This window comes from Halichoerus grypus, chromosome 2 (genome assembly GCF_964656455.1).
Source record: "Halichoerus grypus chromosome 2, mHalGry1.hap1.1, whole genome shotgun sequence".
NCBI classification, from domain to species: Eukaryota; Metazoa; Chordata; class Mammalia; order Carnivora; family Phocidae; genus Halichoerus; species Halichoerus grypus.
Genome location: NC_135713.1, coordinates 88,683,802 through 88,755,890, shown reverse-complemented (window position 1 = coordinate 88,755,890; position 72,089 = coordinate 88,683,802).

Sequence of the window (72,089 nt, the reverse complement as noted above, 5' to 3'; positions counted from 1 at the left end):
GGCAAGCAGAAGAGTTGGAAACTTTCTGCTTTTTACTCTTTCCACAGCTTATTTTCCAGTACCCATTTGAACTTCCCTAAAACAAGTCCCGACTAGCATAGTAGCATTTTTAGTCTTAAACTGTATCAAATTAATAATACTGTTTTCTAAACCAAGACATATTAATTATACTGTTTTCATTTGCTTATGCTAAGTCACCAGAACAATTTAGCTTTTCCAAAATAGGTTTGGGACTCACAGAAATCTTGCTGGGAGAATGAGAAGGTTAGTCAATGCTTTATTCATCTCCTCTCACAACACTTTAATTTATTTAAAATATTTTTCTCTTTATTTTTTTCCACTTAGTAAGGAATTAGAATTTCTGAGAAGTCTTTCTGCTCAGATCCTAAAAATTCGTTCCCTAATAGTAGAGTACTGAGTTGACTCACTCTTAATTCAAAGCAGGTCTTTGGCATGTTGCCTTGAGTCAAAGGTTGTGGTTGGAAATCATACCATGGATATTTTCTAAATGGTTTCACTGTATATTATATAACATAGTCAAAATTTCTGTAAAGGCTGAGGCCAAGAGATGAAAGTCACAGTGACTTCTGACTCTATCCACTCATTTGTCTGTGTTTATACATGATAGAAAATTTAAAATATATATATAGGCTATTCTTATGAAAGATAAAGGTTCACAATTTTCTCCCCTTACAGAAGGAATGAAACTAAATTACTGGAGGATTTTTTTTTTTTTAAGATTTTATTTATTCATCTGACACAGAGAGACACAACGAGAACAGGAACACAAGCAGGGCGAGTGGGAGAGGGAGAAGCAGGCTTCCTGCTGAGCAGAGAGCCCGATGCGGGGCTCGATGCCAGGACCCTGGGATCATGACCCGAGCCGAAGGCAGACACTTAACGACTGAGCCACCCAGGCGCCCCATGGAGGATTTTTTTCTATCAGACTTATGTTAGGTGTTAGTGGAAAAAAATGGAATGTAAATATAAATAGGATAGGGACTGGCTCTTGAGAAATTAACAGCCAAATGAGAGAGAAAGGCACATACCATGATACACTATGAAAGGTGTTCAAATAGAGATCAGAACATGCCCCTGTGGAAGAAAGGAATAATTATGGATTAAGTAGAAGAAAATTTAGGGAGAGCTCTCAGAATAAAGAGGAGAGGAGTTATTCCTTTTTAAGAGGAAAAAACCCACTGAAATATAAAACATATAAAGTGTATTTTCTAAGGTAGGTGGCTAAAGCTAGGTTATAGCATGTGGATACACAACTATTAGACAAACTGACCTTATATCCACTTGGAATTGGAGTTCAGTGATTTACTTGATTTGTGTCTTATGCATTAAATTTTCAATATCCTGTTAAAAAATAGGTCTTTAGGGTTTATTTATTTCAAAAGCTTACAGACCTATTTTTCTACTGTTCAGTTCTGTGGTTCCCTGTACTTCAAACTTAGTTCTGTTAAGTTTTATTTTCTCTACTTATACAGCTACACCATGTATCTTTAATTAACATATTTTATAGGTACAAGAATAAATCAGTTGTTATATTTACCCCTTCCTGACTCCAAGAGGTACTGTTTACCACCTTGAATACACCATTATCTTGTCAACAACTCCCATGTCTGCATTGTCTGGAAAAACACTATAGTGGGAAGTGAACCTAATCTCAATCCAGTCAATCAGGACAAAAAATTGAGAAAACATCCCTTAAAGGGACCAAACATTAATACTGTGACACAGAATCAGACATTAAACTGAAACAAAAAAAGTGATTTGGGTAATAAATTTCACTAAAAAGCAATTTCACTAATAGTTGGCAGAAGGGAAATTGACCAAAGTTCATCAATAAGTAATAGCACATTATTGTGAATAAGCTTTCCTAACAGTTCCATGAATCTTTATTCAGAACCCTTGTACACTATGTTCGTACACACTACAAAATCCTAACAGTAGAAATGTATTTTAGGATTGGGATCTAAGTTAAAATAGTTGCACAACTGATTTGACATATTCACATGATTGGCTTTGTCAGAAATATATTTGGAAACTTACCAGACCAATTGCGTCACTGTCATTTGCAATAATCTGGAAGACAGAGTCTGTCAGTGAAATATTTTTCCCAGCATGTGGCAGCATCATCAGCTGCTCCAATGTGGACTATTTTTACTGTAGAAAATGGAAATGTTTATCTTTCTTTTTTATATACAAAAAGGTAAACTGTGTGATCATAATACTCATTTCCAGTAACCAAGAATTTTGAGAGTATGTAAAAAGACAATGGAATATAAGGTTCTAATATGAGAAAAGGAGGGGAAAAGTCAGAGATGGATCCAGTTATAGAAATGAGCAAGGGACATGTGGATAATATCATACACAAGGTATAGTGAAAAAAAATACTGGGCCCCATGTTTTCAAAGAATTGGTCTAATAAATTTCAATTACTGACTGCAATCAATTTTCTCCACATTCTGGGCTTAGTAATCCCAATCATGTAAAGATTTACAATTTACAATTTCACTTTTATATATGTAAATAATTTTAAACATCCTTTATTATCTTCATGAATTTCTTGGACTCTCACTTTTTTATATAGGAACTACTTTGCTTGTCCAACTTTTCATGATCCAGAGTAGGTCACTGACTTCCTCAAGATTACACAGGAAAGAAGGTAATCAAATGGATGGCAATAAGCAGATGAAAAGATGGTCCACATCATAGGTCATTATGGTATTGTAAATTAAAATAGCAATGACATACCACTACATACCTATGAATGACTAAAATTTAAAATACCAAAAATACCAAATGCTGGTCAGGTCATTTTTTTTTTCCAGGTAATTCTTCCATGTACTCTATTATATATACAAATAGGATTTTTATACTTAAAAAGATTCTCAATTCCTGCTAATTTGAAGATGTGACATGTTTAATCTAGGACTTTGATTTCTTCTACCACCCTTCTGCATACTTTTATTTCTATATAAACTAAGTTCATTCTAGATTTCACTGGATCCACTCCTACTATGGATCTTTAATTGCTTAGAGTAGGAAGATGTAATCAATGTAAACTGAGTTAACCTCAAATGTTCCTTGAAACGTTCTAAATATATCAATGTTTTTTCTGTAGTTAATAAATCACAAGTAAGCAAAGTAATGTTAAATGAGACTAGCTGATGAATAATAGTTACTGTGATATGTAATAGGGGAAAATGTTCCTATTAAATATGCAAGTATGCCAAAACATGGGCGATAGCAGCTTTGATTTTCCAATGCTATAATGTGAGATTGTAAAGTCAAAGGTCTTAAAACTCTTTGATTTAATTTTATTCCCAGACTGCCTTTAATCTTACTACATTAACCTTTGAGATGTACCACACATGCAGCTTAATGAACATGTTGCAAGTTCCTTAAATCATCATATGCAATAGGAAGGGACAATCAACAATAAAGCTCCTAAGGATATAAACCAGGCCTTTTATAGGAATGGCTTCACATGGTATTCTAAGGGTGCCCGGAAGTGAACATTTTTGAGGTCGTCCTTTTGGAAATAGTTTGATTTGCTTATTCTCTAACTTCTGATTCCATTTAGATACAATCATGAGCTAAAGCATAGCTATTTTACTGCTCAGCAGTCTAGCTTTACAAAATCAAGCTGTCTTCTTTCTATATTCTTGAACAAATGGAACGATCATGGCTTGTGAACTGAGTTGCAGTAATCCATGTGGCAGTGATGACATTTCAAACAAAAGCTCATGATTTTTGAAATGTAAGACACATCTTTAAATGAAAAGCCACAAATAAATTATTTACAAGATACATTTAGCATATTGGGATGAGAAATGAAAACCTATTCCCAAAATTTCAAATTTTAGCTTTATTTTCTAGTGCATTAAATTTCAAATTTTATTTAGATACAGAATAATCTTTGTTTTCATGTATTCACATCAAAGTCAATGTGTGATTTATTATTTATCACAAACTCAAATTTCCTTGAAACATATACCTAAGGAAAAGAACTTTTCATATATATATATATATATGTACATACATATATATATATTTGCATCCATATATATATTTGCACAGAAGACTGAATGTCTCAAACTTTTTTTGAATAGTATTAAGAATAAAAAGTCTCATGATATGCTTAAAATTATAGCTTGGAAATACAGTTACTTTGTCTTAGTGTTCTTTACTCTTGATCTGGACTATTTCCTTGAGTCAACTAATTGTAGCTAAAATTCCTGTACTGATTGTGGATATGTATTCCAGTCCAAGGGAACTGTTAATGATCATCAGAGGAAGCTTATAAGGAGGTCAAGAATCTATCATATGTCCCCCTGTTGGTTACCAACTTTGTCTATTTTGTCTATTACCTGCTGATCTGGCATGATGGAATCTATCATATGTGGTAATTTGCCTTGTCTTGATAGGATTTCATGGACTGATGCTCTCATAAGTTCCCCATAAGGGGACTGATACAGAATTACTTGTCAATGTGACAGACATATGCTTTTATCTATGCTTTCTTCCTCCAAAAATGTATATTACTAATCTTTTCTGAGTCTATCTTTGCCACTGAATATTCTTTTTTTTTTTTTTTTTTTTTTAAATTTGAGAGCGAGAGACAGAGATAGCGAGTGAGAACACTGAGCGGGGAGGAGAGGGAGAAGCAGGCTCCCCACTGAGCAGGGAGCCCGATGCTGGGCTCGATCCCAGGACCCTGGGATCATGACCTGAGCCGAAGGCAGCCGCTTAACCGACTGAGCCACCCAGGCGCCCGCCACTGAATATTCTTGATAAGAGTCTGAGTATTGTTGAGATCTAACAGTTATTCCATAGAATGCTGCAAATAATTTCCTCTTGAATCAAGTATTCTTTATTGACCTGATTTTAGTATGTACCACAGTGTAAGGTTTCTTGTCTGAAACATCTTATAACTGAGTATAATTCCATGATACACCAAAAAATAAGACCCAAAGTCCATTATGAAATACACAGACACACACACATGAGTGCGCACGCAAAGGCGAACACACACACACACACACACGCATTTGTTGACCTAGATTGCCCCAAGAGCTCAGAAAATAATATCCAAGAAATTATATGTAAGACAAAGAAACTTCTGTGAAACACATGAAATGCTCGGGTTAATTAAGTAACCCCATTTTCTCTTGGGGTTCCAATACAAGAGAAAATACCAGTAAAACACTTCAGTCTCAAGTTATTCTTTCTGAGGAAAAAAAATAAAGGCTGATTATTCACATCTATTTCTCAACTGAAGAAAACCCACTATCTTCCAAAAATTCCCTTTTAAGGAAGTAACTCCTCTTACAAAAAACTAAAGCCAGACCTCAGATTTGCCACAATCAAACAGATAAATACAGCTTAACTAGCCCAGGATTTACCACAAAATACTTCATTCTACTTCCAGAATTTTATGGTAAAATATTTTCTCTACCTCTGATATTAAAATAGAAACTTTTCATAAACTACATTTTAACTGCATTTTGAAGTCTTTATTTTATATTTAATAAATACTAAAGCATGAACCTATGTCTTTTTAAATCTTAATTACTGCTGATATGGATGAAGTCTCTACAGTTATCTACCTTGAATTCCAGTCCTGTCTCCATAAACTTAGGTTTAAAAATATAATAAAGCAGAAAGCAAAGTGGAAAGGTAGAGAAAAAATACGCTCTTTAAAACAGGTATGAATTCAAAGCCTTGTTTTTCTATTACTAGCTTGTGTTCTAGGGCAAATATCTTAGGTCATCTGAGTTTCAGTGTCCTTGAATGCATAAAGCAGGATAGTTATAAATTTTCAGATAATGCGTGTAATATGTCTGTTATGTAGTAGGTAAGTAAGTAAGTAAGTAAGTAAGTAGCTAAGTAAATACTTGTTAAATTACTTAAAAAAATAAATACGGAAGTATTGGAAAACCATAGAAAGTAAAATTGTTTTGACATTCTCAACCAAGAACGTAGAGAGTAGTCTTTTTTGTGTTGTTGTTGTTTTATGTACAGGTGCATTCCGGAGGTGATAAATCACTTTCCTCAGATATACAGGTGTCATCACTCTGACAATGAAGCTCTGGAGCAAAAGTCAGGTACAGTGTGAAAAAACAAAAATGTTGTGTAGCAAAAACAAAACAAACAAAACAAAACCTTGCTTCCCTGTTGTCAAAGGGTAAGATTTGAGCTATTAACAAAATAGGACTTTTGGTCTTAATCTATCATTCGGGGGTGGCGGGGGGAAGGAATCGGAATTCAAAACTATATGGATTTAGTAAACTCAAGTCAATCCCATACTGACTGCTTCATTTTCAAAATATTTTTGCTAAGGAGAAACTGATTATAAAAATACATCCCAAATGATGTTTAAAGAAGGTCACATAAACTTCCTTGAAGGCAGGATGCTAAGCCTGTGGCTCAAGTGTCTTAAAACCATGAATGGAACATTCATAGGTAAGGTTTGTATGATGTTCAGCCAGAGCACCATCTGACAGTTGGCATTTCTTATTATACCAAATATGTGAATATTACTTTTACATTTGTAATATTAGAGACACTTTAAACCAATTGCTTCAACTTTTGAAGCTTATATGCTTGCAAATTTAAAGAATACAAGTTTTAGAAATGTTACTATTCTGAGAGGAGGCTTGGTTGCAGGGCGGGGGCGGAGAATGGACATAGGATAAAGGAGGAATTATTTGAATGTCTATAAAACATCACTGATGGGAATAAAAGGGCTTAAGTGAAGAATCCTTTACTTTCCAAATGTAGTATGATAGCTTTTGTAAAACCAAATTGAGAAACAGGCAAGCTTTTAACTCTGAAGGAAAGAGAGGGGGCCTTACATATGAGACGAATAAATTTCTTGAAGAATGAACTGGGTATTGGATGAATAAATGCTTGGCTCCTTTGAAATGAAAGAACTGAGTAATTTCTACGAAAATAAAACAATAAGAAAGAAGAACAATCTTGTAGAAAATAGTGAAAAGCACACATTTGTTAAGACTCAGATATTATACAAATTTTTAAATGTGCAGTCTAACTTTAATCCCATGTGTGCAACAAGAATCTTGATACGTTCTCATTTTCCTGACTAAATCTTAAGTTAGAATGAAGTTTAAAATATATTAAATGAGGAAAACAGACATTCCTTAAGGGGCTGTTCATATTACTAGGCCACTGGCTCATTTGTTTAGATGCATCTCCACATTTCACATATTCCTTTAATATATTAAGTAGACACTGAAATACAACCAAGAATTAGAAAAAGTGAAAATCATATTCTCCTCTTCTTCAATCAATTTAAGACTGGCATTTAATGATAGGCATTCTACCAAAATCTTATATAATCAGAGATAGGAAAGCTTCAAAATGCTTATCAGTTCACATGTTAATTTGAATAAATATTTCAATGTGCATTATGAAATTTTATCAAAATAATTAAAAGAGCACGCATTTCCAATGTAGAACTTAAAACCAATGAGGAAGTTTAATTTTCCCTTTTTTACTGACAGACTGTAGGAGTTGAGTAAAAATAGATTCTTTTCAATGTTATGCTAATGTATTTATGAGTCTATCTTAAATCAAAAAGATAAAAAGTATGAAAAACAATATTTATAAAAGGAGAACCAGGAAGCTTATTAAATATTTATGGAGGTCTTATAATAATAGATAAGTATTTTAAGGTTTAACTAAACATGATGCCATCCCCTATTTTTATCAGTGCCACGTTTACGTTGAGTAAGAAAGAACCTATATATACATGGGCTCCACAAGCTCCTATTTTTTTTTCAAAAAGCTGTTTTTCCCCCCATTAACTGGATTTTAATTATTAAATAATAGCATAGTATTTTAAAAACTGTTTTATGAAACCAACAAGTTTTGGATAGGAACCAGTGCATTTCTACTGAGATTTATAGGATATTGATATTTTCTGGCACTCTTTAAGAAGCGTACTGAATTCCCTCCAAGCCCTCAGATAACAATGATCCAGGCTATTAGAATTTTTTTTTTTTCAGTTTTGTTTGTATTTTCAGGAAAGATTAGGAGTGGCATGATGTTTTGGATAAAGTGTGAGCCAAGAGTACTGATGTGTTAGCTGGAAGTACAAATAGAAACGTTTCTTAGTTGGTCAGCCCCCATCTCAGCTTAGATTTTACTTCCTGTCACTGTTGTTTATTTCTTATTTATTTATTTTAGGGGTGGAAAGCTATCCCCCGCATTGTCTGGGAGGCCCGAGGGGACAGCTGACATTTGCTATTCTTGAAAGAGGTGCCAAGGATGGAGATGCGTGGCTAACGGGCGACATAAAAGACTGAAATCCGTCTCAGCAGCTGTCACTGCAGTGGGCATAGTACAAATCCTCAAAATGTTGCTCTTCACTGCCAAGGCCTTCTGTACTTTTGGCAGCATATCCTCAACGGTTCTGAATGTTGTGTGGCTGCCCTCAAGGCGGCACGGCAGTGTGGGTCAACGTGTAGAACGATATTGGATCTCTCGATTTAGGGCATGTTTGTCACAGGGAAACAAAGGGAAGGCCTTGATATCTCTGTTTCTCTGACTTCACTTATGTCCTTCATTTTGATTTTGTCCTCTGGTCAAGTAAATTTTAAGAAATCTATGGGTGGTTTCGGGGCGCCTGGGTGGCTCAGTCGTTAAGCGTCTGCCTTCGGCTCAGGTCATGATCCCGGGGTCCTGGGATCGAGCCCCACATCGGGCTCTCTGCTCAGCGGGGAGCCTGCTTCTCCCTCTCCCACTCCCCCTGCTTGTGTTCCCTCTCTTGCTGTGTTTCTCTTTGTCAAATAAATAAATAAAATCTTTAAAAAAAAAAAAAAAAAGAAAGAAATCTATTGGTGGTTTTAACAATTCTGTGGTCCTCAAGACAATATGATTTAGAGGGAAGCTGAATCCATAGGTACAAGATCAGCTAGATGTAAAAAAAAAAGATCTGTCAGATGGCTCAGGTGTTTGAAGAGAATTTTACATAAACAGTTATTGTTTCTTGTTTATCTATAATGTAATTTCAAAAAATACGTTTTGTGAACTTCAGAGACCACCAGGTGAAAGAATGTGAATGACTTAATGGATTAAATTTGGAAGAACACTACCTTTCCACATTTTGATGTATGTTTTTTTAAGTACCTTTACTATCTTTGCACTAGGTCTAGAAGTGATTACCATATAATTTCTCACAGAATATTGTGAGAAAAAGGTAGGTAATAACAATCCTATTAAAGAAACAAAATACTAAATTTAAATAGATTACATTAGAGGGGCATTTAGTCGGCCAGAGTGGTAACTGCTATAAACAAATACTTTATACAACCTAACACTTTAAATGGAAGATAACCTTGACTGGCCAAATACACGCTGAATCTTTTTTAACATGTATCCAGGCTTGAAGCAGAGCACTTAGTAAAAAGCCTTGTTGAAGGCTCAAATCTAATAGTAGGGCTTTCCCACAGCTCTTTCAATCTATTCATGCCAGTAGCTGAGTAAGATGCTGTAATATACATTTATGGTGCCTCTAAACTTGAGTAAAACATATTTTTAAGTGAATTATATAAGGTGTTAAGGGACACTTGTATTAAATGAAAATTATGCTGCCTTAACTTTAAGCAGCACACTGTTTAGGGAAATATCAATGATAGAACTATTTTTAAAAAATGCTTAAGTTCAATTGCATGGAGAGGGATAAAGAGGGAATATAGTCCAATCATATGTTTAGTCCTGTTTCATTTCCTTTATATTTTGGTGTACACAAACATACTATGACTTACTTTAGAAAACTTAAAATAATTTATGTCTTACTATATTTTTATTTATTTTGACATTTTAAAATTAATTTGTTCTGGGTTAGTTTAACTATTGCCCATTGAGAACAATTCTGAGAAAGATTAAAAATCATGATATAATGAAATATGGCAAACCCAACCAGATGAATTTCAATTTTTCATAACTAGTCTTGGCGACTTTTCATACAGATAAATGGTGTTGTAGATTCTATGGGTTTGGACAAATGCATAATGGCATGTATCCACCATTATAGCATCATACAGAACAGTTTCACTGCCCTAAAAATCCTCTGTGCTCCTCCTATTCAACCCTACCTCTTCCCTAACCACAGGCAACCGCTGATCTTTTTACTGTCTTTATAGTGTTACATTTTACAGAATGTCTTATTGTTGGAATCATACAATATGTAGGCTTTTCAGATTGGCTTCTTTCGCTTAGTAATATAAATTTAAGATTCCTCCGTGTCTTTTCATGGCTTGGTAGCTTATTTTTTCTTAGTGCTGAAAAATATTCCATTATCTTCATGTATCAGTTTATTTATCCACTTTTCGGTGAAGGACATCTTAGCTGTTCCCAAGTTTCAGCAATAATAAAGCTGCTATACACATTCATGTGCTGGTTTTTGTGTGGACCTAAGTTTTTAACTTACTTGGGTAAATACCAAGTAGCATGATTGCTAGATCACATGGTAAAAGTTAGTCTGGTGTTGTAAGAAATTGCCACACTGTCTTTGTACCATTTTGCATTTCCACCATTATCAAAGATAAACAAAGCTAGATGTTAGATAAAGTGGTGAAGACAGATTTTATTTGGCAAGTAGTGATGGTGGGTAAAGAGCTGAACCTCATTCCCATTTGTGCAGAGGTGACTAGGAGTTTGTTCTTGTTGTTTTTGTTTTTGTTTTTTTAACAATCTATTTCTGAGAGAGAGAGAGCACGAGCAGGGAGAGGGGACAGAGGGAGAGGGAGAGAGAGTCTCAAGCAGACTCCACACTGAATGCAAGCCTGAGGTGAGGCTGGACCTGAGATTATGACCTGAGCCAAAACCAAGAGCTGGATGCTTAACTGACTGAGCCACCCAGGCACCCCGTGACTGGGAGTTTTAAAGGGAGAATGGTGTGGGTTTGGTGAGTAGGAGTTCAGCAGGGTCAGATAAATGAAAAATTACAAAGTGTAGGTGAGAATAGGCCAGTTGTGGTTGTTGTCAGTTATCAAAGTTAGGATTCTATCCTCCCACAGAGACTGGGAGAAAGAGGCCCTATCCTTCCTAATGACTGCATTTCAAAGGAATGGGTCTCAGGTTCTTAAAGATTCTTCTAATTTTAAGAACCACATATTCACAATTATAAGTCAGTTTTAGGAACACTCGAAGAAAGGTAGTTCAGGTATCTGTGCTCAGGTGTTGGCTAGAAGGAGCGGCAAATTCTCCTGGTAATGTTGAGCTTTTTCAGGCAGGTATTTAATGGAGAGCTCAGGTCATCACAGAAACACACAGCCTTATGCTGTTAGAAGCCATGATAGATTTTAGTTATTTTTTAGTGCAAAGGTTTACAGCAAGTTGTTATGTGTTGAGAGTTCTTCAGTTCTCTTTAGCAATGAATGAGGGTTCCTGTTGTTCCACATTCTCACCAGCATTTGGTATTGTCAGCATTCTGGATTTTGAGCATTTTAGGATGTATATTTAATTTACATTTGCTTGACGACATATGATGAACATCTTTTCATAGGCTTATCTGCCATCTGTACATTTTTTGGTGAGAGGGCTGTTCAGGTCTTTTGCCTATTTTTAAATCAGATTTATTTTTTATTGCTGAACTTTAACAGTTCTTTGTATATTTTGATTAACAGTCCTATATTGGATATATATCTTTTCCAAATATTTCTTTCCAGGCTGTGGCTTCTCTTGATGGTATCTTTCACAGAGTAGAAGTTTTTAATTTTAATGAAGTCCACATATCAATTCTCTCTTTCATGGATCATGCCTTTGGTTATGTATCTAAAAAGTCATTGCCATACCAAAGGTTACCTAGATCTTCTCCTAGGTTATCTTCTAGAAGTTTTCTAGTTTTGCTAAAGACCCAGAATAGCAAACACAGTACTGAGAACAACCAAGTCAGAGAACTTCAAAAATTACTATAAAACGACAGTAATCAATGCACTGTGATACTGGCATAAGAATAGATTAAGAGATCGGTGGAACAGAATGGAGAACCTGGAAATAGACCCATTTAAGTAGAGTCAACTGACAGACAAAGGCAATACCTTGAGGAGATAATCTTCTCAACAAATAGTACTGGAACAACTGGACATCTACAAGCAAAAAAATGAATCTAGATACAGAATTCCTACTCTTCACAAAAATTAACTCAAAATAGATTTTAGGCTAAAATTTACAGTGGAATTGTCATCAAGATAATATTGATCTCTTTAAATGTGCCTGGTAGATTTTGTGCCCCCTGGCTCCCTACCCTCAAATCTTCAGAGTATTTTTTATAACACTGGGATTATCATGTTCTTCAATGTCTGAGAGGACTCTCAGTACAATTATTTGGATTTTGTCTATCATTTCAGCAAAAATCATTTAACTTCTTAACTCCTTATAGCTAAACATGCTTTCCCTCTACCACCCTTCAGCCAGTTGTATTAAGTTATATTTCCCTAGGACACGGTTACTTTTTTTCCAGAATTTTAATTTTATTTGTACAAATCTGTTCACAATTTACTTGTCTTCTAAAAATGTGCTATATCTACCATTATATTTTGAATCCTACCAATATTTATTTCTGCTTTCTTTTCTCTCATTAATTTTTGAATATCTATTTTTTATGTATAAGCTCAGGTTCTACTAGAAGCAGATAGGAAAATGGAATTGAATGTGCAAGGGTTTTATGAAAGGAGATGCCTTCATAAGAGAAAATAGGGAAGGTATGTGAAGATCTGAGAATGCTGTCAGACCACAGTGCAAGTATGAACCCAAGAAATAAAGAGAAAGAGAAAGGCTGGGTCAAAGCACCCTAAACTGCTATCCAGTCTGAAAAAAAATATATGGCAAAGCCATTGGGGAGTCCTTGAGCTTAAGTCTGCCATGAGGGGAGTCCCAGGTGTCCCAGGATCAGGTTTGCATTGTGATCTCTGATATACTTAGTTACTGACTGGGAGAAGCCCGTGGGACACCTGATCTTGGTGCAGACAAGGCAATGGATTTCAGAAAGCAGCAGCTGTTACTGTTGGTAAATTATGCTCCAGCTAGATGGAGGTCTGTGAGGTTCATTCTCATTGCTGCTATAATTTGTTTTTGCAGAGAACCAGTTTTCTAGTTTGTTAATTCTATTTTTCTTTATTTTCAGTTTCATCAATCTCTCCTCTAAACTCTATTATTTCTTTTTCTCCCCCTAAATAACACCTAAATTAGTGTTTTTTCCAAAGTACCATTTTTGCCGCATCTCATGAATTTTTATACATAAAGTTTTATCATTCAACTTTAAGAATTTTGTAATAATTACTAGGATTTCTGTTATGACCATTACCTATTTGGAGATTTTAAACTTTTACTACTTTAAAAAAGTTATCATTTGGTTTGGAAGTTAGTCAATATCTTGAAGAGAAACAACATCAATTCTCAGGGGTTTTATTTTTTACTTCTATTTTTTTTTCTCTCAGGGTTCTTAATTCCTCAAATACTGAATGCTTGATAACTCTGAAATCTAATTTTTTATTACCTCAGATCGTTGATACCACCGTGAACCTTTCATTTGGGTTTTACGTCCTTAGCTCAAATACTCAGATGTTCCAAAGGGGAAAACCCAAGGATAATTCAAGGCTCCCATCAATGTGTTGTTCTCCCTATTCTTAGCCTCTCAAGTCTGGTTGTCATGGTTGTTTCTTAGAAATTTTTAAACATTTCTATATATGTATGTATGTATGATATGTAATGCTTACAAAGTATACATATATAATACATAAGACGTATCTATAAACATGTGTCTATAAACATATGTATACGTGTAATACATTTGTTTAATATATATATATATATGTATATATATATACATATATAAATTGGTCTCTATTACTTATCATTTTTCCAACATTCACGTGGTATAATTGTCTTCTGTGGGAAGGTTAGTTTGATATCAGCTATTCTATCATGGATATAACCTCAAGTGTGATTTTTAATCACAATTTCATGCTTTCTTTCACCTTTTTGAAAGTATATTTTTTTTAAAAAGACTACTTTTTGAGGTATGATTAACCAAAATATTTTCTTATATAATATTGCTCCCACATTCATTTGTTAGGTACACATTCTGTTTCTATTCTTTTAATGGTTTTCTTTGGTATTTTAATTCCATCCATGATTTAATACAGGATAAACTTTATTAACACATATCTTTTTAAAATAATTCAAGGACTATAGAAAGTGGTCTCTGATCATTCTTTTTCTGGCTTACATGGTATTTTAATCAAATATCATAGTTCTAGTTTTTCTCTCCTTTTTATTTTAATTATTAGTCATTCTTATGCTATATTTTGTAGTCAATACAAGTTTAGATTTACCCAAGTGATGACCACTTTCTTTACTTGCCAAATTTTTCTTGTATTCAGAATTTGCATTTATACTATTTTCTTACTCCTTGAAAAACATGCTTTCAAGATTGTTTATTGAGATTTATTACTACTAAACTTTCCCAAATTCTGGTATGATTAAAACTACCTTTGTATCAGTAAAAATTTTTGAGATTTTTGAAAATATTTTTCAATGGACTTTTTCTCTTAGCATTTTGAAAAAAATTATTCCACTGCCTTCTCAATTCTGTTTTTGTTATTGTGAACTGAACAGTCAAATCTTATTAGATAATTTATCTTTTGCCTCTAGTCTCTTAACATATTTTATCTTTGGTATTTAGTCTTAAAATGATATACTTAGATGTGCATTGATTTTTTGCATTCACTGTGTTTGTTGATTTTGAGTGCATATGTCTCTCAACAGAAAATATTGAGCCATTACTTCTAAAATACTTTTCCCTCATTTATTAGATCTCACTCTTACAAGGTTCATAAACCTTCTATTTTTTAACACTGGTTCTCGAGGTGTATGCTGGATAATTCTTCAGTTTTTACAGTTCACGAATTTTCCTGTGAGCTGTTAAAAAATCTTCTAAATTTCTAATTACATATATATGTTTTCAAATCTCTTTTGTTTCACAATTTTTAAAACTCTTTATTTTGATCACCTTAATTATTTAAAAATATTGACAAATTTATTCTCTGTTGTGTATCCCAGACTTTCAATTCTTGCCCAAAATGGTATACCATCCTACTAGGAAACAGAAAACTCATCTGTTAAATCAAGTAGAATGAATGCTTAAGTACTGGTCAAAAAGTATAAATCTGAAACCAGAGTCTAAAAGGTACCCTTAAATATTTTGTTAGTATATTGCTATAGTTAAAGACATGTGAAAAGAATTATTAAGTGAACAAGTAAAAAGGAAGGCTGCAAAGTGATATGCAGATTGTGATTCAAATTTAACGCAGAAATACGTATGCATGTAAAACATAACTATCTTGTGTATACCAAAACTATACCTTGGTATAAAGATGATTTCCATTTTATAACATATAGATTTCTATGTAATTTTACATATTTTTATTTGCAAAAAAACAATTAATTATATAAGCCTTTCTTTTAATTCCTTTCTGTGATATTTTTGACAGAATGTCAGGAGGATGGATACTAGATTTCTATGTTAACTACTAAAGCAGCATTTACTTTCCATAGTCAAATGGAGATAACAGGAGAGAAATATATATGCTTAACATAATATGTATTACACTTAATAAATCAATGAATCATCATATGTACATAGTGTTTTGGGGAAGATAAAAATGATCTCTACTCTTAGTGAGTTTACAGTCTAGTGACAAGATGACATACCAAAAAGAAAATAGAGTAAAACATTGAGTGGATGTTAGGATTGTCATTTAGGTGTGAGGCTGTATTTTCTCTAAACCCTGTTAGAACCAATGAATATAGATAAGTCAGTTAAACTCTCTTTTTGTGATCTTTCTAATTTGTCTATGTCATTACTGCCTTACCTAATTCATGGTGTTGTTGTGAGATAAAACTTGGTCATACACAAAATAGGGCCTTATAAAAGTCAAAACTGTGTAACGTGGATGCATTACTAACACTATTCTGGAAAAGAGGGAGTTTAGTTACATGTTGTTTTATTTCTCAGAGAGTAAACCTGAGCCCTTATGGTTATATTACTCTTGAAAAAAATAAACACCTTATAAATATATGTGAAAAAGACAATAGACAACTTATAGGCAGTTTTATTGTTTTCTGTTCATAATCTAAAGTCTAATTTCAAATGGCTATCTTGAATATTTTTTTATTACAAAGGAGACTGGATGAGATTAAAGGATCAGTTTAAGTATTGGAAAACAATGGGTCTATTTTCTAAAATCACATGTGACTAGATAGGGTGTTTTTGTCTTAGTAAAAGTTGCACCATCTCACAACTCATGGGATGGAGTCCAGTCGTCTTTAGGGACACTGGATAAATGATTATGCTGGTCCAAGTGCCTTTTGAGAGAAAAGGGTTGACAGTTGCCAATTTTCTTTCTTCAATTTCACTATTTTTTTTTTTTTTTTTTAAAGATTTTATTTATTTATCTGAGAGAGAGAATGGGAAACAGAGAGCATGAGAGGGGAAGGGTCAGAGGGAGAAGCAGACCCCCTGCTGAGCAGGGAGCCCAATGCGGGACTCGATCCTGGGACTCCAGAATCATGACCTGAGCCGAAGGCAGTTGCTTAACCAACTGAGCCACCCAGGCGCCCTTTCAATTTCACTATTGATGCATTTTTTAGTGATTGGTAAGAAAGGGTTCTACTGATACTGATGAGCAACAAAGGTACAAAGTTGCACCATGTGAAAGGCTGCAAGTGGACTTTGTTGATGACCAGAACTCACAGTGCTGCTTGGATTATCATGAGAAATGGCATTATGAAGAAGCATGACATTTGGCTGAATGAAACATTTCTTACATTTAACTAATGTATATTTTTGATTATTTAGTGAGTACACATACTGTGCTATGCATTTTAGGTGATAAATAAGTACACACACACCATCCTCCAAGATCTCACATGCTGGAATAAAGGTAAGTTATATATGTTAATTATGTTATGAAGCAGAAATTAATAAGCAAGAAAATTAGACTAACTTTTATAAAAAAGCAGAAGATGGAAATAGCACTTCTACTATTCAAAACTGGGAAAGATTCTACAGATGAGATGGCATTTGAATAGAACCTTAAAATGTAAAAGGTGGATGGATTAGCATAGTATAGAGACATAGAGCAAGGCTTTTATCCTTGAAGACAGTAGATAAGACAGGAGAAAAGAAAAACAGGATAGATCTGGGTAGCAATGATAGTATTTTTTTTTTAAAGATTTTATTTATTTATTTGACAGAGAGACAGCAAGAGAGGGAACACAAGCAGGGGGAGTGGGAGAGGGAGAAGCAGGCTTCCCACTGAGCAGGGATCCCAGTGTGGGGCTCGATCCCCGGACACCGGGATCATGACCTGAGCCGAAGGCAGACGCTTAATGACTGAGCCACCCAGGCGCCCCGCAATGGTAGTATTTTTATCAAGAAAGTCATGTACCAGGTCATAATAGACCTTGAATATCATTTAAAATTAAGATGTTCATTTCTTGGGACACCTGGATGGTTCAGTCAGTTAAGCGTCTGGACAGTTGTCCAGACAACAAAGATAATGAGGTTGGAAAACAGGATAGGGGAAATGGGAATGGTGAGACCAGGCTAAAGTCAAACATATTATAGAGAAAGAAGTTGGTAACTGTATGGTTTGAACTACAGAGTCTTTCGTTGTATACATTCTGTACTAACTGTGTCCTGGATTAATTATATTTTCCCATTCATCTATTCCCTTTTCTGTCCTTTAGTCTTTGACACTGTTGTCTTACATATATAATCTTTTTAGTTTGGGGGAAAGGATTTTAAAAAGTGTAATGATACAAAATATATTAAACATCTATATTCCCATCACATAGAACTAAAAATTTGGTTTCATTTTTAATCTTAAACAAACATAAAACTAAAAGTTGTATTATTCATCACCCTCCTCATTGCAATTATCCTGAGTTTGATATATGTAAATCATATGTTGATATCCACATCTTTAATATTTTATATTTCTAATGTACATTTACATACACAAGAAAGAATCATCTACATCTTGTTTTCTCACTCAACATTTAACAACAAACTAAATTCTGGAAATGATGCCTATGATCTAGCAATTGGGCTTCTTGATATGTAACTAAAGAGAGATGAAAACTTAATCCCTACGGAAGTCTGCACACATATGTTTATAGCAGCTTCATTAAGGACTATGAAAACTTGGGAGCAATCAAGATGCCCTTCAGTAGGTGAATGGATAAACTGGCACACATCTAGACAGTGGAGTATTTATTACTCAGCACTAAAAAAAAAGAATGAGCTACTAAGCCATAAAAGGATATGGAGAAAATTTAAATGCACATTACTAAGTGAAAGAAGGCTACAGATTGTAAAATTCTGACTGTATAACATTCTGGGAAAGGAAAAACTGTGGAGACAGTAAAAAAAAATCAGTAATTGCCAGGGGCTGGGGGCATAGAAGACATATAAATGGGACATAGGGATTTTAGGGCAATGAAACTACTCCGGATAATACTATAGTGGTAGATACAGGTCATTTACACATTTGTCCAAACCTATATTATTTACAACACCAAGAATGAACTTAATATAAACTACAGACATTGGATAAAAATGGTGTGTCAGAGTAGGTTCATTGATTATAACAAACATACCACCTGGTGGAGGATGCTGACAATGGGTGAGGCTATGCATGTGCAGGGGGCAGAAAGTAGATGAGAAATCTCTGTATCTTCTGGTAAATATTTTATGAACCAAAATCTGCTTTAAACAATAAGTCTATTAAAAACAACACACACACGCACATGCGCGCACACACACACACACACACACACTGCCAGGTTTTGAGTTTTGATTACTGAGAGAGGGTACGATCAGCAGAAATATGGTCGAAAAAGGAGAGAAGAGGGCCATGTTTGGATGAGGAGCTGTGTTGAAAGTTCATTGGGGGATGTGTTGAAATCAAAGTGCTGGCAACACATCTTGGTGGAAAGGAACATAAGGAAGGTTGAAGTTATTCTCAATAGAAGAAACTACTGAAGCCATTTAGAATTTTGTATTTTAAAACTACTTACTCAACCTCCAGGTTTTCCGGGCCTTTCATTTCCTAGACTTATGACTGAAGAAAACAAATGAAAATATGTAAAATACCCTTGATATATGTAGGCCATTTTAATATGTTCTAATAAAAATTAGGATCTCCTTAAGTTGAGACTAAATTTTCAAATTCCTCTGCTCAGTTTGAAAGTTTAGAGACGGTATCATTTTCAAATGAGTTACCAATGTAAAATAAATAGTTCTTCTAAAGTATTAAAAACAAGTTATGTCCTCAAGATGGGTAATAGGCACTGCTTTCTTAGAATTTCTTTATAATGTGTGTTTTTAACAGGGCAATTTCTTTTCACATACATGTAATTTGTTTTCACTTCTATACTTTTACAGCAGCCTTCAATTAAAATTAAAATTAAAATTAAAAGCAGATCATTTTATTTAAGTTACTTATTTAATTCAAATTGAAGTGTGTGCCTGAGAAGCCCTTTCCAAATAATTAAAAAGTGTCTTTAGTTTAACCCAGATCAAGTGCTTATATTTTAAAACACATGTGAATAGGCTTCCTAGCAATTACCTGAAATCTGTCCCTGAGCTTTTGACATTAAACAATTAAGCTCTATTTCTTGACTTTCAATTAGTATATTCACTATCCCACTCCATATTTGAAAAGCTGATTAATGAATCACCAGAGCAATTTCAATTCTGTCAAAATAATGGAGAATTCATGATATTTGTTCTTACCAACCAAATGTAAAATGTTAATTCAGTCTCTGAGACAGAGTTTAGTATAGGGATCATAAAGAAAGATGTGGAGTGGGAGAGAGAAGGATAGGTGTTCTCCAGAAAAGTTCTAGAGAACATGTTGAAAGGAGAGTCAGGTGTGGGCGGTCCCAGAGAGCTCACAATGCTGCACACGATTTACTTTTATTTTTTTAAATTCATGGTAAGGTTATATAATATTTTTGACTATTGAAATGTTATAAAAATATTTGGTTCAGAAACATTCCCTTCAGTGTTTCCAAATGCAAAGAATTACTTTAATGATTCTGTTTGGACATCGAATGCTGCCTCCCATTCCTCCAGGAACCAATTATTCTTGTTGAAACATTTGTTTGCTGTCATGAAGACATGGGTTAGGTGACAGAAATCACAGAATTTCAGAAGATTAGCTGAGACAGAAAAAAAATCTTTAAAGAGCCTTGGGGGCAAACATAGAAACAACCCACATGGAAAAATTGAACCAATGATGAAAAATTCCTCCTTTGATGTTTTACAGAGGCAAATAAAATGCAGAAATAGTGCTGCTCAAGATAAAATTTCTTTTGTAGTTGCATGAAACTATTTCTATATAGGATTACGTACTGTGTGAGGTGAAAAGTAACAAAAGATTTGTGTAGCAAATGTCTCATCATGGAGTCAGATTTACTGATACCACATATGATGAGATACAGGGCCACTGACTATTTTGGGGAGAAATGAAAGTTTTAAAGCCTAAACCTCAGAAGGTCCCTTGACCTAAAATATTTAAAACATGAATGAATGTGAAAGATGATAATTTCAAAGAATTCTAAAATTACTACTGGCTAATGCCTTTCTTTGGGGGCTTTGAAAATACAGGAAAGTTCTACAGCTCACTGGACTGTTACTGTAGAGTCAGCCGACCTTCCTTCTCCCTACTCACATACTTGAGGTTAAGCTATGTCCTAGGGATATTGTAACCTAGTCTTCCAAACTGCTACTCTTCACTGTCTCTGCTCCAACATGCTAGCACCGAAATATTTGTATTAAATGGAGACCACTCACCCTTGCACTTTTTTTCACGAACACATTTTGGCTTGGCTATGTTTCCCTTCTCTATCCTGCAACCAAGTCGCAACTTCTAGCTGTACTTGTTCACTATTGGCTAAACTTGCCCTTGGGCACAATTCTTGTCCTTTGTACTTTTCCCTGAATCATCATTTCTTCCCTATGAATCTCTTGACCTCTTTATTCTTCTGCAAACCAGGGAGCTTCTTATTGTAAATGAGCAAATTCTCTCCACTTCACTTCCTACCCTAGGGGAACAACGCTTCTTTTCCAGAAATATTCTCCCTAATTGTCTATTTCATCACGTTTCTATGCCTGCAATCCACAATCTCTTCCAAAATAGCGCTTTCCTACAGAGCCTGCCCCAAGGAAGTCTATCTTCTCTTTTAGCGTGTGGCTTTCCCCTAAGAAAAAGCAAATGCACCTGGTCCCTGTTCACAATTCCAGAACACGATTTTCTTAGTTACTCAAAGGATTCACTGTTCTCGAGTACAAGGTTCTATCACAGAGTCAGACTCTAAATTTTAGAGTGTGCCTATTACAGACTTCTTTCTCTGCATGTGCATCACCATTCTCCCTAGCTTCCCAGTGCCCTTCTACCTCAACAATCTCTCTCAATAGAGAATGTAAGTAGCACTTGGTATCTATTTTTTCTTTCTTATTATCTGTTATAGTTTTTGGTTGTGTATCATTCACAACGATGGTAAATTGTATACTTTGACATCCAAATGCTTTGACTACAATCGTCCATCTTTCAAAAAGACTCAGATACCTAGATTTAATTTTACACCTCCCATTACCACATGTTCACGAAATCTATTGTTTACTACTAAAACCATTCATTTCTCAATTTTTTAGAACATTCTCAAATTACCAAATGTCTCCGTTTCAGTGACAGGTCACCCCAGCTCTTCAGTCACATGAAATCTTTACTGTACTCTCACTATTTTGCAATACTAAGGAGCCCAAAACTAAGTCCCCACTACATCTCAGCGTTTCTTTTATTTATTTCTTGTTTTCTCCCAAACACATTCCCCGCAATGGCTGTTTCGAATCTTTTCTGACAGTACTTGGTGGTACAGTAGAATCGGGGAGCCCTGTATTCTCTTTTTTATTCTTTTTTTTTTTCTTCAGAGAATGAGATGATTGACAGCATGCTTTCAATCCCCCAAATCAGAACCCCTTCCATACAATATCTGTGTTCATCAATTATTTCTTATCTCCTTTCCAAAGAGAAGTTGCCACTCCTCTGCCTTCTGTGGTCTAATCTGTACGCCTCCTCCCCTATGCCTCTCTTTTCCCCTGTAAGCTTTAATGTGACATTTTTCAGGATAAACTGGGTATGGAGGTAAGGAGAATGGGCTCCAGCATAGGCTGCCTGGATCAAGTTCTCATGCTGCTATTTATTAACCGCAAAGAACAGTTATATAACATTTGTATCAGCTTCCTCATCTGTATAAGGCAAATGATAATAATGATATTTCTCTCATAGGGTTTTTGTAATAAATGAGATAATATTTTTGAAATGCTTAGATCAGTGGTGAGCACAGCGTTTTCTATTATAAAAATATTTTTCCCAATTTGAGCATCACTGATTTTTGTACTCTGCCAGCTCCTTTACCACAATGTATTAAAATGGTCAGATTACTCATTTTAAAATAAAATTCTCCATAACTGGCAAACATAATTGAAATGAAATGACTTGTCACAAAATATTTGACTTATCAAGACCTGTGCCCTCCTTTTTTTGGATTTAGCATCACACTTGTAGGATGCTATATTCTCAGATCAATATACAGAAATTAGTGCTTAAAATATTTTTAGGGGCACCTGGGTGGCTCAGTCATTAAGCGACTGCCGTCGGCTCAGGTCATGATCCCGGGGTCCTGGGATCAAGCCCCGCATTGGGCTCCCTGCTCTGCGGGAAGCCTGCTTCTCCCTCTCCCACTACCCCTGCTTGTGTTCCCTCTATCACTGTGTCTCTCTCTGTCAAATAAATAAATAAAATCTTTAAAAATAAAATAAAATAAAAATTTTTTAATTGATGAAATACTTATTTCATCTTAGTTATAATGGGTAAATCTATAAAGTCTACCTCTTTTTTTTTTATGATATGTTAATCACCATACATTACATCATTAGTTTCTGATGTGGTGTTCCATGATTCATTGTTTGCGTATAACACCCAGTGCTCCATGCAGTACGTGCCCTCCTTAATACCCATCACCAGGCTAACCCATCCCCCACCCCCCTCCCCTCTAGAACCCTCAGTTTGTTTCTGAGTCCATAGTCTCTCATGGTTCGTCTCCCCCTCCGATTCCCCCCCCTTCATTTTTCCCTTCCTACTGTTGATGCTGTGATGTCAAGACACTATTAAAGAGCATTCACATATATTAAATATATCTATAAACATTCCTAAGTCACTTTAAAAAATGTTTTCCATTTTTGGTTCTTTCCTTTTAGCTATTTAAATTTTATATTCCCCTGTTTCGCCTATGATAAAACACATTCATTCTTGAATCCTAATCAAAGCATATGAGCTTGTCTGTCACTTCCAACCAGGCAGATGTTACTTGGCTCCATGTCTCTCCGTTGCTATTACTAACTGGCGATGATGTTCAGAAGAGACCTTATAGGGGAGATTTCAGAGTTAGTGGGCACCCAAGTCACTCTGAAGAATACTTAGTAGTTTGTTTCCATGCACATCATGTTTATATCCTCGAATGGTAATGAACATGTGCACGTGTGCAGAGGGGAATGTTAGGAATGCAAAGTAATACATGAATGTAAACACAGAGAACATTGAAAAGCACAAAGTTTCCCTATTGTGAAACTCTGCAATGGCTTAAGACATATAAGCAATAGTTTAAAGCCTTAAAAGGTCATTTGCAATTCATATTGAAACCCATATCTCTGTTGCAGGCATTTTAAAAGGTTGTGTGCATCAGAGTAGAAAAAGAAATTGCCTTAATCTAAATATGGTCTTGGTACAACCATCTGGGACAAAAATATGAAATTGGATTCTCTTACATTCAGTATGTTCTGCCTTTGACCATTATTTACAACCCTAGTGGCTGTTTCGAAAGTACATAGGGAATCTATGTTTAAATAACCAAGAATCACAAAAATAATGTTATGACAAGAAAAAGTCATGGTGAATAGTTTTAATGTCTAATGAGATTTGTCTTTAAACTCTTCAATAAGTTATTTAAATCTAAGCTAATAAAAAAAAACGCCTCTTAGCAAAGTTTTGGCCTGGATATACATGAAAGAAGGTTCCCTTAAGAAGTAAATAATAAAACTCAGAAGTTGAAAATGCATATTTTTCTAATTTAAAATTTACTTTTAATGGAATTCTTACAGTGAGTCGCATTCAAATGTAATAAAAACTGGCAACTAATTGAAGAATAAAATGCATGTCAAATTTAATTGTCTCTAGTAATTCAGTTTTTTAATTTATAATTGAATTAGACTTCAATACTTGGGGAAATTTTTCTGTGGAACAATTCTAAAATGATAAATTCTCATAATTCCTGACTGTAGGCCTTTTTTGAATATCAGAAAATAAATAATATAAGTATTTCAGAAAAATAACTATTTTATATGGTGTGGGCAATGGTGCCTTAAGCAACACTATAATCATATCAATATAACTGACATATATTCCTTTAAAAAGTGACAGTTTTATTCATTAATTTACTTATTCTCTAATCTAAAGGGCATTGGCATTTTATCCAGTGCATTACATAGTATCTACTTATTTTCAGATTTATTGAGATTATGTGATTTAACTCATCAAATTTCCTTTACTTACATAGTTTAAAACGTTATGATACAGATGAATGGATAAAGAAGATGTGATATATATATACAATGGAATATTATGCAGCCATCAAAAGGAATGAGATCTTGCCATTTGCAACGACGTGGATGGAACTGGAGGGTATTATGCTGAGCGAAATAAGTCAAACAGAGAAAGACATGCATCATATGACCTCACTGATATGAGGAATTCTTAATCTCAGGAAACAAACTGAGGGTTGCTGGAGTGGGGGGTGGGGCGGGAGGGATGGGGTGACTGGGTGATGGACACTGGGGAGGGTATGTGCTCTGGTAAGCGCTGTGAATTGTGCAAGACTGTTGAATCTCAGATCTGTACCTCTGAAACAAATAATGCAATATATGTTAAGAAAGAAAAAAAAAAAAAACGTTATGATAAGCTTTGGTAGTACGGGGTTCACAATAAAAAATGTCTGCCTGTTCCATTTATTTTCTCAGAGGTTTTCACAGTATGTCTCAGGGACTAAAATATTTAGATAATGATGGTGATAATCCATGGTATTCTATAGACCTTATAGAACAGAGTACTTTATCATTTCCAAATCTTGCAGAGCTAAGTATGATGCCTGCAGTTCCCAGGTGGGGAGAAAATGAAATGGACATAATCAGGCTATCTACTCTAAGAGCATTCTAGTGTTTAATAGCTCTTTTGTAAACAGGTTTTGTCAGTAAAGAGAAAATGCAGCAACATATGCTCTGGATTCACTGATAAAAACAGAACAATGTACAGATTATATTGGTTTCTGAATTTTTGATATGGGCATCCCTCAAACAGATGAGGCAAACGCTATTCCTTTGTCATTTTTCCTTCCCAAATAGATCCGTGTGATACTGAAGTTGTCATTGTTTCTGTCATTTGGGGCACAAGTGAAGAAGGTATACATAATATAATTTAGGGAGGTATAACCTGCAAATTAGTTAAGGAGGAAAGATGGCTCCCTCTCTCCATCCTTCTTCCTTTTTGCATTTTGGCACAGCCCTGTTCTACCAAACACTTGCCTCATAGGTTTTGTGGCTCTCCTGCCCATCTCCACGCAACATTAGTGAGCCCACATGGATGATGGGTCAGCAATGACTTTTCTGCTGCTTGAGGAACAATTCCTGATATGGAGAATAATCCCATGGTTATAACTAATTACAGCTGATTAGTATGTGACCTTCCATTAGAATGTGGTTGTCCTTATGATATCAATTCAGGAATCACAGGAAAAATATGTGACTACCTAAAATGCACCCCTTTCATCATGTAATTTAAAAAAAGTTTTAACATTGAAATATCTCTGGTAACACATTCTTCCTAAATTTCTAATAAATCAAGGAGAGCCAAGTGGCATTGATTTTTTAATATTAAAGAAGGAAGGATGAAGAAGAAAAAGGAAATGGAAGTCAATTTATATCTTCAAAATTTAAAAAAATACAATAAGCATAGACTTAAAAGTTTTTTCTTTCTTTTACTCTGTTTTGTTGTGAGTGTAGGGCAACTGCTTGATTTTCTGCAGTTATTAAATAACTTCCCTGTTTACTGATGAATCCCCTTCAGGCTTTCTTTCCCTTGGTCAGAGTTCAATGCAACTTAACAGCTGGTTGAAAACACTGGTTTGAAATCATGCTGTCTTCTATAGGCAGCAAACCATTCACGACTCCGACTTGTGTCAAGTGAATAAATTTAAAATTATTAAAATTAGGTTTTGCCCTAATGGCCAATGGCTGATCAATCAAGGAGAGAAATGTCTTTGAATAACAAGAGTATTTTTTAAATGGTAGAAGACGTATCTTGCCAATATTTATGATACAGTATTGTAATAATAGGCTTTTTCCCTATTATTTTTATAGTTTCCTTCTTTCCTCCTATCCTTCCTCCTTCCCTCCCCTCCCTCTTCTCTCCTTCCCTCCTCTTTTCTCTCAATCTTTTTCCTCTTCTGATTTTTCTTCAAAAAATATTGTCACACTCTACCATAATTTCCTTTCTCTAAAGCTATAAGGAAGTATTAAATGGCAACTCAAAACACCTGAAAATTTGTGTCCTTTGTGGTTTGTTGATGTTTTGTTTTCTTCCTGACAGGAACATGCCAAGGATATGTATCAAAATAATCCAGGCAGCAGGCATTGATCTGAAATTTTGATGGTTAATTAGTGGATCGAGTATCCACAAGAAGTGTGTAATTATTATGATATGTGAAAAGTAAGTCCCTTGCTATGCTCCTTACCTATTATTTAAACTACAGCACGTGGCTGTAATGAGTACAATGTGTAGCGAGCTATGATTTTAAGCATAATAAATGGGAATAGGATGCAATTATTCTCAATGCTTCACAGAGTTGTGCTGAAAGCATGTGTTTAGACAGTGATGCTCTGCTGAGTGCTTTCTGTTTGGGGCACTAGAGCTTCCATTACTAAAATATTTTAGACTCATTTTATATTTAGGCTGCTGATAACAGTAAGGGCTACTTTTGTTAAGGTAATCTGCAAGTGACAATAATTTTAATACTCCTCTCCCGGGTTAAAGTTGACAATAGAGTTTTCAGGCCACATAGTTAAGTATACAACGCTATGGTTTCCTTGTTATATATGTTCTTTGGAAAATATTAGGTATTTCAACTGGAGGAATAACACGGCATTCACTTGTTATATGGTGAATTTATTTCTGTAATTTGTAGGGGAGGAAGACATCTGAGCCTTTCCTGTTCCTTTCTTCACCAAGAGTTTTCTACTTCATGCCCATAAATAACAGAATACTTGATCCACCTCATGATATTATAATAGTAAATGTTCCTATCCTAAAACAAAAATTATTTCTCTAAAAAAATTGCCTACAGAGTACCTAGGGAGAGATTTCTTTTGCTCTGAAATTTAGGAACCTCATGGTCAGTTCCAAAAAGTAAATAAAATGTGTGTGGAGGATGAAAATTGTTGCTTTCCTTCAACCTCACCTAACTGTAATTAAATGGTCTCAGAATTGGGAAATATCTGATCTCAGTATTTTTTGTCTTCTAGAAGACAAAACTGGTCTTCTAGAATATGAGATGTTTTATGCCCAATAAACTTACAAATTAACTAAGACATAGAAAGTAAATGAGACTCTGGATAAAGGAAAGCATTACAAAAATAGTTTCAATCTTAACAAAAACAAGATTTCTTATTTTTAATTCTCTGTACCATTTGGGTCACTGGTGATAAAGCTGTGTTTGTAAAATAACCTAATCATGACTTAGAATCTCCATAAAGTGAATGTTCATAGTAAGGAAAATTGGGCTTTGGACCGTAGCTGTGAGAAGAAAGATTACTTCCCAGAAAGGAAAAGAAAAGTAAGAGAGAGAAGAAATGACAGGCCTGGTTTGACCTGAAGGGTTAAAGGTGAGAGACGCAAGATGCAAGAGGTGTTTAATATGACAGAATTCTAAATAGGCTATAGCCATCTCACTTTACACACAGAAGTTAATATGTCACGGAGTTTTCCATCAACTTTTTGTTGTTGTCCTTGTTATTTTTTCTTTCTTCTTTTTTTAATATTTTAAATGCAAAATCAGACACAGTCATTTGGGGAGGCAGTGTGGAGAAATAGGACTATATTCACTTGAGTTGAAACTTACCAAGAAGAGCCTTGAAATATAGCCAGGCTAACCAACTATGCACTGCTAATAATTTTTAGCTTTTTCTGCATTTTCAGACACTCTCCTCTATTTCATTTCCTCTCATCATTATATAACTACATGTGGTCATATAAAGTTGTTACATATATAACCCATATGACTCTAAGTTACATATGGTCATAAATATGTATTTAATAGGTTACATATTATATGTGTAATAAACATGTGGCTATATATAGTTATATATAAATATTATATATGTAATATACATATTAGGATTAGTATGGCTTCAAACTCTCAGTTCCTCAGAGTATTTCACCTTTTCATTTTAGAATATTTTCAATATCAATACTGTTAAATTTATGTGTAAAATTGGTATGGTGCTGCTGATATTTTACAGAGGATGGTTTCTAATATTCAAATAAATTAGAATATTGGATTCCAGGTCAAATTTGTGTCTTACAACATGATTTTGTAAGTGAGCATACATTCTATTAAATAAACGTATTAAAAATATATTACATAGGCTTAAGATAAAAGACTAAAACAAAGATATTTTAAAATTTTGAACCTAATTGTATGCATGCGTGCATGTATTTAGAGAGAGAAGGATGAAATATAGAAAAAGGAAAAAAAGAAAAGAAAAGGAAGGAAAAAGGAAAAAAAAATGCAAGTGGGTGGAAAGGGAGACACAACCCAGCTTCTAAGTCCTATAATTGGAAGAAGAGAAACAATCATTTCTTGAACAGAAAAATAGTTTCAAAGTATGGCAAAAGTTTATGTACTTACAGTCTCTAACAAGGATAAGTTTTTTACTTGCATGAATAATTTGAATGATCTGCTTGAGGGACAGCTTGACTAATATAAAAAATGTTCTGAAAACTTAATTTTAGAAAATTCAGTGAGCTCTCTGAAGTTGTTAATGGAGCATGACAATATAAGGCTGAGAATCTGAATACTTGTACCAGTCTTGCTCATGTAATTTCCAACTCATTGATTCCTAGTAAAGAGTAGAAAGTCTAGGAATTTTGGGAGCATTTTATAACAGAAAATTTTAATTAAAATCTGACAATCTCTTCAGTACATTTAAAGTGTAAGTCAATAGGATATGTCCAGAAATACTTTAAGTTATAAATACTGAATGACTTCCCATAACTAAAAAATTTCTGTGGATATAAACTTTGACATCATTCAAAGTGTTTTTTTTTTTTTTTTTTCCCTTCTTCCTGAGTTAAAACATCTGGGCAAGTATGTTAGGGCAATTAGCAAAATTGATAATGGTTTAGCTATTTTGAGACATATGTAACAAATACATGTTACTTAACAATCTCTTTACAGTTTATATCTAGAGCCTACTAGCTACCATGAGCAATCCTTCATGATACAAAGATGGATACTAGATCTTGTCCAATGAAAAGCACAAAGATACATTAAATACCATATTATACATTAAATGTTCAGATTTAGCATTTTAATAGTTTTTGATGTTATCTAAAGGCCACAGGATTTACCAAGTCTTAGGCCAAGACATTTTAATACGATTTAAGACCAGAAATCTATGCTATTTGAACACATACTTAGTTTGAGAGTGAAAACCATAATAGAATCCACACATCTGACTTTATTTTATATCAAATACATTGAACTTGATTAATCTCTCCCACAATCATGGACTGATAGGCTGGAGGATGGATGCCATGCATTCCCTTCTCCACTTACCAAGGTCATAGTCACTCTTTAATCCTACAAACCACATTTTCTGGAAGCTTTAATGTCTCAGGGTTTATTCATCCATTCTCTGTGTTCACGGAGCATTCTGTCCCCCTCTAGGATAACACTTGCACAATACTGCAATTTGTTTTCAATACCTGCCTTCTCACTAGACAGTTAACCCTACAGATAGGAAGAGTATCTGCTACTCAAATTTGGGAAGCATAAAAAAGGATGATCAGATGGACCGTATAGATCATGAACAGATATTAGTAGAGCCATTCATTCTGTCCTCTGAGGAGTGTCACCTCAAAATTGTGAGTTGCAGAAAAGGGTCTCTGATCTTGTTATAGCACCAGGGTCAATGATTATGATGCTTGCCTTAAGAACTCAAAATATGCTCTCCTGAGCCATTACCAAGTTGAAATCCATATGTGCTGGTCCTGATTCCCTATTGTCTTGAAGCAGTGTTCTGAAGTACGTCTTCCCATGTATGTTTGCATGTTTTTTGCATATGTACAGAAATATGTATTCCTCACCCTTCTCACACTCAGGACTCTCATCGAGATCTGTGATCAACAGGTCTGTGAAGGTTTGGACTCTTGGAGAATACCTGGCCAGAGAAACAGTAGTGCTGATGGCCCTGACTTTCTTTTACGTTCTCTGGGAGATCGATTCAGTCATTGCTAGTGGTGAAAGGATCAGAAAGATGCTAGTATATGCACTGCATACAGAATTATAAAAAGATGAGAAATTTGGCCCATAGAAATTATGACTTACCCAAGAATACTCACTCCCCAGTCACTCTTATGCAGGACAATGTGTTTTCTACCACATAGTGAAACGTACATTTGGAAACTTACATTAAGAGACTAGGGTCATCTGGGATTTGTTTCTCTTTCTTAGGTTATCGCTGTGTAACAAGCCACTTTCCCACTTAGGTACTTAGGACAACTATGTTTTATTGTTTCTCATAATTCCTTGGGTTGGTTGGGTAGTTTGTCTTTTGGCTTCTTCTGGGTTCATGCATGTGAATATGTCTGGCAGTTAACACTGCCTGCTGGCTGGGCACCTCGTGTCTACTCTATGTGGCCAGTCAGCTTCCGGGAGGATAGACTGTCTTCCTTACACAGACATGCCAGGGTAGTGTTCCAAGAAGATAAAACAAAAGCCACAAAGCCTCTGAAAGCTGAGGTTCTGAAACTCTCACACAGTGTCACTTCCACCACACACAGTGGGTCAAAGCAAGTCACAAAGCAAGCCCAGCTTTAAAGGGTGGGGATACAGACATCATCTCTGAATGAAAGAAGCTATAAAACAATGCAGCTATGTTTTCAGTCTACTACAGCATTCCAGGACACATACAGTGGTTTCCAGTATCCAAAATCACATTCATTCTGTCAAGGTCAGCTACTACTCATGCATAGAGGTTAAAATCATATCATTTGCTGTTGTTGGGCTTTGTGCTTTTCTAATGTTTCTTCTGTTGACTTGCATGAACAATTTGTCATGACCAAGTCACAATCTGCTAGTTTTATAATTCTGTTTTTTTTTTAATTTCACTCTGAAACATGAGGCTATATGAAAAAATTGCCTATTTCTTTTTTAAAAATGAATATTGTAAACAAGCAAAACAATATATTTCTAAACATTGTCTCATGATTATGAAAAAAAATGAAAACAGAGAAAAAAATTCAAATAGTGAAGAGCACTTGGAACAGGATGTTGAAAGGATTTTTTTTTTCTGTATTCATGATTTCCTTAAAGAGATAAGGAAAATAGTATATATTATCCCAGGACCATTATTCTAAAGATAGCTCCAAGGGATGGCCACTTACTCTTTCTGAGGTTTATGTAGAGCCCACCAATCCTCTTACCCTTATCCCCATATAAGGGGACTGGTTTGGAGGATGTTACACAAACCAGTCTATAAAAAAGAACACAAGAAGGCAGTTCCCTCACGTAGGGAATTTTTAAGGGCACTGTTTTGTAGACATGGTAGCTAGCATTGTGTTTCAGGAGAACACATGTTCAGAGAGTAGGCAGCAGAGAGAGGAAGCCTCCAAAAGAACCAATGAGTGGGACTGCCAGTGCCGGCCACAAGAGTCTGGCTGGGTGCTTTGTGCCCTCCACATGCTGACATGTAAAAGCACATTGCAGGGCTCCCACTGGCATGGAGCACAATGGAAGAATTGAGAGTCTGGACGTGGGGGAATATATATTAATGTAGAGACTAACGCCTTTTTTTTTCTCCTGGAAATTTCTGAAAGGCTGAGACTACCTGGAGTAGTCCTTAAAGGAAAAGAAAAGAGAAAATTGCAAAAGTGGAGCAGCCTGCACTCCCACGAAGGGATTTTTCCACTGGGCTAAGTAGATGGTCTGAAAGGAAGCCAGGCTTGAGGTCATCTTAAAATTACCCCACTCAAAAAAATAACTTTTTAGGGTAAGGGAACCTCTGTAGTAAGCTACTGTGGAAACACTTTAGGGAGCATGAGGGAGGTTAGAAGAGGTTAGTAAGAGTATATGTCATAGAACGAGACCCACAGGACCTTGATGAGCCCACAAATGTGACTCACAAGAGAACGTGTACTGAACACCTATCATAAAGAGGATATCTGTGACCATATTACAACAGCATGAGCAAGGTAAACTTTATACTTGATACTGACCCTCATTTCTCTATTTAAACAGAGTATCAATTTCCTACTTTTCAGCATTTATTCTGCTTAACCTCTGCTAAGAAATGGCCAATAACACATTTTACTAAAACATAAACTTAAGGTAGGTCTCTCTCCTAGTTAAAGGCAATAACTTGGCACTATACAGGTGAATAAATTGAGCAGAATGGCCATTCCTACATGAGGTTCAAACAGTATCATTTTATAATCTTCTGAGACTCGATACATTTACAAGGAGTTATGACAGATATTACAGCATAAATCTAAACACTAGGTCATAGCCTGCTGATAAAAATAGACTATGATATTTACAGATTAAAATTTCTCCAGGTTTTCACTCAAAAGTATAGTCTATCTTTAGTGGATTATACAAGCACAGTTCCATTGCTTATATATCTCACTTCCAAGAGCCATTTCTGCAAATATGCAGTATATTAGCTCCTGTCAGAATGATCCAGGACAAAAGAACAAAGGTGTAACCTCAAAATTACAGCTGGACCTTTTGCGTAGTTTCCCCTTTTCTCCCTCTGCTTGCCTTGCCTCCCATGTCAACTGTCCCAGTTGTCCTCTACCTTCTCACTGGTTTGTAGCAGCCCAGCCCAGCACTATGAGTTGCTTCAATTCCCTCTCTTTGTCCAAACACCAAATTCTCCATTATACCTTTCAACACTGCCCCACCTGCCACGAAACTCAGACCCTCTGTTCCAAGAATGGGCTAAAATATAACAATACACTATGCCTGATAAGCTAACACCCAGAGGCACAAAAAAAAATGCATTTCAAATTCAATTGAAAATAATACTCTTGGGTAGTTGAAGTCTTTTTTCATTTTGTCTACTGAATGACTATAATAAAGGATGTTGAAATTGAGAACATGTATAACATAGTAATGTATGTGGCATTTACAATATTTTTGTATTATTACAATATACATATTTTTTACCTTTAATTAGAAAATAATAATTCAGGCTGGGGTTATTTTGGGGCATCAATTCTCTTTTAAAAATTTTAAATGAAAAATGTTGAGGTATCTTTTTTTCCTCTAATGCCTAAGTCTTTTCCTCCAAAAAAAAGTTTGATTCGCAGATCAGCATATTTCAATACCTATAGCAATCATTTACAGTATTACAACAGCATATGATTTTCATGATTTTTCTTTGGTGTTCCAGGTTTTTACATATTTTTGAGGTGTAACTGACAAATAATAAATTACATACATTTATAGTGTATAATGATAAAATTTGACTTATATATACACCTGTGAAATCATCATCACCATCAAGATACTAAACATATCCATCATCCCCAAAAGTTTCCTCAAAAAGTTCCCCTTTTAATTCCCCATCCTCTTTCTCCCTATCATCTACACCGCTATCCCCAGGTAACCACTGATTTGCTGGTATCACTATACATAAGTGTGCATTTATAGTTTATGTAAGCATAATTATATTGTATGTACAGTTTTTCTGTCCGGTTTCTTTCATTCAGCACAATTATTTTAAGATTTATCCATGTTGTTGTGTATGTCAACATTTCATTACTTTGTTGTAAGTAACATCTCACTATAGGGATGAACTACAATCTGTTCGTTTATTCACTGGTTCATGGACATCTGTGTTGCTGCCAGCTTTTGGCTATTACAATAAAGCTATCTTAGGAACATTTATGTACACCTCTTTGTATGGATATATGCTTTCATTTTCTTGGTAAATACTTAAGTGGAATGGCTGGATCACACAGTAGGTGTATGTTTAATTTTTCAACAAATTGCCAAACTATTTTCCAAAGTTGTTGCACTATTTTACATTTTCAGCAACAGTATCTGAGTGTTCCAGTTTCCTGTACTCTCACCAACACTAGGTATGGTGGATCTTTTTAATTTTTTTTTTTTTTTTTTTTTTGGATCTTTTTAATTTTAATAATTATAATATCTGTGCAGTAAAATCTCATTGTGGTTCAAATTTGTGGTTCCCTAATGACTAATGACATAGAGCATCTTTCCATTTGCTTATCATCTGTATATCTTCTTTGGTAATGTGGTTATTCAAAATTTTTCCCTTCATTTATTTTTAGTTGGGTTGTTTGTTTCCTTAGTGGGTTTTTAGAGTTTATATATTCTAAAAACAGGTCCTTTACCAGATAACAGGACTTCCAAATAATTCCCCCCCAGGATGGCTTATCTTTTCATTCTCTTACCAGTGTCTTTCAAAGAGAAGTTTTAAATTTTGATGAAGAAAAATATTATAGGTCATTTGCATTTCCATAGGAGTTTTAGAATCAGTTTCAATTCCTACATCAGGGTCTTCTGGAGATTGTCACTGTGTTCAAACTACCGATCATTTTTTGGGAGAATGGACACCTTAACAATATGGAGTCCTTCACCCCATGAATATGGTATAGCTTTCCATTTATTGATGTATTCTTTAATTTCTCTCAGCAATGCTTTGTAGTTTTCAGTGTAAAGGTGATTTATACCTTTAGTCAAATTTGTACTTTACTATTTCATGTGTTTGATTTAAAAAATACTGTATACTAGCAATGAATAATCCCAAATGGGTATTAATTACTAATTTGAGTATAGATTCTTATCACCTTTTCTATATAGAATGTCATATCTATAAATAAAGGCAGATGTATTTCTTTCCTTCTAATCTGGAGTACCTTAATTTCTTTTTCCTACTTTACTTCCAATACAATGTTGAATAGTGGTAGTAACAAGCAGATATATTTGTCTTATTTCTCATTATGTATTCAAGTTCTTGACATTTTTCTTCTGTAGTGTTTAATCTGCTGCAGATCCCTTCAGTTCATTCTTTATCCTCCACATTGTAATTACCATTTCTAGAAGTTCTACTTGGGTCTTTTTTTTTTTTCCATATCCTCTATGGCTTTATTTAAATATTTATACATTTCTAATGCAGTTATAGTTGTTTAAATGTTCTTGTCTGCTAATTTTAACATTTGTGTCAGTTCTGGGTCAGTTTAGTTGGACTGATTTTTCTCATTTTTAGTTTTATTCTTCTGTGTTTTACATACCTGATAATTTTTGATTAGAGTGAGATACTGTAAATTTTACCTTGTTGTGTCCTAGATAACTTTATATTTTTATAAATATTGAGGAGCTATGTTCTGAGAAAGTTAAGTTATTTGGAGGCAGTTTGACCCTTTCAGAATTTGCTTTTAAAATGTGTTACATGAGACAGGAACAGTGCCCAATCTAGAGCTAATTGTTCCCCACTCCCGAGACAAAACCCTTCTGTACATTCTCCCCAATGCTAATGCCTGTGAATCAAAGTTTGCAAGCCTGTGTGAGTACCCGGCACTGTTATCTATAAACCTTTGGGTAGTTCACCTCCTACCTTGGGTAGTTTCCTCACACATGCTCTGATTAGCATGAAGCTAACCACTAGATGGAGACCCTTTGCAGATCTCCAGAGCAAAGCTCTTTCTCTGGTACCCTGATCTGCCAATTAACACTTCTTCAACTTTCTGAATTTTAGCTCTGTCTCAAATTTTGGAGCCCACCAGATTCCATATAGGTCCCTCTACCTATGCCATATCCTGGAAAATTTTTCAAAGCATGAAGCTGGATATAACATTCCTGGACCATTTCTAGGATTCACCTATTTTATTATCTCTCAGGGATTACTATCCTTTGTTGCCTGATGCTGAGTGTCTAGAAAACTATTGTCATAAAAATGTGTTCATCTTTTAGTTGTTTCAGGCAGTAAATTCCGTGCATATTGCTCGATTTTGTCTAGAAGTGATAAGCCATTCTTTAAAAATGTTAATCATAACATAATAAAATTAAATTTAAAAAATGTTAATCATCCTTTTATTTCCCATCTTTCCACAGGTAACTGGCATGTTTTGCCAAAAGAGAAAAAACAAAATATTTCCAGATCCAAAATCCTTCTCTTATTTTAATGCAGACAACTCTAAATCCTTTTACTTCATTTATGCTATCCAGACACTGCTCTGGAATAAGTTATGTTTGTAGTTCAATCAGTTAACAGAAGATTGTAATCCAATTTATGTTTTGGGTTAGACATGTATATAGGCATTTGGAATTCTTAGCTCTGGCTGACAGACATCCCATCACCAGTAATCTGGTGCCTTAAATCCATGTGTGGATTTAACAGGTGTGCTATTGGCTCTACTTACAGGGAATGGACAAGATTCCTGTCTAGACCAAATTTATAGTAAGTTAGAAGAAAAGCAAATAAAATAATAGCTAGAGTCAACACTTATTAAGACCTTACCATGTGCCATGCACTGTTTTAATGTTTTGCATATATTAGCTCCCTTAATTCTTACAGTAACACTATGAGATAGGTACTATTGCTGTTCTTGTTTTAAGATGAGAAATTGAACCATAAATAAACGTATGGTGATTTCATGCAATTTGCTTATCTGGTAAACCAGTTTTAGGGAAATATAACTCAGTGATTATAAACAAATTAGAAAAAAATACATTAAGTATTTAAATAACAAACCAGTGGTGTCTGGGTGGCTCAGTCAGTTAAGCATTTGACTCTTATTTTCAGCTCAGGTCATGATCTCAGGGTCATGAGAATGAGCCCCCCATTGAGCTCTGTTCAGAATCTGCTTGGCCCTCTCCCTCTGCTCCCTCCCTTTCTCTCTATCTCTGAAATAAATGAATAAGTAGCATTCAGAGAAACGTAGATACAATGGGAAGCATTTTTTGTTTTGTTTGTTTTTTGCAGAGTATAAGGGTTTGGTTTTGTTTTATAGTACATCATTAGTTTTTGATATAATGTTCAGTGACTCATTAGGTGAGTTTAAAGTTTTTATTATCAATACCATGCCTGTCAATAATAGAGGCCAAGGAGAGTTTTTCTCGCAAGTTTTTTTTGAATAGGAAGTTGGCTGGTTGGTCAGGAAGAACATGAAATAGCTATTAGAATAGTCTGGAAATAAATTGGAGTAGGTTGGCCCCACTGGAAATAGTAAAGAAGGACATTTATGAGAGCTATGATGAAAGCATAATTGAGTAAGGCTTAGTGAGCCTTAGTGAGCCTATAGAGGGACAGACATTGTGCTGGGAGATTGTAAGTGAAAGAGAAAAGGCAAAGATGGTTCTGATGTTTGGAACCTATGGATGATGCTTTAGAATGCTAATGTTACTGACAGAATTAAGGTAGAGACAGATAAGGAAGATAAAGAAAATTTTTTAAAGAACCCTTTTTATGGATGGTAAAATGATCAGGTGGGAGCTTCCTCTTAATCAGTGATGTGATCACACGAAAATATTAATGCAGCTTCCAAAGACATTTTATAATTTGAGAGAAATTTAGTCACGAGAAGAAGTGTTATTTAACATAATTACTGATTGAGTGTCAAAAGACAGAATAATAGGTAACATGATTCATCAGGGGGAAAAATCTGGCATATACTCTATTCTCATTTTTAAAACTGATTTTTAGGGTGTAACATAGGTTTGTGGTTAGTAATATGAACTATTTTACATATGTTATGAACCTAGAGACCATTCATTTTATAGGAAGGCTATTATAAGTTATTTACAAGATTTTCAAAAGTGAAAAGTTCATTAAGTAACATTTAGTGGCTGATTAAAATTGCTGTTAGAGTGATATCTAGGTTTTATTCCATTATTAAATCTTGATTTGTAAATTCTGAAGTATCTGTACATGGCAAGAAGATCTAGAAGAACATCTATTAATAATACCCTGATTCTTGACAGTGGCAATTGCATAGGATACTAGGCTCAGGGGCGCCTGTGTGGCTCAGTTGTTAAGCGTCTGCCTTCGGGTCAGGTCATGATCCCAGGGTCCTGGGATCGAGCCCCACATCGGGCTCCCTGCTCGGCGGGAGGCCTGCTTCTCTCTCTCCCACTCCCCTTGCTTGTATTCCCTCTCTCGCTGTGTCTCTCTCTGTCAAATAAATAAATAAAATCTTTAAAAAAAAAAAAAGATACTAGGCTCATTACATAGTATGTAATGAATACAGGATTGAGAAAATTTCCCACTCTGTGGCTCTAACAAGGAGCCCCCTCGATAAAACTGCAGAGCCTCAAAGTCAAAAGCTTAATTAAGCTAGTCTTACTTGTAAAATCCATGTAATTTTCAGTTTTGGTAGTTTTCTACATAAAGTGAATATTTTGATGGTTGACTATGTCATTAGCTTCTGAATCACTTTATTACTTATATATGAAAAAGTAAAAATTTAATCACTTCCTTACCCTTTGCCTAGATTGACAGTTCCCTAAATTTCATTGTTTTTTTTTTTTTTTGAGTTCAACTAAATTTTGAGGAATCCATTAATAAAATCCTGATCCACTGATGAACAACAGAATTCTATTGATTATTATGTATACCAACTATACCTTCCTGATCATTTCTTTATTATAGACTCTTTTCATATTTTTTTTCCATTTGAGTTATTTTCTTGGAAAATGAAAAGTGTTAAAATAGATAATCTTGTGGTTGTTGTTGTTCACAAAAGTGAGTAGTTAAGAGCAATGGCCCTGCATATAGAAAGCTTGGAATTAAATCTTGGCACCAAAATTTAGTTGTGTCAACTGGGGCGGTTGTTGCCTCTCTGTGCTTCATTTTCATTATCTGAGAAAAATGAGTAAAAATGAGATTGTAGGAATTATATGTGGCAAGCCAAGCACAGCACCAATTGCTGGGCAAATTTTATGTTGCCATTGCTGTCATCATTAGGAGAAAGTATCATTTCACTAATTCAGAGAGTGTTTAGTCTGGTTAAAAGAGGATTACAAAGAATATAATAACTGTACCTTTTGAAAGTCTATTTTTGCCTGTAGATAAAAGGCAAGAGGGTGTGTGTCTGAGAGAGAGAAAGAGCCGAGTAAAAGGTATATTGAAGTAGCTAGTCATATATAAAGAAGTGATTCTGAATAATTACAAAGTTCTAACTATTGAACAGGTTTCCCCACAAATTTAGTGAGTTTTTATTAGCAGAGTTAGTCAAGCAGGATCAAATTACCACTTACTGGTGATTTTGTTGAAGGGAGTCACGAACGTAAAGAGGGTTGGAATCAATGACCTCCACAATCCATTTGAGTTAAAAGATTTTGTGAATTATATACACATAGTAACCAACTATCCTACCATAAAATCTAGTACCTCCGGCTTTTCTCTCCTTTATCCCCTATTAAGTCAGAAATGCAACCTCCCTTGAGGCAGACTCATTTTTTCCTCTTTTCAATCAAGTCAGGAGATGAACCCACAGTTCTTGAGAGCTGCAGTCAAGTGTCACGGTCCCTTTGCCATGAGGGCCACCCTGACTCTAATATCTTGTGAATCTGGCTTTAGTGGAAGGAGAAACCTGGCACTAAGCATTTATTTTACTTGGTGATGAAATTAGGAATTCCTTCCCACCATTTCTCTCCACCCTCAAATTAAATTCACTGAGCATGATTAGTGGTTTTAGAGTGTTGGTTCAATATACTTCACAAATATTTCTTTACACAATTCTCTAATTCAACATTGAATATGAAATTATTTAATATGTTTTCTTCAAACATAATACACAGGCACTACAGACCCTTGCACACCCAATGCACCTGACCTAATGGGCACAGATCCTTTCTCAGGGTCTATGTATCATTTACTTGAGTCCTAGCTGGCATCTACTTTCTACGTACCGCTTCATACACCGTCCTGAGACTTTCAATCTTAGAGTCATTTTCAAATGATTCTTTGTGATCCCATTCAATTTGCAAGCTGATTTACATGCCCTATGTCTGTGAGAAATGCCATGATATTTTCAATCAGTTCCACTTAACAAATTTGTTGCACAGTAGGAAAGCAATACCAATCATTCTTTCATGATATTAATTTGCATAGAAAGGAGATGTCCCCGTGTCAGTCTTTTGAAGGTTATGGACTTCACCCTGCTTATTAATTGAACAATGTCAAGAAGCAAATTCTCAGGCAATACCATCTCTGTCCTTTTATCTCTTCTTATTGTTTATGGAATTTTAATTCATGCTGTGCAAGCACAAACAAAAAGTACATCAGAGGGAAATTAGATTATTCAAACAAATATATACTACTTTTAGAACTCACCAATATTAAATGCCTTGCTCTTATCAGCAGGAAATATTTGTCCTCTTCCCTACATTTAGGGCTGTGTATTAGCAATGTAGGCTAAAAGAACACAGGTGTTCTGTATTCTTGAGCTTACTGGATGACACAGTGTCAGCCTCTACAACCGCTTTATTGCTTTTAATCTTTCTAACAATCCTCAGAGGTGGGTATTTCTATCGTCACTTTTATTGAAGAGAAATGTGAAGGTTAGAGGAGTTTTATGATCATCCTAAAGCAGCACTTTCAGGCTCTGAGCTTGACTCTTCTGTCTACAGACTCAAATTCCTTCTAAAACACCAAATATAATGGGATCCACTGAAGGCTTCCAAATAAAGAACATTATGATCAAAGTAGTGTTTAATTATAACCCTTCCTCTATATATGTATTTGCCCCAATAATATCCCTGCCTAATCCTCTTAATAAAGCTTTAAAATTTTATATTGCCATTGCCTTTTATTATGTGGAAAAGGCCATTAAATCAAATCAAAAACAAAACAGATGAACATAGGGGAAGGGAAGGAAAAATAAAATAAAAACAGAGAGGGAGACAAACCATAAGAGAGTCTTAACTATAGGAAACAAACTGAGGGTTTCTGGAGGGAAGATGTTTGGGGGGATGGGGTAACTGTGTGATGGGCATTAAAGAGGGCAATTGTGGTAATGAGCTGTGGGTGTTATAGGCAACTGATGAATCGGTAAATTCTACACCTGAAACTAACACACTACATGTTAACTAACTTGAATTTAAATAAAATCTAAAAAAAAAATAAAGAAAAAGAAAAGGAATTATATCTTTCATGGGGTACTACTTTAGAGATGAACAAATGGCATCTGATATTTCATAATTAAAATTTCACTTGATGCTTCATCAATAAAATTCTTCCAATATATGGTGGATATTTAAAGAATTATTCTTTCATTTCTACATTCATATATATGTGGAATTGAGTGTAACAGGGGCTGAAAGGTATATGCCTGAAGAAAGAGGGCATTTAAAAACTAAGGGGATTAGGACTGTGGCTGTGATAAGAAGTTAACCATCCTAAGAGGCTACTAGAGAAACCAAACTGAATGTCACTTAAGACAAACTTGCTGAGGACAGAATGGAAATTAAGTGATGATTAGATAATAAATGCTATATTTTCACAACTCTAACATGCCATCAATTTAATAACAACCTTTCAGAAGTGCTGTGTCACAGTGTTGGAAATGTTAAAATGTACAACTTAGGGAGGAGAGAAACCCAGTACTTAAAAGACCTAAATGCCTTAAAAATGGTTGTGGTAAATAGTGAGTGTGACACTCAGGCTAGAATTCATTTTTCCAGCCCTTTTAATAAGTTTGTAAATACACAAGTCCTACATTAAATCTGTCTCCCCTTTAAAATGCATGCAGTGATTCCTATTTTCTTTACTAAAACTTGACTGATTCAGTGTTTAGGACTAGACATGTTTTCTAGCAGCACATAGTGCTAAGGTGTTTTCCAGGAGAAAAGGCTTACTACAAGTCTGCAGCATAAGATGGCTAATTAGTTTTTAAATTCTCTTATGAGGTCACCTGGAGTAAAGTGCCTACTAAATACTAACAATTGGTGAATGAAGTTACTGTTGCAAGAGACCAATGGAGCAGGAATAAGGACTGCAAGTGCCAGGATGGGCTAGCAACTCTGACTGCACTGGGAAGTACAGAAAGAAAATGGCTGGATCAGGCTTCAAATTCCTGGCTTTAGAAATACACAGAGGGTCAAGCAGCTCCTATGACTCTACTAATATAAACCCTTGTCTCTATGATCACAGAGGGTTATGTAGCTGGAAATCAGGCACAAGTTTAATTCATAGCCTTCCAATATTTTTCTATGAAGTATAAGGTATTTATCTGGAATGACCAAAGCTCTGAGAAACAAACTGAATGAAACACTGGATAAAAATCAGATGAACATATACAGTCTGTTATCTCAAAACTAATGAGTTCTCTTGACAACAGAAGCAGGCTCTCACTATCCTTCGTGCCTCCATCTACTGAGGCTGGGCTTGCCTTGCTTAAAGATCCCATGATTGTACCTGAGATAACTAGCTTGGAAGCAAATTCCTTTTTCCTTTATGCTCTTTCACTACTGTCTTTCATTTCTTCCATATTTTTAGCTAAAATCAGATACGATCTGGCAAAAGAAGCCAAAGCTTATATGTTCAAAGAGTTGCAAAACTATAACGTATTATTAGAATGCTGGAGAAGACATATAGATTCTAAAAGTGACGCTCTAGAGGAAGAGTTAAGATGGTGGAGGAGTAGGGGGACCCTAAGTTTGTCTTGTCCCTTGGATACAAGTAGACAGTTATCAAATCATTCTGAACACCTGAGAAATCAATTGGAGGTCTAAGAAAACAAATGCTGCAAGTCTATAAATAGAAAAGAGACCACCATTTGGAAAGGAGGAGGTTTGGAGACTTGAATCTGGTGTGATATAGCGGAGGATACGGCAGAGGGAAGGGAGCCTGCTCAAGGAGACTACTGCAAAGTATTATAAGCAGTAGAGGGCAAAATAGGAACTTGTAGAAGTCCGCTAGAGTGGGAGATGTACCTGGCTTAAAGGTGCTCAGGCGGTGAGGTGGGGCAGAATCTCAGGTGTGACAGCATGGTTTCAAGATCCTTGGGGTCACAAGAAGAATGGGTGTGCCTGAGTGTGGCAGAGTTCCCAGGCATAGGAGCAGGGAAGCTGACTGATAACAGTGAGTCTAGGTGCCAAATTTCTGCTCTGTAATGCCATAAACTGTGAAGGCTGCATGCTTGTGTAACTGCTTTCCTGGCAGGGGTCCTGCAAAAGGCAGCAGTCTGGTGAGATTCCCCCTCCCTGAAAGGTACAGTGTGGGTCCACACCATGGGAGTCCCTACAATTTGGAGTTTTGAAATTCAGTTGCCTGCCTGAGATAAAATAATGCTTGGTCTCAGGCCAGATGAGCACAGAATTCTGATGGAAACCAAGGAGACAAGAGTGATTCATCACTTTCTGTGAGGGCTCACTGAAGAGTGGGGAGCGGGGTGTGAATTTTCAGCTCCAGGACCAGAGAGTGGAGCACAACCATATTCATCCTGACCATCAGCACTGAAAGCCTTCAGGGAGCAGAACGGTGCTTACACTTACACTGGGCCCTGCCACTGTGCACACTGGAGCCACATTTCCAATAGGGCAAGTCCACCTGAGACTCAGTCAACAGGCTCCTCCCAGAAGACCAGCACAAACAACTCACTCTCACCAAGTGTACTGATCACAGAGGGCTGCAAAGTTTTAGCTCTTGGGGGAAACCATATAGAGCATTCTTTGTATTTTCATTCTTTAGTCTTTTAGTATTATTTTTAGTATTTTAGGTTTTTTTAGTTACTTCATTTTTTTCTTTCTTATTTTGGGATCTAGTTTCTTTTAACAAGCACACCAAAACATATCCAGGATCTAGGTTTTTGTTTTTGTTCTCTGTTGTTATTGATGTTATTGTTGTTTTTGTTGTATTCTCTTTCTTTCTGTTCTTTTCTGGACAAAATAACTAGATGGAGAAATTCATCCCAAAAGAAAGAACTGGAGGTAGTACTCACTGGCAGGGGTTTAATCAATACAATTATAAGTAAGATGTCTGAGCTAGAATTTAAAACAATGATTATAAGGATACTAGCTGGGCTTGAAAAAAAGCAGAGAAGACACTAGAGAATCCCTTACTGTGGAGATAAAAGAACTAAAATCTAGTCAGGCTGTAATTTAAAATGTTCTTACCAAGATGCAGTCCCAAGTGGAGGCCATAAAAATGAGGATGAACAAAACAGAAGAGCGAATCAGTGACGCAGAAGATAAAATGATGGAAAATAAGAAAGCTGAAAAGAAGAGGCAAAGAAAACTATTAGATCACTAAGGTAGACTTAAGGAACTCAGTGAATCCATAAAGTGAAATAATATCTCTATTTGAGGAGTCCCAGAAGGAAAAAAGTGGGCAAAAGGGGCAGAAGGTTATTTGAACAAATTATAGCTGAGAACCCCTAATATGAGAAAGTAAACAGGCATTTAAGTGCAAAAGAACCCCCTCAAAACTCAACAAAAATAGGTCAAAACCTGGACATATTTAGCGAAGCTTGCAAATTACAAAGATAAAGAGAAAAACCTGAATGCAGCTTGGGGGGAAAGAACCTACAAGGAAAACATCTAAGGCTGGCAGTAGACCTGTCCACAGAGACCTGTCAGGCCAGAAAAGACTGGGATGATATATTCAGTGTGCTAAATGGGAAAAATACGCAGCCAAGAACACTTTAGCAAGGCTGTCATTAAGAATAGAAGGAGAGATGAAGGGTTTCCAGGACAAACCAAAACTAAGTGAATTTGTGAAAACTAAACCAGCCCTGCAAGAAATACTAAAGGGGACCCTTTGAGCAGAAAAGAGAAACCAAAAGCAACAAAGACTAGAAAGGAACAGAGACAATCTACAAGAACAGCAACTTTACAGGTAATATAATGGCACTAAATTTGTATCTTTCAATGATAACTCTGAATGTAAATGGACTAAATGTTCTAATCAAAAGACATAGGTATCAGAATGGATAAAAACACAAGACCCATCGATATGCTACTTACAAGAAACTCATTTTAGACCCAAGACCCTTCCAGATTGAAAGTGAGGGGGTGGAGAACAATTTATCATGCTAATGAACATCAAAAGAAGGCTGGAATAGCTATCCTTATGTCAGACAAACTAGACTTTAAACCAGACTATAATACAAATGAAGAAGGACACTCTATCATAATAAAGGGGTATATCCAACAAGAAGATCTAACAATTGTAAATATTTATGCCCCTAACCTGGGAGCAGCCAATTATATAAAACAATTAATAAAAAAATTAAAGAAACTCATTGACGATAATACAATAATAGTAAGGGACTTTAACACCCCACTCACAGCAATGGACAGATCATCTAAGTTAGAAGATCAAGAAGGAAACAAGGGTTTTGAATGACAAACTGGACCAGGTGAATTTAACAGATATATTCAGAGCATTTTATCCTAAAGTACCAGAATATATATTCTTTTCAAGAACATAGAACATTCTCCAGAATAGATCACATACTGGGTCACAAATCAGGTCTCAACTGGTACAAAAAGACTGAGATCATACCATGCATATTTTCAGACCACAATGCTATGAAACTTGAAGTCAACAGAAAAATTTAGAAGGACCACCAATACATGGAGGTTAAAGAATATCCTACTAAAGAATTAATGGGTCAACCAGGAAATTAAACAAGAATTTAAAAAAATACATGGAAGAAATGAAAATGAAAACATGACAGTTCACAACCTCATAAACTCAAAATGGATGAAAGACCTAGATGTGATATAGCAATCCATCAAAATCCTAGAGGAGAACAGAGGCAGCAACCTCTCACCTCAGCTGCAGCAACTTCTTGCTAGACATGTCTTCAAAGGCAAGGTAAACAAAAGCAAAAATTAACTATTGGGAATTCATCAGGATAAAATGCTCTTGCACAGCAAAACTATTAACAAAATGAAAAGGCAACCTATGGAATGGGAGAAGACATTTGTAAATGACATATCAGATAAAGGGCTAGTATCCAAAACCTATAAAGAGCTTATCAAATTCAACAGCCCCCAAAAAACAAAAACTCTAGTCAAGAAATGGGCAGAGGATATGAACAGACATTTCTCCAAAGAAGACATATAAATGGCTAACAGACACATGAAAAATGTTCAGCATCACTCGGCATCAGGGAAATACAAATCAAAACCACAATGACACCATCTCATACCTGTCAGAATGGCTAAAATTAGCAACTCAGGAAACAACAGATGTTGGTAAGGATGCAGAGAAAGGGGAACCCTCTTACACTGTTGGTAGGAATGAAAGCTGGTGCAGCCACTCTGGAAAATAGTATGGAGCTTCCTCAAAAAGTTAAAAATAGAACTACCCTATGATCCAGCAATTGCACTATTAGGTATTTATCCAAAGGATACAAACATAGCGATTCAAAGGGACATATGCACTCCAGTGTTTATAGCAGCAATGTCCACAATAACCAAAGTATGGAAAGAGCCCAGATGTCCATCAACAGATGAATGGATAAACAAGGTGTTGTATGTATGTACATGTGTGTATATGTACACACACACTGGAATATCACCCAGCCATCAAAAAGAATGAAATCCTTCCATTTGCAATGACATGGATGGAACTAGAGGGTATTATGCTAAGTGAAATAAGTTAGTCAGAGAAAGACAAATATCATATGATTTCACTCATATGTGGAATTTAAGAAACAAGACAGATGAACATAGGGGAAGAGAAGGAAAAATAAAATAAGATGAAAACAGAGAGGGAGGCAAATCATAAGGGAGTCTTAACTATAGGAAACAAACTGAGGGTTGCTGGAGGAGAGGTGTGTGGGGATGCGGTAACTGGGTGATGGGCATTAAGGAGGGCAATTGATGTAATGAGCACTGGGTGTTCTATGCAACTGATAAATCACTAAATTCTACCCCTGTAACTAGTAATACAATATAGGCTAACTAAATTGAATTTAAAAAAGGGGGGGAGCACTAGGGCAGAGAGCACATTCAGATTTACTTGTGCACAAAAAATATAAGACCAACAGATCTGTTTTATATTAGTTGTTAAATTTATCCCATCAAATATTTTTTAATTAAATGTTATAAAGCATTTTTGTCCAAATGAGTTCCCTGATGTAAATCCTGTATTTACCTTCCCTTGGTTATCTTTGGGGAAAAAATGATGCTCTAGGGAAAAAGAAACAATGTTGGATTTAGTCTACTGTATCTAAATGGATGAGATTCACAGAAAATCTAGATTTTAAGATATGGTCAAGCACCTTGGAGTAGTTCCAACTTTAAATGGTAGTTTAACTGAAATTTGGAATATAATATATGAATCTGAGATTCTAAAAATTTCTATGTTTAGTGTGGGTAAAAGAGTATAAAATTTTAGGGAGGTAAGAATACAACCCACTCTCACATTTCCTATTTTCTGAGAAGATAAAAAAGGACATTTATTTTGTCAATGCCCTGCAAAATACACTGATGAGAGGTGCACCAACATCCTTGAAAGGCACCGTAGCATCTGTCCTCTATCAGTCAGGGATTTAGGGAAACAACACTACCACGGAAATACGCAGCTCTATTTCAATGGGCATGACAGAGTCTAGAATATAAGAAGTGGCAGCTTAACCATCAGGGGATATGTACATGTGATTTCTGGAATAGTTATTACAACAAGAAACAAACCAGAATGATACCAATAAAAACAGCTGTGGGGGATAAAGTGATCTTGCAATATGTAGGTGAATGTAACTATGTCCTCTCATAGTATTATACCTCAGGATCTATTCACAAAATTTTTGATTTTTGTCTCTGTGATTTAGGAATTTTCTGGCTTAGAAATCTCAGAACCTAAAGTCAGCGATTCCCAAGGGATAATAACAATTACTGATGAATAAGAAATGAGGGACTGAAATGGCATAATGATGGGATAACAATTTAGAGTGAAATGAACTGCAGAGTATTTATAGAGGAGGAATAACTGAAGGAACTTACACAAGAGGCATGTTTACTACCAGCATGGATAGGTTTTAAAAAACTTTCCTGAACCCTCTTCCTTACCTACTATCCTGAAACAAAAACAAAAACAAAAAAAAAACTTCAGTAAGGTCTATTCTATTCACAAATGCCCTGTGAGCCTGAACTTTTTCAGAAAATTGAGACAAAGCTTAAGTTTTACACCTTGGTTGACAAAGAATGAAACAAAGACCGAATTGTCAGGATTGAAAGTAATACCTAAACTATTTAAGGTAATTGGGAGGTGGCATTTTGAGCTGGAAGTAATTAAGAGAATATAGCACCTTCTCCCCAGCAATTTATAGAAATCTTAGAGAAGGTTTGAACTTCCATAGCACAAAGAAAGGTAAATCCAGGAGGAGTATATACATAAATATTAAGAAGCATCATAAAATGAGGGAAATTCTGTCTACTGTATTTTCTTCTGCTCTGTTTTCCCTGAATAAAGATCTTCAAAGAAATCTTCTAGTGAGAAAGAATAAAGTGCTTAAGACACATAGTCCACTTTCCTAACACTGATAAAACAACGCATTGTTTAAAAAGTACTTTAAGAAAAATGAAAACACTAATTTGAAAGGAAATATAAACCTCTATGTTTACTGTAGCAGTTACCATACCCAAAATATGGAAGAACCCAACTGTCCATCAATAGATGAATGGATAAAGGAGATGTGGGGTTTGTGTATATACACCACACACACACACACACACACACACACACACAGTGAAATCTTACTCAACCATAAAAAAAAAAAGAATGAAGTATTTCCATTTGGGACATGGATGGACCTAGAGGGTATTAGGCTAAGTGAAATAAGTCAGAAAAGGACAAATACCACATGATTCATATATATGTGGAATCTAAAAAAAATGAAACACAGGAACAGATTCATAAATACAGAGAACTAACTAATGATTACCAGAGGAAAGTGAGTAGGGTGAAATGAGTGAAGGGGATTAAGAGGTACAAATTGCCGGTTATAAAATAAGTCATGGGGATGAGAAGTACAGCATAGGGAATATAGTAAACAACACTGTAAATTACACTGTATGGTGACAGATGGTATCTAAACTTGTGGTAAGCACTGCATAATGTATAGAATTGTTAAATCACTAGATTGTACACTTGAAATTGATATAATATTGTATGTCAACTAAACTTCAATTAAAATGGAAAAATTGAAAAATAAAAAGTAAAATGTACCTCAAAGTATTCTTTAATTCATGAATTAATGCATAAGCATTCTCGAATACCCAGTTCTCTTCTAATGTCTGGATTTACAATGGAATGGGAATTTACTAGTACTTTGTTTAGGCAAAGGAGTAAAGAAGCAAGTACAATATTGGGAAAAAAATGAAGATATAGGCCCATGCACTACGTTGGGCAAAGCCAAAGCAGAGGTGTAATATAGCTTCTCAATGAGGACACTCAGGTGTTTTGGAGATGGAGAAGTAGTTAGCCACGAATACAAGATGGAGGAACCTGAGTTAATCAGGAGAACAGTATTTGTAAAGACACACAAAGGTGATGACTGGATAGTTTAGTATGGCTGGAGAAGAAGGTCAAAGTTGGGGCCTAAAGGACTGCTACAAATGAGACTGGAGAGTTTGAAAGGAACCAGATAACAAAAGTGTGTGGATTTCAGAAGGCAATAATAGTAAGCACTTAAAGGATTTATATTAAAGTAACATCAAGTTGTTTTATGGAAAATGCCTTGAAATCATTAGAAACAAGGAAGTCGGTTAAGAATGATATAATTCAGGGGCGCCTGGGTGGTTCAGTCGTTAAGCGTCTGCCTTCGGCTCAGGTCATGATCCCAGGGTCCTGGGATCGAGCCCCACGTCGGGCTCCCTGCTCAGCGGGAAGCCTGCTTCTCCCTCTCCCACTCCCCCTGCTTGTGTTCCCTCTCTCGCTGTGTCTCTCTCTGTCAAACAAATAAATAAAAAATCAAAAAAAAAAAAAGAATGATATAATTCATGTATGATTAGTAAGGACGTGGACTTAAGTAGAATCAGTGATGATGAAGGTGGCTACCAATTCTAGAGACATTGAGAAAGTAAAATAAACTGGACATAATGGTGGACATAGGTGGAAAGAAAAGAAAACAGCAAAGGATAAAACCTAGGTTTCTGTCTCATAGTTAAGAATCAGTGCAATGTTGGTAGTAATAAATATGGAGAAGTTACGGAAGAAAAAAAACCTTTTTGGTCCTAATGATTTTTTAAATTATCTGTTACACTGGACTAAAACATTAAACATAAAGCTTTTGTGTCCTTAGGGCTGGAAAAAGATTTCATGGTAAATTAGCATGCAAACAATTACAGCTGCCTCATCTTTTTAAATACTTAATCCCAGCAGGCAAGTGGGCTTACATGTGTAATAAATGCCCCCCTCCCATTAAATAAATCATTGTCTATAAGGAACCAAGCCCAATTTTATTCTAGACAGAGTACTTAGAGTCAAGTGAGTTATAGTTGCACCAATATCATATGAAACCATTAAAAAGAGCAGTGGATGTAGGTATTATTTAAGAATTTAGTGTGGTAAGATATATCTAATATAAACAAGATCCATTCATTCATTCATTCTTAGGGGACAGATTTGGCAACTGACCTCCATATCACAGCAAGATATAAATCAAAATCTGAATCAAGAGTTGAATCAAAATAATTGGAATCACTTTTCATGAGGAATTAGCCAATAAATAGGCAATAAATGTTACTGAAGTCTCAGGTAGAGCAGACAAGAAGCCCTGTTCCATAATGGCATGTCCAGAGTTTTATTAATGTGCAAAAAGTTCTTTCTTAAAAAATGCAGTTAGATTGTGATGTCTCAGAGGAAGATAATATATTTTGAAGACAGTGAATTATTTACCAGTAAAGAAATCTGTGACATGACTCTTGTTGGTAGAAAAGGTGGACTAGAATCTGAGATCCTACTTAATGCTTGATTATAGTCTGAAATCTCCTGAGAATTTATAGTATGAGAAGAGGGAGTTCTCATTGCCCATACCGCCTGGAATGAGGACTCAGGAAAGACTCAAGATATTTTCCTGTCAATCAGGTAGGTACTTTCCCAAAGGAAGCAAGTGTGTTCTACTGGACAAAGAGATTTAAAAAGATGGATGCATTCATTGAGGCATGCAGACCGAACAGAATTTGCAAGTTCCATTCTTCTCGTGAAAGCCCTTGTCTTAAATATTCTACCCTAATGTGGTATTAGGGAAAGTTTAAGTTAACTAGAATTTCCACCTAGTTCCTACTATATTGTAGTTGTTGTCTGTATATTAGTCTTGAGTTTTACATTTGAATTGCAGTCCAATCACTGGTCTTTTGAAAGTCGATATGATTAAATGGTTTGGCTATGCTTCATCCAATTTCCTTCAGGGTTCAATGGAAGAAGAGGTGTTGACATATTCAGTGGTCTACTACATGAAGACTAGTGGCTGTCATTAGTGATGGGGCTGAGGGCTGACTTAAGACATGGCAAACATAAGAGGGCAACCATGTAGGAGAAACAGGAAAATTAAGACTTCTAATTGGTATGTTAAGAGAAACCACACTTAGAAAAAGGAATGGTAGGTATTAGGGAGACACATTCAATAAACATTCTTCTGAGCCAGGCCAGGTAGTTAGTGGTATGAATAAAGAAAGAAAAGAAATCCTATCCTCAAGAACCTTACAGTTTTTAGTAAAGTAAAATAATATAATCAGTAATTAAAATGGAGAGTTTTAAGTGTGAAGAAAGTGTGCACAGAGGGTTATTATAAGAGCCCAGAGAATGGGACATTTAAACAGGAATAGAAGAAGGGGTTTCAAGAGGAAACATGCAGTCCTTTCTTATTGCCAGGCAGAATTAATTAAAACTAAAGAAATTTGTGTAAACAATGAATAAATTGCACTTGAGAATGATAATTCAGGTCTTCTTCAGAGTAGAACTATCTTATTAGTGAACACTTTGTTTCTCAAGTTTTTCCCCAGTTTTTATTTTTTTCAGAACATATGGTGGTCCAGCAGCCACTGTCTCAGGCTTAATATTCTCTTTGTGTTAGGGGGCATCCAAAGTCTTGTTTCTCCTTCTACTGTTAGGTTCTTTCATTCTTAAGTCTTCTCAGAGCCCTGGCCCTTGTAGGGCTCCAGCCTCAGAGTTCATCCTTTTGTCATATTATATCACCTTTTAGATTTATAACAACATCAAAAACTTATGTCACAGGTCTTAATACCTATTTGTGGGCAAATCAACTCCAAATTCTTCTCTTGGTTTTATATCTTAGTACCATCCTATGCAAAACCAAAATTTGCTCCAACTTTATTCTTCATTTTGTATTGCCTCTCTTAACTGAATTGTCACTATTCTTTCAATTACTCTAGTAAAAATCCTTATACTGAAATTATTTCTCAACCTCAGCCCTCAAACACCTTTAATCATGTAAGATTATCTCTCCTAAATCTCCTTCCAACCATATCCTCATCTTAATTCCTACCACTTTTGCCTTAACTTAGGTCCTCATTATCTTTTGCTTAAATAATTAGAATAATTGATTAGATCTCTGACATCATTCACTTCAACTTATACTCTCTCTTCTTCCACAAGAGTGATCTTAATAAAAGTAGAAGTGCTATTCTGTCTCTTGCTTGAAACCTTTCTTCGACCTCCATTATTGGCCTAAGTGATAAATGTAAGTTCCTTAACAACTTGCTTCAGGTCCAGACCCTACAAAAACTGGCCAATGCATTCTCTTGCCAATCTCAGAAAAAAAGGTCCCTCTCCCCCAGGCCCCTCTGCTGTTTATGCTCTATCAAACTTAAAATATACAGTATTCCCTTCTTCTCCTTTTAGTATACATACATTCTGACAGGGCACTTTTATATATCACCTTGGCTTTGATTACCACTTCTATGTTGATGACTCCCAAATCTGTATCTCCCTCCCGTATGTATTTCCTGGGCTCTCGACAAGGATATCCAACTTAAATGTTTATTTCTGCTAACGTGTACCTCAGGCAGCTAAAACCCAACATTTCTACGAACTGGATTTATAATCTTCCACATACTTCATATGTAAGTTTTAAGGATTTGTAGTTATTTTAGGGAAATCCACATATTATTACAGCAATGCTTCATTTTATACACACAGAAACATACTCAGGAAAGTTTGTCAGGATGTTTCATGTTTTAAAGACTGCAACTCCAGGGCGCCTGGGTGGCTCAGTTGGTTAAGCGACTGCCTTCGGCTCAGGTCATGATCCTGGAGTCCCTGGATCGAGTCCCGCATTGGGCTCCCTGCTCGGCAGGGAGTCTGCTTCTCCCTCTGACCCTCCCCCCTCTCATGTGTTCTCTCTCATTCTCTCTCTCTCAAATAAATAAATAAAATCTTTAAAAAAAAATAAATAAATAAAGACTGCAACTCCAAATAGTGCAATGAGAAGGACATGAATTGTGTCCTATAATTAAAAGGTCAAAGTCAAATCACATTGGACTCAAACAATTACTTTAGTCTGTTATTGATATTCTCTCTCCACACCTCCCCAATTCCATTTAGAGTTTTTCCTGCATTGTTTCCTTTCTCAGACAGGGTTTCCCCTTTTTTGGGCAATATGGCAGCTGACCACTTTAGATTTGTATCATATCCTTTCAGCAGCCATCAGATAAATATGAGTTTTTCTTTCCTATGGGTTAAAAAAGTCTCCAATGGAAAATGTTGAACATGCACCCCTTTCTGAAACAATCACTGGGACCATAGCGAAAGGCTATGTTGAGAAATCTATTATCCCAGAAAAGAGATGGAACCCCAATGGAACCACATGGACTGAATGAATGTTTATAGTCATCCAGGAGGTGGGAGAGGGGGATTAGGACACTATCAGCAAAAGGAGAAATGAACGCTAAGTAGGCAAAAGTAATAGCTACTTGTTCATAGTTACTCAGCAAGTAAGTGGTCAGGCAAGGACTCAAACTTAGGCCTTTTAGTTCCCACACTCTTCTTTTTATGCTCTATAACAAATATAGCCAGCTGTAACTTAGCAACTGGAGACACAGGGAGATGTAGGACACAGCCCTTGTTCCTTGTAAGTCTTATACTGTAGGTCAGTAGTTCCTAACCATTTTATCAACAATTTAATGTTTCCACGTAAGAAAATTATGATTTAAAAAGCCATGTAAATATCATTTATTATGTACTAATTGATTGTGTTCATTTTGCTGCAGTTCTATTATTCAGAAAATTATTTACCTAAGAATTACTATTTTTAGTGAAGAACACCAAAGGCTGGTGAGGAGGGATATTGATTCTGCATAACCCCTCCTGTCACTGGCATGGGTGCCTAGCCTCACATTTCTTCTGTGTCTGTTAGGTTTGTCTTTTATACTCTAAGAGCCTATTTTTCTTTTACCCCTCACCTACAACTTGATATTCTTTAACCCAAGTAGCTGTCAGCTAGGATGTGGTATAAGAAACTAATTTACAACAGAGTGCTGTTGATCACTGGGGCTGTTCATGAATATTCCATTCCTTCTCTTTCTGAGTAGGACTGTACTTTCTTACCATCTTGAAGTTAGGCATGGTCATGGGACTCACTTTGGCTGACTGCATATGCCACCTTTCTGAGGAATTGTGAAAGGTAGTTTTTAATCCAATGTCTTCCCTTTTCCTGCTCCAGCAATCATGGAGACATGTAAGGAAATGGAATTTCCATGAACCTTCATCCTTGAGCAAATATAATGCCAACTCACATTGCACTTGTAGCATGAGAGAAACACAATTTTTTATGGTATTTGACCACTCAGACTTTTGGGGGTTATATGTTATTATAGCATAACATAGCCGATTCAGACTGCATAAAGGATTCAATCACTCAGGTATGTATCCTTTCTAAAGAATTTACAGTGTTAAAAAATGTGTGGAGAAACACACCCAAGGAAAGAATACATAATGGTGGGATTTTAGAATTTAAGAGACCTAAGGGGTATTCATATTTGAAGGGTTCCATAGTAGGCAAGTACTCTTCTGCTTGCTAGCAAACAAAAAACAAAAACTACAGAAAAATAGCCATAGAACTTGAATCCGGAAAGACGGTCACAGGATTTCCATTTCAGTTCATTATTCTCTGAAGCAAATGCATACAAAGATATGCCCACTTTTTTTTTTTTAATAAGATAAGGTAACTACCAAATCTAAAGAAGTGTCATTTATAGGAACTTCCAATTTCATGACATCCAGACATTAAAAAATAAAGTTCTGAGTCTCTCTGTTTCTGTTCAAAATTCTGTCTGGAAGAAAAGAACATGATAAACTGCCCTTGAAATGCTGTGAAAGGGAAATAAAACTTTATTATCTCTCTCTAAAGTTAGTTAGGGAAGGTTCTTCAGCTTGTCACAGGAAACTGGGAGGAAGGCTGAAGTTAATGAGCTGCTTGCATTGTGATGGGCTTCTTTGAAAGAAGCTGTGCTTCTCCACAGTGAAGCCATCAGAAAAAAAAAAAAGAATCAGCATGGCAGCAGGAAGCATCATAATTAATAAGGAGCCCACAACAGAATGCTGTTTAATCTAACATGACTACTACGAACTGTAGACAATAACAGCATGAGTCTTCATTTACAAAGGCAATCTATCACTTTTCCTCCCCGGAAAATGAGAAAGTATCAATCTCTTCAGAAGCTCAAACTTAAAATGCTGCAGAACAAAATAAACTTTATAGAACAAAAAATAGTTTAAAAGATGTGGAGACAAATGTGGGAGAGAGATTTAATCTCTGTATCTGGGATGCAACAGACAGTGGAAATTCCATTTACCATCTGTGACTAAATATTCTAATGCCAAACTTCTACTCTCTGTAGTACCTTTAAGTGGCCTGTGGCTTATTATCTGAAGGCTTGGGAATTTTTAGTCCTCTCTAAAGACTTGATAATGGAGGTAAAGTATTGCTTTAAATATTTCTTGAGGGAATGACTGATTAACCAAGAAGCAAAGTTTGTATTCTTCCAATTTGCATTCTGAGAATATGGGAAAGAAAAAGCTCTGGGAAGTGGGAGCTCTTTTGCAACCTTTATTCAGGTGTCCAAGTTTACCTTCTTATAATACCACTTCATTTCTCTACACTGCTTTCTAAGCAGCAGAGTCCTGAGGATACACTTCAAGAGAAATCAAAGATTAGCAAAAATGTGGTTTGGACTTCCTTTTAGTTTAAAAGTTACCTTTTTTTTCTATAGAAAATAAATGGACAACACGTGAAAACTGGATTAATGTGACACAATTCAATTTATTGATAAAAATTAGCATCAATCAAGTCATCTAGCAGAGGACTCACATTGGAAAACTAAAATATGAAAGATTTTCTCAGGAGCAATGACTTCTATTATGGACCATCAGAAATTTCACTTTTATTAAAACAGGTTTTATGGCACATATTTTGCATTAAATCTATTTGCAAATGGAATTATTATTATTTTTTTAGATGGCTGGAAGTATGTGTGAGGAGGAGGTTCTAAGTGCTTTTAAAGGAGCTTTGATTCTTGCCAAGAGCATTAGAAAGGTAGGAGCTCTTTCATGATCTATATTGTTTTCAGAGTTCTTGGTTCTAAAACAAAACCCTTCTCAGGAAGAAAATTAATGCCAAGAATTATTTAAAAATTGACAAACTGTTTTTAATAACAAATTTCTATATATCTCTGGGGAAGCTGAAAACACATAAAATTTCAAGTTTGAAATAGAAGTTTATAAAGATTTTATTCTTTGGAGACTTCTTGGGAGGATGGCAGAGTAGAGGGAATCCTTGGCTCACTTCATCCATGCATACAACTAGATAACACTCACATGAGTGTAAATAACCCAGAAAATGATCCAATGATTGGCAGGATAAACTCCACAACTAAATGTAGTGAAGAGGCAACATCAAAGAGGGTAGGAAGGGAGGACACATGGTCAGGAACTCAAGGGACTCATGGTACTATCTGCAGGAGAAAAGATACCATGGGCATGGAGAGGGGAGAAAAACAGTATCCCCACACTGGGGACCCAGCATGGGGAAGATGAATCCCCATAACATTTGGCTTTGAAAATCAGAGGGATCACATTTTGTGAGTTCTTACAACCAGCAGGACTTAAAACCTGGAATTTTAAAAAATCAGCAAGCTGGGCTCTGGAAGAGCTAAGGGGCCAAGAAGAAACTGAGCCCCCACCCTTAAAGAGACAACACAACAAAGAGCCCTCAGAAATACAGCATAGAAGCAGCAGCTAAGTAAGGGGTCTGAGACATACAAGAGGTAGAATTATTTACTAATCTCAGAGCCTATCCTAGAGGAACAGAAATTTCTGGGGAACTCCAGAAATAAAGGAACTGGCAGGCACCATTTCCCTCTCCCATCCCCCAGCATAAACACAGGGCCACCTGCAGACTCACTACCTAACTTGCTAGCACTGCAACCCACTCTGCCCCACTGTGTCTTCCACTAACCCACTCCTCTGGACAGCCCACCTCAGTTCCCTCCAACTTGCTAGCACTACTGCACTCATCCCACACACACTCCATTCCCACCGTGCTTCAGCAGATCTATCCTCTCCAACATGCTCTTGATCAGAGCCCATATAGGGTGGTGCCATAGGCATGGCGTAGGCAAGCAGCCCTTACAGTGGCCATTACTACTCCAAAGTGGTTCCTACCCCCAGAGAGAGGGAAAGAGAACTACCTACAATAGTCAGACAAAGACCCAGCAGTGGGCTGGAGGCAGACAGCTGGTCTGATTGCAGGCCCCACCCACCAATGAAAGCTTCCCAGGGGACAACACAGGGAAAATGTCCTGCTGTTTGGTGCTACTTCATCTCTGGCAAACACCTGGTCTGACTCAACTCAAGCCCAAGGCATCCTTAGACAGGCCTACTAACACCACAGGGACCAATCACTGCTGACAACAAGCAAAGAGTTATTGCAGAAAATTGGACTGAAGGAAAAAGTGACTCAGCCACAACAGCAGGGTACAGGCATCACACATAGGAGACGCTCCTGAGCTCCAGGTTCAGATGAACAGGGAACCTTCACAGCAGGGAACTACAGGCCCTCTTCTTGATAAGGCCATTATTTTCAAGTGCAGGAGATATAGTTGTCTTTCCTAACACACAGAAACACAGAGAGTTAGACAAAATGAGGAGACAGAAAAACATATCACAAATGAAAGAACAGGACAAAATCACAGCAAGAGACCTAAGTGAAATGGAGATAAGTAATATGCCTCATAGAGAATTTAAAGTAATGATCATAAAGGTATTCAATGGACTTGAGAAGAGAGTGGATGACATCAGTAAGACCTTAATCAATGAGATTAAAAAGAACCAATTAGAGACAAAGAACAAAATAAATGAAATAAAAGTACACTAGATGAAATAAATAATAGACTAGAAAAAGCAGAAGAATGAATCAGCAACCTGGAGGACAGAGTAATAGAAAGCAGTCAAGTTGGGTGAGAGTAAAAAAATACACACACACACACACACACACACACACACACACAAATTGAGAACAGACTTAGAGAACTTGGGAACACCATCAAGCATAGTAACACTTGCATTATATGGATCTCAGAAGGAGAAGAAAAAAAGGGGCAGGGGGAGAAAATTTATTTGAAGAGGTAATAGCTGAAAACTTTCTGATTTTAAGGAAAGAAATAGAAATCCAGATCCAGGAGTCAAAAAGATGCCCCAATAAATCAAACCAAGGAGGTCCACACCAAGACACAAACTAATTAAGATGGTAAAAAGTAGTGATAAAGAGAATTTTAAAAGCAGCAAGAGAAAAGAAAGCAGTTACATACAAGGGAAACCCCATAAGGCTATAAACTGATTTTTCAGCGTAAGTTTTATAGGCCAGAAGGAAGTGACATTATATATTCAAATTGCTGAAAGGAAAAAAATCTGCAACCAAGATTACTCTATTCAGAAAGCTATATTCAGAATAGAAGGAAGGGTAAAGAGTTTCCCAGACAAACAAAAGCTAAGGGAGTCATGACTACTAAACCAGCCCTACACAAAATAATTACAGGGGACTCTAAGTGGAAATAAAGACCATAAGCAAGAGTAAGGAAAGTAGGAAGCACAAAAGCTGTAAAGTAAGTGTATCTGTAAATATCAGACAAGGGACTAACAAAATAAAAGGATGTGAAGTATGACGCAATACACCTAAAATATGGGGAGGAGAGGAGTAAAGAATGGGTTCAACCTTAAATGACCATTAATATAGATTGCTACATACAGAAAAGGTTGTGTATGAACCAAATGGTAACCACAAATCAAAAAAACAGTAATAGATATGCAAAAAATAAAGAGAAAGGAATCCAAGTATATCGGTAAAAAAAGCCAACTTATCATGAAAGTAGAGAGCAAGGGAAGGAAGGAACAGAGAAGAATTTACAAAAACAACCATAAAATAAGTAACAAAATGGCAATAAAATACCTATCAATAATTATTTTGAATGTAAATGGACTAAGTGCTCCAATCAAAACACACAGGGTGACAGAATGGTAAAAAAAACAAGGCCCAGGGGCACCTGGGTGGCTCAGTCGTTAAGCATCTGCCTTTGGCTCAGGTCATGATCCCAGGGTCCTGGGGTCGAGCCCCACATCAGGCTCCCTGCTCCGCGGGAAGCCTGCTTCACCCTCTCCCACTCCCCCTGCTTGTGTTCCCTCTCTTGCTGTGTCTCTCTCTGTCAAATGAATAAATAAAATCTTTAAAAACAAAAAAACAAAACAAACAAACAAACAAACAAAAAAGAAAAAAACAAGGCCCATCTATATGTTGCCTACAAGAAATTCATTTCATGGGGTGCCTGGGTGGCTCAGTTGGTTAAGTGTCTGCCTTCAGCTCAAGTCATGATCTCAGGGTCCTGGGATCAAGTCCCATGTCAGGCTCTCTGCATAGTGGGGAGTCTGCTTCTCCCTCTCACTCTCCCTCTGTGTGCTCTTTCTCGCAAATAAATAAATAAAATCTTAAAAAAAAAAATTCATTTCAGGCCCAAAGACACATGCAGACTGAAATTGAAGGGATAGACAAACAACACGTGAAAAGAAAGCCAGGGTAGCAATACCTGTATCAGACAAAATAGACTTTAAACACTGTAACAAGAGACAAACAAAACAAAACAAAAACAAAACAAAACAAAACTATATAATCATTTGGAAACAATCCAACAAGAATATAAAACAATTGTATATATTTATGCACCCAACATGTGAAACAATTATTGACAAACATAAAGGAAATAATCAATAGTAGAGTACTTTAACACCCCACTTACATTAATGGACAGACCATTCGAACAGAAAATCAAAAAGGAAACAGTGGTTTTGAATGACACACTGGACCAGATGGACTTAATAGATACATTCAGAACATTCCATCCTAAAACAGCAGAATACACATTCTTTTCAAGGGCACACAGAACACACTCCAGAGTAGACTGCATATTAAGCCACAAAACAAGTCTTTTGAAGTCATTCCATACATCTTTTCCGACCACAACATTATGAAACTAGAAATCACCCACCAGAAAAAATCTGGGAAGAACACAAATACATGGAGATTAAATAACATGTTACTAAACAATGAATGGGTCAACCACGAAATCAAAAAGTAAGTAAAAAAATATATATGTAGAAAAGTGAAAATGAAAACAAAATGGTCCAAAACCTTTGGTGTGTCTCAAAAGCCATTTTAAGAGGGAGAATTACAGCAATATAGGTGTACCTCAAGAAAACAAGAAAAATCTCAAACAACCTAACCTTACACGTAAAGGAGCTAGAAAAAGAACAACAAACGAAACCCAGAACCAGGAGATGGAAGGAAATGTTAAAAGTTAGAGCAGAAATAAATGAAACAGGGGCGCCTGGGTGGCTCAGTTGGTTAAGCGTCTTAAGTTAGTCCTTGCTCAGTGGGGAGCCTGCTTCTCCTTTTGCCTGCCGCTCCCCCGCTTGTGCTCTCTCTCTCTGACAAATAAATAAATAAAATCTTTAAAAAAAAAGAAATAAATGAAATAGAAACTAAAAAAATAGAACAGATCAATGAAACCAGAAGCTGGTTCTTTGAAAAGTTCAACAAAATTGATAAACACTTATCCAGAGCCAACAACAACAAAAAAGAGGACTCAAAACAAAATCAGAAATGAGACAAATAACTGACAGCATAGAAATTCAAAGGATTATAAGAATATTATGAAAATTTATATGCCAACAAACTGGACAACCTAGAAGAAATGGATACATTCCTAGAAGCATATTACCTCCCAAAATGGAATCAGGAATAGAAAATTAGAACTGGCTAATAACTGGCAATGAAATGGATTCAGTAATCAAAAAACTCTCAACAAACAAAAGTACAGGACCAGATGGTTTCACAGGTTAATTCTACCAAACATATAAAGAAGAGTTAATACTTATTCTTCTCAAACTCTTGCAAAAAACAGAAGAAGAAAAACTTCCAAATTCATTCTACAAGGCCTGAATTAGCCTGATACCAAAACCAGAAACAGACACTACCAAAAAAAAAAAAAAAAATTATAATAATAATAAAAGAGGGAGAGAGAGAGAGAACAAATGAACTCTACAGGCCAATCTCTCTGATGAACACAGATGCAACAATCCTCAACAAAATATTAGCAAACTGAATCCAACAATAGTTTAAAAAAAAAAAAATCATTCACCATGATCAAGTGGGATTTATTCCTGGGATGTAAGTGTGGTTCAATATTCATGAATCAATCACTGTGATACATCATATCAATAAGAGAAAAAATAAAACCCATGTGATCATTTCAATAGATAAAAACACTCAATGAAGCAGGTTTAGAGAAAACATACCTTAACATAATAAAGACCATATATGAATACCCATAGATAACATCATATTCAACGGTGAAAAACAGAGTTTTACCCTAAGATTAGGAAGAAGACAAGGATGTCCACTCTTGCCACTTTTATTCAGCATAGTACTAGAATTCCCAGCCATAGCAATCAGACAAGAAAAAGGTAAAGAAGACATCCAAATTGGTAAGGAAGAAGTAAAACCGTCACTACTTGCAGATGACATGATACAATACAAAGGAAACCCTAAAGACTCCACCAAGAAATGACTAGAACCAATAAATGAATTCAGTAATGTTGCAGGATACAAAATCAATGCAACAATCCATTGCATTTTTATACAGCAATAATGAAGCAACAGAAAGAGAAGTTAAGAAAGCAATCCCATTTATAATTATACCAAAAATAATAAGATGACTAGGAATAAACCTAACCAAAGAAGTGTAAGATCTGTATTCTGAAAACTATAAAACATTGATCAAGGAAATTAAAGATCACACAAACAAATGGAAAGCCATTCCATGCTCATGGATTAGAAGAATATCGTTAAAATGTCCATACTAACCAAAGCAATCTACAGATTTAATTTAATCCCTACCAAAATATCAACAGCATTTTCACCTAATTACAACAAACAATCCTACAATTTGTGTGGAACCACAAAAGACCCCCATTAGCCTAAACAATGTTGAAAAAGAAAATGAAAGCTGGAGGTATCACAATTCCAGATTTCAAGTTCTATTACAAAGCTGTAGAAACCAAAACAGTATGGTACTGGCACAAAAATAAACACAGATTAAGAGAACAAAACAGAGACCTCAGAAACAAACACATGATTATGTATGGTCAATTATCTTCCACAAGAGAGGCAAGAACATGCAATGGGAAAAAGATAGTTTTCAACAAATGGTGTTGGGAAAATAGGATAGCTACATGCAAAAGAATCAAACTGGCCCACCTTCCTTCACCATACACAAAAATAAACTCAAAATGGATTAAAGACCTAAATATGAAACAGGAAACCATAAAAATCCCAGAAGAGAGCATAGGCAGCAACCTCTTTGATATGCGCCATAGCAACTTCTTAGTAGACATGTCTCTGAAGGCAAGGGATACAAAAGCAAAATGAACTATTGGGACTTCATGAAGATAAAAAGCTCCTGCACAGCAAAGGAAACAATCAAAAAACCTAAAAGATAACCTACTGAAAGGGATAAAATATTCACAAATGACCCATCTGATAAAGGGATAGTATCCAAAATATATAAAGAACTTGTAAAAGTCAACACTCAAAAAACAATCCAATTAAAAAATGGGCAGAAGACATTAACAGACATTTCTCCAAAGAAGCCATACAGATGGTGAACAGACACATGAAAAGATGCTCAACATCACTCATCACAGTGAAATGCAAATCAAAACTACAGTATCACTGCACACCGGTCACAATGGCTAAAATAAAAAATACAAGAAACAAGTGTTTGCAAGGATGTGGAGAAAAAGGAACCCTCCTCATGCACTGTTGGCAGGAATGCAAACTGGTGCAGCCACTTGAAAAACAGTTTGGATGTTTCTCAAAAAATTAAAAATAGAACTACTCTACCATCCAGTCATCATGCTACTTGATACTTACCCAAAGAATACAACAAACTCTCAATTGAAAAGATATATGTACCCCTATGTTTACTGAAGCATTATTTACAATAGCCAAATTATGATAGCAGCCCAAGTGTCCAATGATAGATGAATGGATAAAGAAGATGTGATATGTGTATACAGTGGAATATTATTCAGCCACAGAAAAGAATGAAACTTGCCATTTGCATTGACATGGATGGAGCTAGAGATTATTATGCTAAGTGAAATAAATCAGTCAGAGAATACAATAGGATTTCACTCATATGTGGAATTTAAAAAACAAAACAAAAAAAGGGGGGAAAAGAGATAAATAAACAAAGAAACAGACTCTTAACTATAGAAAACAAACTGATGGTTACCAGAGGGGAAGTAGGTGGGGGGAATTGTCAAACAGGTGATAGGGATTAAAGAGTACACTTATGATGATGAGCACTGAGCAATGTATAGATGTACATTTATAGGTGTACATTATATTGTACACCTAAAACTAACATAACACTGTATATTAACTATACAGGAATCCAGATAAAAACTTAAAAGATTTTATCCTTCAGAAATTTGATACTGTCTAGTTTTCAACAAATTTGCTCCCTTTTTCATGTACATTTTTATTTTCTGTACTTGATGCTGATATATTCTAAAATTGTGTGCATGTGTGTAAAATTAAACTACTTCTCTATGCTTTCATATGGTTTTATATATAGTTTCATCTTATTTCCAGATTATTAGTCATCCCTATTTTATATGTGAAGTGTTAAGGCTAAGAACTGGTTCAGGGATTTTTCTAAGCAACTAAACATAGTATAAGAATTTTGGAACTTCCACAGATGAAATGTAAAATTTACTATGCAGCTATTTCTTTCCTATCTGAGCTTCCTTCAGATGTTGAGCTTTGTACCATATGTTTTTACATTATTATGTTTCTATACAGAGAGCAAAGTTTTATTTTCATTTTAATTATTGGATATTTCAGGATAATGTAATGATTTTTAATCAAGGGAGAAACATGTAGAGAATTTAATTATAAAATTTATGGTAAAAGCACATAACATAAAATTTACCATCTTAACCATTTTTAGGTGTAAAATTCAGGAATGTTAAGTATATTTACATTGTTTGAAACAAAGTTCCAGAATTTCTTTATCTTATAAATCAAACTCTATACCCAGTAAACAACTCCTTTCTTTCCCCCTCCCTTTAACCTCTAGTAACCACTGTAGAAGCACTTTCTATTTCTATAAATTTCATTACTTTAGAAACAAAGTTCACATAAGTGGAATCTTATATGTTTTTTGTCACTGGCTTATTTCACTTAGCCTGTCATCTCAAGATTTATCCATTTTGTGTCATGTGACAAAATTCCTCTTTTTAAGGCTGAATAACATTCTATTGTGTGTAAGTACCATTTTGGTTACTCACTCATCAATGGACATTTGGGTTGTTTCCACCTTTCAGCAATTGTAAACAGTTCTCTATAAACATGGGAATGCAGATATCTCATCAAGACGCAGCTTTCAAAAATGCTTTTGTATATATACCCAGAAGTAGGATTACTGGGTCATATGATAGTTTTCATTCATATTTTTTGAAGAAACTCCACACTATTTTCCAGAGCAGTTATACCATTTTATAACCTCACTAATAGTACTCAAGTCTTCAATTTCTCCATGTCCTTGTCAACACTTATTATTTTTCTGTTTGTTGTTTTGTTGATAGTAGCCATCCTAACAGGTATAAGGGATTGCACTGTGGTTTTGATTTACATTTCTCTGATCATTAGTGATATTGAATATCTTTTTCATATGCTTGTGGGCCATTTGTATATTGTCTTGGGAGAAATTTCTATTCAAGTCCTTTGGCCATTTTTTAATCAAGTTAATTAATTTTCTTGTTGAGTTATAGAAGTTCTTTATATATTCTTGATATTAACTCCTTTTCAGATATATGATTTGCAAATATTTTGTCTGATTCCATAGGTTGTCTATTACTCTATTGTGTTTTCTGAAGCACAATTATAAGTTTGATGTAGTCCCATTTGTCTATTTTTGCTGTTGTTGCTGGTGATTTTGGTGTCATTTCCAAGAAATTGTTGCCAGTTCCAATGTCATAAAGATTTTTCTCTGTAATTTCTTCTAGGAGTTTTATAGTTTTAGGTCTTACATTTAGATCTTGATTTGAGATAATTTTTGTATATGGTAAGGGTCCAACTTCAGTCTTTTGAATGTGAAGATCCAATTTCTCCAGCACCATTTTTTGAAAAGATGGTCCTTTTCCTATTGAGTGATAATGGCATCCTTGAAAACCATTTGACCATATATGTGTGGGTTTATTTCTGGGCTCTCTATTATATTCTGATAGTCTATTTGTCTGTCTTTATACCAGTACCATACTGTTTTGATTACTATAGTTTTCTAATATGTTTTGAAATAAGAAGTGTGAGTCTTTCAACCTTTTTTTTTTTAACAATTGTTTTGGCTATTCTGGTGTCTTGAGATTCCAAATGTATTTTAAGATGAATTTTTGTATTTCTACAAAAAATGACATTGGGAGTTTAATAGAAATGAAGTTAAATCTGTAGATCACTTCGGGTAATATTGATATCCTATCAATACTAAATATCCCAATCTATGTACATGGGTTGTCTTTCCATTCACTGGTATCTTCTTTAGTTTCTTTCAGCAGTTTTAGTTTTCAGGCACAAGTCTTTCATATCCTTGGTTACATTTATTCCTCAGTACCTTCTTCTTTTTCATGTTATTATAGATGGGTTTTCCTAATTTTCTGTTGAGATTGTTCATTTTTAGTGCATGGAAATACAACTAATTTTTGTGTAATTTTATAGCCTGCAACTTTATTGAATTCATTAGTAGTATTTCGTCAAATCTTTAGGATTTTCTACATATAAGATATTGTCATCTACAGATTTTGCTTCTTTCTAAAATGGTATTCTTTAACACAAAATTTAAAACTTTATGATTTTCACACTTGTTACATTCTGTAACATAGTTGCAATAGCCCTAGCAGGTCTAAGGAATAGGAAAAAAAATATACTTGGAAATATAATATCATCACTAATATTGGGAAGCTAGTCTATATAATTGCTTCCCAGTTTCAAGTACCTTATATAGGACTTGATCTGCTAGTCTATTAAGTTCCTTCATTATGCTTCTTAATCTATTACCCTAAGTAATGTTTCAATGTGTGTATTCTTAATAATTACTGACATTTTCAGTCACATTTCCTAGAATTCACAATTTTCAAAGGACAATTAAGAAGAAATTCTAAACAATTTTAAACCTGACAAACTAAGCCAGTCACTACATATATACCTTTCATGAATTAATGTGAATTGCCAAGCATGTAAAATGGAAATTCTGTATCAGTAAGAACAGCACTCTTATCTCTATGGTCCTAATTACACATTCAGTATATCTGTGATTTACATATATAATGCAGTTTTATTAATATACTACTATCTGAACAAAAGTAAAGCATTTATCCATGGCTAGGAATTTACTTTTTCTTCCCCCAAAATCATAAATCCTGTCAAAGCTTTGGCCAGTTGCTTAAATTATCTGGGCCTTAGTTATATCAGTATTAATGAAAGGGGTTAAACTAAAGTGAGTCATAAGATCCCTTCAATATGTAACAATATGTAAGATTATATAATCTTATAACCCATGATTAAAGAGTTTAAGGGTCATCTACTAAGTGTTAGTTAAACTGAAGGAGTCTGAAAGGCTACATACATTTAAAGTTTTCAGAAAATCATGTATGGGGTGCCTGGGTGGCTCAGTCGGTTAGGCATCTGACTCCTGATTTCGGCTCAGGTCATGATCTCAGGGTCCTGGGATCTAGCTCTGCATTGGGCTCCACACTCAACAGGGAGTCTGCCTCTCCTTCTCCTTCTCCCTCTGCCCCTCCCTGTGTGCACACGCACTCGTACTCTCTAAAACAAACAAAATAAGTCTTAAGAAAAATCACACTTAATAGAACACAAATATATAGTCAAATAATAAAAGTTCATTGTATTTCAGTATATAATACTAAGTTTCATTCCAAAGTCTTTCTGAAATCCTTTTAAAATAAAAACTTACTGAAAAATTCCTATTCATGGTCTCATCTACTTGTTTCTGAAAATGGAAGTCCTAGAAAGCTTTGGGAAATCAGAATCATTGACTAGAAATTGACTGCCTACAAAATGAAACCTTGAGGTCTATTTTACATGTTTCATTTCTTTCTACTGAAACAATGACTTGACCCAATGTACTTAATTTGGGTTTCATGACCCTAAAGTTTTATTCAGTAACATATGAGTTAAAGCATCATTCCTAATTATTATTGCAAATTAAAAAAAAAAAATGTGATGGTGGTGAGCTCCCAGGAAATCAAAACAACCATAGCAACAGGTGGATTCTATCTACATTTACATAAATTTTGGCATATTTATAAAAATTGAATACTCCTACATGTATATATTCACAAATATACTGTCTGTACTTTATTTAATATTTTAAATTTGAAAACTTTGTAGATAAATTCATTGTCTCAGTATATGATCCCAGTATTCCATTATTTTTATCATTTTTTTTTTCATATAATATAGGTCCAGAGATTGAAAGAATGAGCACAGCATGGGCAATCATGTACCCACTATCTGGCCCCATTTTAGAACTGTAATGCTTACAATGGACTCTGTAGTATTCAATAATACATTCATATATTACCTCATCCACCTATTATTCATATGACAAACATATCAAATATGCATAATATGCCAGGAAATATGCAAAGTTTCTTCATTTTAAAAAACGAACTTCTGCCTTCAAAGAGTTTATATTGTCTAGTGACAGAGATAGATTTGGTGAAAGAAATATATCAAAGTATCTACTTTAATTTTAAGATAGAGATTTATAAAACATATAGTAGAACAAAAGAGATGTGTCAATGTTACTTGATGGGGGGATGGGAGGTAAGAAGATGAAAAGAAATGGTAATAGTATCTAAGATAGTACAGAGATAGGAAGTAAGGTACAGAGGCATGGAACAGCATGGTTTGCTGGAGAAACTAAATGGATAGTCTTGGAACAGAAGGTCCTGGAATGAAAGGGGAGGATGAGGTAGACTCAGATGACCAGTCTGTGGAAACTGTTATAGACTATAAAGTTATTTGGACTTTGTCTCATAAACAAAAACATTGAACATTGTCGATGTCATGAGTAGATTCATACAAATCTCTCTGGCAGCAAAGGATTTGAGATGGCTTAGGAAAATAAAGATGGTGAAAAAGAATGAAATGAATAGTTGAGGGAGTCAAGAACAGGGTAGGAAGATAATAGAGCCTGGGCCAACCTAGCAAACCTAGAATGCACATATCTACTGTATACAGTTAGCATGAAGGGCCAAATTTGATTCTGAGCTTCCTGAATGCCAAGTAAATAAAGAAAGGCAGACAACTGAATGATTCCCAATACCCATGAACTAAAGGCAGACAACTGAATGATTTCCAATATCCTAACTGAAAAGAGGAAAAGGCAGTCAGCTGCCAAATTCTAAACCCAAAGAGAGAAAAGCAAATAACTGTTAAGAATGAACATTCTCTAAAATAGCTGAGAAAAGTTTCTCCTCAGAGTCGTCTTTAAAAAGGCACTGTAAGACATGTATCATATGATCTCACTGATATGAGGAATTCTTAATCTCAGGAAACAAACTGAGGGTTGCTGGAGTGGCGGGGGGTGGGAGGGATGGGGTGGCTGGGTGATAGACATTGGGGTGAGTATGTGCTATGGTGAGCGCTGTGAATTGTGCAAGACTGTTGAATCACAGATCTGTACCTCTGAAACAAATAATGCAATATATGTTAAAAAAAAAAAAAAAAGAAGATAACAGGAGGGGAAGAATGAAGGGGGGGGAAATCGGAGGGGGAGACGAACCATGAGAGACGATGGACTCTGAAAAACAAACTGAGGGTTCTAGAGGGGAGGGGGGTGGGGGGATGGATTAGCCCGGTGATGGGTATTAAAGAGGGCACGTACTGAATGGAGCACTGGGTGTTATGCACAAACAATGAATCATGGAACACTAGTGTATGGTGATTAACATAATAAAATAAAAATAAAATAAAATAAAAGATACACTGCAGCATGGTCTCAATGACATCTCCACAGTAAAAATAATTACAAGTTTATAGTATTTATTATTTTCCATGCCCTTTAGTGTCAGCTGGTAGCCTAAATCCAGAACTCAAATTCACAAAAGCAATTAGATGAAAAACCCAAATGGTACAATCCAAATGCAAAGTTCTTTAATGCTCTATCCTGATCCAACGATAAAGTTGAGATTATCAAGTGGAATGCATGAGCCAACCCAGTATATAGATGTATCACAAGAGTCAGAGGAAATTTCTTCTCATGTGAGAGATTCTCCCAGTGGTTGGGGATGTACTGTCATCATTGATTCACGTCAGTTATGCTTCATCTGTGTGGAACATAAAAACTTCATTCTGTAAATAAAAAACTCCCAAGTTCCTGTTCTTCCAAACTCTAAGAAATATGAACATTTCTAATAGTTCACCTGCTTTCACCAATATAAAAGGAGGTACTGTCTCAGTAAGTAGGAAAAACCTAGGTTCTTTATGTAGCCTCATTATCATGCAATGCCTGCACAAACTCTCCCTCATAAAATGCCCAAACAACCCAATTGTAAATACTCTGACAAACATACAAGATCTAGGAATAGCGTCAAAAATACAGTATGGACTCAGTCTTTCAAAGCAAAACATAGATGTTAATCTTAGTATAATGAAAGTGTTAAAAATTAAGGAAAATACTGTGGCTTAATATTTAACAAACTTAATCTTTTACTCCTTTACTCAATATATCTCTGCCAGGCATCGTGCCAAGTGCCACGATTTGGGTATGAATAGCCCATTAAGTTTACATTTCATTGGAGGGGACAGTCAAAAACAAATGAAAAATAAACATGATCCTGACAATGGCTATGGGCAAAAATGCTGATAATCAGTACAGCAAGCTGAACTTAACATTACAACATTGAAGGATATGTCAGCAAAGAAACAGATAACTTGAATAAAGATTCCTGAGTCACGATGTCAGTTGTAACAGGAGCTTTTCTAGCTTATAATTCATTTCAGGCTAAGCCTAATTTTATTCGGGCCAAAAACCTTGCAGGACTCTGATAATTTGCATTACTAAACAAGAGACTTCATCTCTTGGAGTATGATAGAAAAAAAAAAAAATCAGCTGAAATTGTTCTCTTAGAGGTTGCTTCAGGCCAAACAGGCAATAATAAGGTAATAAATAAGACTTTATATGAGTTCATGGAAAGAATTCATTGAAAGATGACTATATTCCACTCCCGAACTTTTCTCCTAGGTTGTTTGCAAAGCAGAATTTCAGATTTTAGATTATTGCTCTTATGTGGAGAGTCTGGCTGTACTTGGGATATCGTTTATTGTAATTAAATAAAGTGAGAGGTGAATTCATCTTTTTAGATTTTTTTTCTTTCTTAATAGGATTCTTCAGTGAACATAATTCTTAATTTAAGCTTTATTTTACTAAGTGATACATCTATCAGTGCTTTAGTACCAATACAGATTTTCTCATTTTCAAAATTAATTAATGAAAAGTTCAAATTCCCTAAGAAAAAAAATGAGTCTGTGATTTCTCATTTATGCATGAATTTTACCAACACTAGAAGGGCCCGTTTCCTGATTTATTAAGTATGAACCCATTTTGTTATTGTGATACCCATGAAGGAACCTTTTCTGTGCTTCATGATTGAGCAATAAGACATGGACAAGTGCCTTCCTCTATCTCCACAAAATCTTTACAAGAGTTAAGGCTGAAGTGCAAATGATTTCAGTCATCAGGAACAGTGCAATAATCTCAAAAAAAAAAAAAAAAAGTGCTTGTAGTCTCTTCATGCTTTTAAAAATAGAGGATATAAAAACGGAAACATCTGCAATAACTAGATCTGGGCAGTGGGTGTCATTAATTCGGGATGCTGTACTTGGCAGCAAATCATTAACTTCCATTTGTGTCGAGAGTCCTGAAGCTATCTCACCATGAAAAGTTACTTATCTCTCTACTGACATTCTCAAAGAAAATGGCTTATTCCTGAAATTCACTTGCTAGTACAA